Source organism: Melospiza melodia, chromosome 1 (genome assembly GCF_035770615.1).
Source record: "Melospiza melodia melodia isolate bMelMel2 chromosome 1, bMelMel2.pri, whole genome shotgun sequence".
NCBI classification, from domain to species: domain Eukaryota; kingdom Metazoa; phylum Chordata; class Aves; order Passeriformes; family Passerellidae; genus Melospiza; species Melospiza melodia.
In genome coordinates this window covers 87,816,176-87,888,264 of record NC_086194.1, presented here as the reverse complement: position 1 = coordinate 87,888,264, position 72,089 = coordinate 87,816,176, and the positions used below count along the sequence as shown (strand labels likewise).

The 72,089-nt window shown below is 39.3% G+C and overlaps 2 protein-coding genes and 1 long non-coding RNA gene across 5 annotated transcripts; 1 reads left to right on the top strand and 2 right to left on the bottom strand.

Annotated features, from left to right (window-relative positions):
• Window positions 1-21,970: 21,970 nt before the first annotated feature.
• Window positions 21,971-31,612, bottom strand: BLOC1S5 (biogenesis of lysosomal organelles complex 1 subunit 5). The gene is made up of 5 exons (XM_063160961.1): window positions 31,498-31,612; window positions 30,206-30,288; window positions 27,977-28,106; window positions 26,298-26,356; window positions 21,971-24,055 (listed from the first exon to the last, which is right to left on the bottom strand). The coding sequence occupies exons 1-5, from the start codon at window positions 31,610-31,612 to the stop codon at window positions 23,876-23,878; spliced, it is 567 nt and encodes a 188-aa protein (XP_063017031.1). The 3' UTR covers window positions 21,971-23,875.
• Window positions 31,613-31,739: 127 nt separating this feature from the next.
• LOC134420689 (uncharacterized) lies at window positions 31,740-36,453 on the top strand. 2 transcript variants are annotated; one of them, XR_010028409.1, is made up of 2 exons: window positions 31,740-31,825; window positions 34,559-36,453. It is a non-coding gene; the product is annotated as an uncharacterized LOC134420689 (long non-coding RNA). The 2 variants fall into 2 exon arrangements; XR_010028408.1 differs by lacking the exon at window positions 31,740-31,825 and adding an exon at window positions 31,837-31,943.
• Window positions 36,454-40,134: 3,681 nt separating this feature from the next.
• On the bottom strand, window positions 40,135-57,402 carry EEF1E1 (eukaryotic translation elongation factor 1 epsilon 1). Of its 2 annotated transcripts, none has more exons than XM_063160930.1 (4): window positions 57,226-57,402; window positions 55,001-55,201; window positions 47,830-47,925; window positions 40,135-40,774 (listed from the first exon to the last, which is right to left on the bottom strand). In XM_063160930.1, exons 1-4 carry the CDS (start codon window positions 57,400-57,402, stop codon window positions 40,634-40,636), a joined length of 615 nt encoding a protein of 204 aa, XP_063017000.1. In that variant the 3' UTR covers window positions 40,135-40,633. The 2 variants fall into 2 exon arrangements, with proteins under 2 accessions (XP_063017000.1, XP_063017007.1); XM_063160937.1 differs by having other exon boundaries at window positions 57,201-57,334.
• Window positions 57,403-72,089: the final 14,687 nt, after the last annotated feature.

Sequence of the window (72,089 nt, the reverse complement as noted above, 5' to 3'; positions counted from 1 at the left end):
CCATGGTCCTCTGATTTTTATGGTTCAGTCAAATGAAACTGAATTTTGTTTTCAGGCAATTTAGTCTCAATTGTAAGTCAGTATGTGGCAAAATTAATAAAGGGAGAAATTCACGTTTGCAATTAGAAGTTGTTAGGAAGAATAGGATAATGCAGATTGAAAATTTCATGGATCATAAAGAAGGAATTTCCTGCTATTAATTCTGCAGATGCTTTAATGTATTCCTCTTAATGACGGAATACTGGAGGCTATTTTTTTTCCATGGTTGAATTCTCTTCCATTACACTGCACACACCCTCTTAAGTAACCTGCAGCTGCTTTTATCTGCCAGTACAAATGCTGATCCATTGTGATATTTGACACATTACAGAGCCCCTGTGATTTCTCCACATACCCTAAATAAAACCAGTCTGAAGCTCAAGAAGTGGTGGCTGTAGGCATGAGAAGAATTTTAAAATGCTCTGGCATATTGAGAAGGTGAGTGAAGATTAGGGGGAAAAAAAAAACCCAAAAAGCACATCTGTAGACAAGACTTACTCACTCATAGTTTTTGGCCAGCTCCACATGCTGTAAAGCAAGAAAACTGGTTTTAATTATTTTTTAATCAGCAGTTTCTCCCTGATCTGCCCTGCACTCTTCTGGTGGGTCATAACCAGCATACTCCAATATCCACCCAAAGAAAATTTGGACTCTGATGTTACCCCTTGAAAGCCAGCTGCAATTAAGGGGACCAATAAGAGCAACTTTTTTCCCTTCATTTTTCTCATTTGAACATTGACACCACCTCTCTTTAGTAAAGAAGTCCTAAAACTGTAAGGACTGGACTGGGAAGGACTGTAATTCTAACTGACAGGGCTGCCATTACTTAATGTTTGTTTTATACTTGCAGTATGTCACATAATCTAATTTGGAAGTTTTGGAGCACTAATGAACTTCTTTTCCCTGCAATCTCTGATGTCAAATCCAGTCCTCACAGCTTCAGAGAAACAAAGAGGGATGTACAGACATTAGAAAAATAAAACAAACAGCCAACCTTTTAAATGGGAGCTAGCTGATTTGGATGTAAACACAAACGCCTTCAATACATGCACTTCACTCGCTTCAAAGCCGGCTGTTCTTAAGAGCATGAGAGCAGCTGTAACCTGCTCTGGCTGGCACATCCCACCTGAGTCTGGGGAGTGAATCAGGGCCCACAGAGCACACACCACACTCAGCACTGCAAAATGTTACCCATCAGGGAGAAATCAGGCTGCGGGGGAGGGAGATCTCAGAAAGGGCTGTCAATATTTAACACCTTTTCACTGATAGGTTTACTCATGGCAGGTAAGGCAAAGCTCATCAAAAGGGCAAATATTATAGAGGATGCTAATGTCTTGGTAAGCTGGACACCTTAGCAAAGCCAAATAAAAAGTCTTGTGTCAGGGTCTCTAGCTGGTCAGAGTGACCCTGAGAAATGTTAAAAAGTCTCTTTTCCCAGCCTGGCACTTGAAGGAGTCAGGGCTCTTCATTTCTTGGTCTCAAGGTTGTTTATTGTATCTTTTCTATAAAATTCTTTCTCCTGCCCTGCTGAGGTCTGTTCATCAGGTCAGACAGAGGCATTCTGCCTGCCCCTGGGTGGTGTTATGTCTTTATACTAAAAATTACGTGTACAATATTTACAATTACTTTCCAATACCTATCACCTATGTTACACAGTGAGCTTCTGCTCTAAATCAATCTAAAAGTGCCAACATCACAGCGGAAGATGGAGGCCAAGAAGAAGAAGGAGAAAGGCTGGACACGCCCAGATCCTTCCATCTTGCCCCCTGAACCCCCATTCTAGAAAACCCCAAAATCAACTTTTTCACCTTGTGGTAAATTCACTATCATTCTACTTAATTTATCATGGCTTGCAGACCTTCATCTAAGGTTGGTAACTTGCTCCACAGGTCATAATCAAAACCACAGGCATTTTGGGCTTGTGCCAGGGTCTCTGAGACCCCTGGAAGGGATCTTGGCTGCTCAGGACAGACAGAGGGATGTCCTGGGTCCTGACAGTCTTGTGCTTTGAAACAAGGGATCATGCCCTAATTTAGGGAGTAAAGGATGGTGTTCAGGAGGCAAGAGCTTCGCAAGGCACTTGGGAAGTGTTTGGCTACACAGTGAGATGGCTAAAGACAGAACATGGTGGGGCTTTTCCCTAGAAACCAAGGAAGGGAAGGGAGAGCACTTATGGAAAAAGAAGACAGGAAAACAGAGCTGAAATGGGAAATAATAATGTCACAAAACTCAAGAAAAAACAAAACTTCAGACAAAATGAAGTCATCCAGCAGACCAAATGTAGCAGAAAAACCTGCCATCATTGCCCTGAACACAGAGAGATATCCACAAACTCTTTGGAAATGAGTATAACTGTATTTCTGAAGACAGAGAAAACACAAGATGTTGGCAGATAACAGTGATTAGATAGAAATCATTTGGCTAGACAATGATTTAGCCAAATTAGGTCTTTAGCTCACCCTGAGGGATCTGTTCAACTCCTTGGTGAGAAAAATATTAAAACATGATGCAGGTTAAGCACTGTCTTAAACAGATTTTTTACTACTACTCCTTTACAAGATAAGAAGAGGGGCTGTGGTAGGATCTTAGGAAGTTTTTTCAGATGCCTGGTGACCAGTGCAGTTTCATCAGCTTTTCTGTCATTCTTCTGTGTGTCCAAATTGTTCCTAAACAGAGATTTCTGTTTTAAGAACATTGGCTGTGTCCCTGCCATTTCAGCTTGCTCTAAACTGCTTTAGCTATCAGAGAATTTGGAATCATTATTCTTAATGAAAAAATTGCACTTTTTGTCGACAGAATTTAGTCTTATCTCATTTCATGAAATGGGACCATATTTCTAGTACATTTGGTTTGCTAGAAAAGTATTAGGTGTCTGTATTTCTGACCTAATCCTTGGGTAAATACTACTAAATCAGTGACTGTAGCTTTAGGCACTCAGCTGGGGAGAAATTAATTTTCTAAGCTGATGTTCTCAATGAAAATCTGAAGTACCTCAAGCAGTTTAACAAAACTAAACATGCTGCATTTTTGTGAGGGTTCCGTCTATGTGATAAAAAGCAAACCCTTCCTTGACTGCCATCTTGCCAACACACATATACTGTATGTGTGCCTACTGCTAGAAAATATTAAATATTTTCCCTTGGTGCAAGCTCGAACACAGTTAAAGCTCTGCATGTAGAAAAATTAAAATATTATAATTACACAGATACACAGTTTTATAATTACACAGTTTCAGCTCTATTCATTTTGAACAACTTAGATTTTATAGAAACTCTTATGCAACCAACAACACAGGGGCAGCTACTCTGAAATTGCACAGTTAACTATTCTTTCTCTTCCCACTTAGATTCTGAAAATGAAGGAGAGACAATCAGTTATTCACACATAATGCTGAATTCATCACTGAGGCACATGGACTCCAATGTGGTATCCCACGGGAAAACAGCAGTAGCTTGCAAAGAGGCTGGAGCAACAGAAGTTACTGATGACTTAGAGCATCCTACCACCAACATTTGAACAATTTAATCTTTTTTTTTTTCCTCCATCTCAAGCAGAACAACATTCCATTTGATCAGAAACAAGGAGGTACCAAGAGTAGTCTGGGTACATTCAACCAGTGGCATAAACCCACCAAAATTCCTGTTTCTGTGAAGCCACCATAACTGAAAACCCTTCACCAAGGAATAATGCCAGTTGCTCATGCTCTGTTGCAGGTCATAATACTCCTCTCAAAACAGTAGGTCACCAGCAAAAGCCTCTCTAAAGCTTCATTGTCTACAAACCTTCCAGCTAAATAAAGTGCCTTTTACCCCATCTATTCTGCTACTCAACTTTCTGTTTAAAAAGGGGGGAGGGGTGAATCTTGCTCTGTTTTTAAAACATTAAAAATTAATGTATCCCCACATATCACTTACTGAACTTGTATTCTATCTGCTGATCAATGATTTCGAAACCAGAAATTGCTTCAAGGTCTGATTTTCTGTCACACTAAAGGACTCTCAACCTCTTCAAACAGCAGAAAAAAAAGAAGACATAACTGCTTGCTTTTCATGTGTACCAAGCACTACGTGGAGTCCCTGATGGCAAACAGATCATATCACTAAGTCAACAACACAATGTAGGCATTTAACAGCCATTCCTGCTGGCACGGGGCAACAACAAACCAAGTGCCCTTTTCACACTGGAAAGAAAGGAAAGCACCTTTACTCTCACACCAGAAAGACACTCTACACAGTAGATAAATTTTTTATTCCAATTACTAAGTTAAGTTCAATGAATATTCGATTCTTCAGGATTACTGATTCAGCTTTGAATCACTATCTCAGTTTTGCACTGTACTCCACAAACATTAGGACAATAACCTAGGCAAGGGCTAAGCATGTTTTGGATGATAGGGCCAGGAGAGAGAGGAAACCCAGGGTTGACATAAAACATTTGTCCACTTGACAGACTCTTCATTCAGATATAATGAATCCATTCTACATAAGTTTAAATGAATTCTATTGTAAATCTGAAATTACTCAAGCAAAGAACAGGGCTGTGTGTCCTGCCTACAAAGTACCCCTGCTTCAAGGTATTGCAGTGAAAACAACCATGAAGAAATTTTTAACATTCACCATCAAGGCTTATGTGCCAAGGAATGTTTCTACTTAAACATTCATGTGATGGACTTCCTTTGATTGGAAATATCTTCCTGGTACTAGGACCTGACAAAACTTTGATCAAAAAAAGGAATTTCAGACTTTGAATTAACTACCTTAAAATGACAGAGCAGAAAAAAATTCATGAAACCACCTTTTTCTTCCATGTGTAAATGAGATGGATCTGCATGAGCGCTGCCTGGAAAAAACATTTTGACCATAGCATGAGAAGAGAAAGACATTTTGGCTGTGCCTCAAGGCATGCAGGAGCCATCCAGGGGTTTACAGGCTCTGGATCCTGTTTGATAAAGAGCAGATCCTCCTTGAGCAGGCAGCACCCATAACACAGGCGCTCATTTCATCCACTGAGATGTGGTCCTGGCTAAGGTTTCTTTCTCTGTTATCTCAGAGTGGAGGCAATCTAGGGTTCTCTAGATAAGGCTGTGTACATAAGGCTGGTTTGGACATGGATGTTGTTTTTTAATGGCAGATCCTGCTTTTAAAGTTGATCTTTTATTGGCAGTGTATGACTGACAGGCAGTTGGCTGGAGCTTCCAGCACTCCTGGCAGAGAGGCACTGTCTGTGCAAAGCCACCTCAGTGGCCACCAGCCAAAGGATCCAAACCAAAAACTCCAGAGCTACCAGGTCTGGAGCGGCACAATAAGCTCAACATCTTCCTAATGAGCCACTGTATAGTGACAAGTCTTACTTTTGCTTGGTTGAAAAGAAATTTAAACTCAATCCACAAGAGTGTTGTAAGGACTGATTTATAAATACTTGCAAATTACTTTGGAAAAAAGATATAAATAGCAAATAAGTTTTATTGAGCACTCCAGCTAGTAAATGCAGGAACAACTTCTAGCATATGGTTAACTTTTGCTTCATTCTTCCTTTAAGTTTGTTGTTTCCTGTTCTTTATAGTCACTGAAATTAGGGTGAGGTTACACCTCTTAAACAACTCCACTTGGACATTCCTACTGTGTAGTAAAACATGAAAACATGGATTTTTCAATGTGATTATGAGAAATCATGCTAAGAAATAAGCTTTGTAATATCTGCTGTCACTCTTAACATGTCTTGCCACAGAGACACCTGGCTTGGGGCCTCTGTTTGCAGATAAAGTTCAGGCAGCAGAAGAAGGAAGTGCATGCAGTTCCTTGACAGAGCCCCGTAAGTCACCAGCGTTATTGCAGTGAGTCACCCCTCCAAGCCTCTGTGTGCTCAGCACCCGCCAGTGAAAGGACACTTCACCATTTCAGGTACCCTAGCACAGCAACTACTGCTCTTGGACTACAGTTACAACAATTACAGCTTGTTGGAATCCCAGTCATAAATTTGAGATACATACCCAAGCTCTCACAAGGTTGGAGGGCACATTGACACCCAGGGCCTTGCCTCACCTCCGTCTTCAGCGGCTCCTCACTGCCTCCAGCTGCTTAAATTTTCATCAATTGTAGAAGATGAGAAACTGTGGAGAAGGATGTGGGGGTTTACATGCCACATTTCTCATACAGACATGCTTGAAGTCCTGCTGAAACAAATAGACCTGGTTTTAGTGTGTAAACTATTAATTTCACATGGCAATATTGTGCAACATTGCATGTTTATAACCATTCTAACAAGGCACCTCTCTGACATGACTGGTACCTTAAGACGTTGCATTTTCTAACTTTGACAAAGAAATAGAGAGGAAAATGGGACAGGAATCAGTTCATAAAATATACTAAAATTCTGAAAAAGGCTTAGACAGCAGCTTCCAGATACCACCTTCTGAACTGAAACCTCCAAACCAAGCTATCACCCCACACATGCCTTTCTTTTGGTGGGGGCTGTCCCAGTGCTGTGCATGCACCCTGTCTCAAACTCTGGGGTAGCCCTTGGTGTCCTCTTAATGAAGCAAGAATATTGCTTTTCCATGAGAGTATTTAATTATTAGTAGGAAGGAATTGTCCAGCTCAGAAGTATCTGTTGAAAAGTCAAGCAATCTTTTAGATCTCTAGGTTTCTGATATGTTTGGATCCTTTTGGGGGACAGATTCTGCAAAACCTATAGATCCGGATTAAATTAGAATAGTTCTCACCTAGACCTGTAGCTGCAGGAAGGGTTATTTTGCCTTTGCCACTTTCAAATGCTATTTTGGAGCAACATGATGTGCTCCTTCTCAGCCAGCACAGTGAGCATGTTTGGTGCTGTTTGTTCCTCAGTCCCAGAAACCCCCACCAGGTGCATTTGCCAGGTGCTAACAAAATAACGCTCCAGGGAGGGGGAAAACCACAAACAGCTGTGTCTGCCCATGTAGAATGTGAGCTGGCAGCTGTAGGTGTTACCCAGCTTCCAGAGTCCTTTGCTCTGTCAACAAATAGAAGGCTGCTACCTGGTGCAGCTACCAGCTACACATTTTGGGTCTTGTCTTTAAGTTTGTTAACATTTGTGTTAAGAAAGGGTTTGAAGAGGGACAAGATGCCTGCTTAGAATCCTCTGAGCCAATATTACTGCTGTGTGTGAATAAGAAACTCTAAAAGAAAAAGCTGAGGGTCCCAACACAACGCTCCCTTCTAATTCATGAGAAGGTGTTCAGCTTCCTCTCCTCCTACATTCTCTTGAGAGTCAAGTGTAGTTCATGCTCCTCAAGCTATTGATAAGACAAGAAATCTACAACACTTTATAGAATTACATAACATCCATTCAAGATGGAGAACTGCGTTCCAGCTTCCTCAAATTCTTGTGAAAAGCCTTAGAAGTCAAATGAAAAGCAGAAATGAATCTTCGGCAAAGTTAAGTTAAAAGTTAATATTTGGCAATTTTTCTGTCCTGTGTTGAAGGATGATGCCACAAAAAGGAAACTTAAGGAGATATTAGACGGGAAGGAAAGGGGAACACTGAAAACACAACAGGCAAATGGAATCAATAAAATATCATTAAAAAAAAAGTAGGTCAAAGAAAAGGACATCAAATAACAAACAGATTGCGGCATTACTAATGCTTGTATGGCTGACTGCTTAGAAACACATGAGATAGGGTAACGGGGTGAACACCCCAATACCTTCAGGGGAATGAATATCAAAGGGTTTTTAATGCCAGGGTTGACCTGTTGGCTCTGAGGTAACGCTGGGAACAAAGACCCACTCATCCCCCACTCACCTGGCTGATGCAAGTAGAAAGTCACTATGGCATCAGCAGCACCTGGCCCCTCCTCTCCTTCTCCCTGCTCATCCCCTCCCTGTTGTGCTGGCACAGCTGTGCACAGCTTCACCTGAGCGAGCCCATCGGGGCACCAATCCCGCTCCAAGCACCTGGCACGAGGGAAGGGCAGCACAGCCACAGGGTGGGGAGCCCTGCTGAGCCCCTCAGGGGTTCTGGCAGCTCATGGAGCATCTCTGGCTTTGGCTCTGCAGCCACTGCCTGACAGTGGCTTGCAAGGGGGCTCTCAGTGACCAGCCCACAGTGCTGGTCTGCCTGGTCATTTTGGTGTCCCAAATGTCCTCACATGGCATGGAGTCTTTAGTTCTTTAGTCCGGAACAGGGGCGCTACAATGAAGAGGTGAATTTCATTCATAACACTGGCTGTGTTGATTTCTCCCAAGAGCAGTTGCATTTTGAAAGGAAAATATTTATGTTTGTCAATTTCTTATTTTGTCTTGTTATCTAATGTACCTATTTTTTTTTCTTTCCTTCCTCGGCACCACACTAGTTATTAGTTATTTATAGAGCAAGCAAAAATGGGGTAAACTCTTAAAAAAAATAGATATGGGAAAGGTGTGGTCTCTGGTGCTAAAAATCTGACTTTATGGGGTAAAGTGGGAGTGAGAAGGGTGGAGGTTGAGATGGACTCATGAACAAAGATTACAGCCTAAGTACATTTTGGATGCTCAGTTTTATAATAATATTGTTGATTCACAGGAAATCATTATTTTGCCATCCTGAACTCATACCTCAGAAATCAGTAATTTTCTCATCTCTTGGTCTAGTGGTTATGAAAAATTTCATTGCAAACCATCTTCATGCTGTTTTTTTACCTCTGTTGTTTCTGCTGTGAAACAAAAATAATGTAAATTGTTCAGTAAAGCCTGACTTTAGAATTCAAAATACCAGGAAATTTAGAGTTTAAAAATTGATAGCAATTTTTCTGTCCTGTGTTGAAGGAACTAGAGTCCTAAATTAGATACGATGCTTCATGGAAGCCAAATCTGAGATCTGAAGTGAGAAGTAGCATGATCAAACAAATATAAGTGTTGAATTGAATTGAATACCTGTTTTGGGGGGGAAACATGTCTCTGTGACCCTTGCAAAGAGCATGTTGCAAGCTGAAGACTAACACATGGTACAATAAAAGCTCAAATGAGAAAGCTGGATGAAGTTGTGGAAAAACCGCTTCTCAGAAAAAAAAGTGGAAGGATCTCAATACAATCTAGCTGTATTGACAGGGAAGGGGGGAAAATAACAAAAAATAATCCCTACCAAGCCAGATTGGAAAGACGGTTTCTGACATTGAGTCATATCAAGAAGCAAATTTGATTTAAGGCATATAAGAGATGCAGAAAAAATTGCATGCTCCAGTTTCTCCTTAATCTGAAAGGGGTTTAGCAGTATGAAGGCCAGCTGTAGTGGATATTCCACAACATTTCCCACTTCTGCCCACTCTAAACTCCTAGATTTTCTATATTCTTTTGTTAAATTAAACATATTGAGTCGTATTTCATTAATCATGATGAGATCTGTGTAACAGAACTTTTATCTCCATCAGTGTTCCAGTTGCATTCAACGTGCTGTTTGGTAAGGTCAGTCTTTTGTCCAGAAAGCCACGTAAATATCAGCTGCAAAGCAGTAACTTAGAGTTTCATTTTGCTGAAGCCTGAGCTTCTCTGATTAGCTAGCAGACGGATCTCCCATCAGAGAGAGCTGTAATGCAGTCACAAGCTCAAATTCTGATATAATTTTTGTACGAGAATTTGCCTTAGGTGTTGCTATAATTTTACCCTTGAGCAAAAGAATCATCCAGATCAAACACAGAAGCATTGATATGAACAAGTGATCTCTATTTTGTAGAATAACACTGGAAAGAAACAGGTTGAAATGTCAAATGTGAACTGCTGTGAGCTCGTTTCACATCACCCTTACTACAGGACCTGACTGCTGCTCACACGTGAAAAACCCAGCACTTCACCTGACAAGACCTCAGCCATCTCAAGGATGTGTGTGCATTTGTGGACAACACTTTCCTCAGGACCTAATTATCCTCAGGGTTTTGTTAGCGTGGCTTTGGCACCTGAAGGAGGAAAAGCCTGCTGCATTAGGCTGGTACTAACAGTGGGCCACTTAAATTAACTGGCTGGCTCTCCGAGTGTTCCAGCAACTGCTGGGTGCCTCTGCCTCTGCCTCCTCCTCCTCCTCCAGGTAAAGCCTGCAACACGTGTTGGCTTTGGGCTGCAGCCTGCTGTTTATCTGTGGCAGGCAGGCAAGCAGCAGCCCCTCTGCTTCCAGAGCTTCAGCCTCTCCCTGTGCTGGTGATAAGTTACACCTCGAGTCCTTTCTGCCAATTGTTCTTGGCAAAGGGAGCAGGGAAGACTTTTGTTGTTGCTGGCTGTTATCTCTGCCTCTGACTCCACTTGGCAGAGGCGCAAATCCATCTCTCTGGTGTGGAAACAAGCTGCTGGACTTTGGATGAGTCAACTCATTAATAAACAAAGAGTTACAAAGGAAGCAGGGATCAGTCTTAACAAAATAAGTGCTTTGAAAGTTTGGATGCTAAGGTATTTGTCCTCCCCAGCATGACACTGCTTTATCTTGGGCCCCAGCCTTCCTATCAGAAAATGGGGAAGTTAGTAGTTTATCAAATTTTAATCAGCTTAAATGTTGATGTATTACTTACATAGCATGGAAAGTATTTTCTCTGTTATTGGTGAAAGCATTTTTAATTATTAATTTGTATCTGTTTCTATACCTTCCCTGCTTTGTGGAATATGCCAGTGCTAACTGGAAAACCTTCTATCACCTACTGCTTACCCTATCTCTGTGAAGGAACCTAAGCCAGCTGCTCTGTGGGAAGCTCAGAACTGAAGTATTAAGTTCTCATGGAATTCTCCTCTTTGCTGAAGCAGAAGCATGAGATCAGATTCAGGAATATAGGACTTGGAGGATGGGGGATTGCAGCTTTTTGGTGGATGGGGTTGATGGGGTATACTTCGTGTTAGTTTATTTTTTTCCAAGGAGAGGATATTTGGATTTTCTCCTTGTCCATAGCCCACTGTTGACCAGGAAAAATTTCATTTGGATGGGGCCTCAGTTTTTGTCTAGCAGCATCATTTCAGTGTAAAAGGAAAACCTGGCTCAGCTTTCTTGATGCTCCTTATGCCACCCTTAAAGACAGCAACCCTACTTTCCTTGTGCCAGCACTGGGAAAGCCTCACAGTTTCCTCATCTGCAAGATGCCCTTCTCTCACCTTCAGAAGCCAGTCTTGCTCTCCAGCAGACACTGGAGTCAGCCCCCACTGAAGTGCACAACTATTCCAGTGGTATTAAAACAGAGGAAGATAGGTTTGTTACACTTCAGTAAAGCTGGAAGCAAAAGGAGCTGTAGGCAAACCTGCTCCTGGACTATTAATTCCACATAAAGCAAATAGGGACATACAGATAGAAACCTTATTTACAGCAAACTCTTAATAGGCAAGAGCCACAAAGTATTACAACAAAGTATAAAGTTTGGCACAGACTTTCTGTTTGCCTTTGCATGGTTAAATTTATTTGAAAGCCCAGGAAAGTAATTCTAATGACATGTACGTATTTGCTTTATAGGGAAAAAAAATAAATGAGATTCTTTATATTTTCCTAGCAGAAGGAAGTCGTCTCTCTCCCCCAGTCAATGTTCTATTTAATTTCCCCCCAGGGGACCTATCAAAGCCATGCAGAATCCAATGTCACCCCAGCTCCAACAAGGTATTCCCAACCAACTGCACTGCTCATTCTTCCTGCCCAAAATTCACTGACAAGTTTAACACTGAAAATAAACCAGACATGACCAGATATGTACATTCTCCTCTTCAAGAATTTTGTGAAATGCACATGAATGTTTATCTACCCAGGAAAACAGCGAGGTGCAATAGGATGTGGGAATCTTAAAGGAAAAAGGATACATCATACTTCCAGTAAAATGTGACACTTTTTGTTAATTCATCCCTAGAGTTCCCTAAGAGTTAGATAGCAACTGTTACACAATATACATTGTGAAATAAATTGTTTGAAGAACTAAAATACATAGAAAACACATACCTTATGACAGGTGTCTGATGAGATGCCTTCATCTGTGCTAAAAGTGCAAAGGATAGTGTTCAAGAGCTAGGAAAGGTCACACTGAAATTCGGCCAAGAAAGCCAATGGAAAGTTTCCTAAGCAGAGTCCTTCGATGAAGCGTGGACAATTTTCCCAGAAAGTTCACCAACAAAGCAGTTGGCCAATGACAACCTATAGTGTGGACAACAAATCAATTGCTGTTATATAAAATCAATCATGTTATATAAAAAACTCAGTTTCTCTAATCAGTTGTAACAGTCAAATAGATTTAATCCATTTTCTCTCTGCTCTTGGATAATAAAGGAATTTGAATAGATCTATGATTTACTTTGTGCTGTTTACTGTATTAAAAACTTCAGACTCCACACTATGCCTCTAAAACTTTCTCCCTACATACACACCTCTCAAAACTTCATTAGATTTTTGTTGTCCTTTTCCCTTTTCAGTCATATTCCTTCTGAGGAGGAGAAGACTGTATTTAGTAGTCCAAGTACATCCTCTATATCAAGGTTTAATGTTGTTTTATTTTTAGTACTGTTCTTTATTCTTCTCTCAATACCACCTCATTCCCCATATATCTTTGCTTTTCAGCCAATGTGGCATGATGGAAAGATCCTTTATCTCAATTCTTCACAGACACATCTGTGTCCTTTTCCCAGCTGGTTTCAGTGAATTAAAATCCAGTATCTACAAATAGTCAACATTGTTCTCTAAATCACATTACACTGCAATAGCAGCTTCATCATCATGTCAGATTGCCTGATCTTTGTTAGGTGCTTCCATATTTCCTTCTTCTCCTTTCTACATGTGACTGAGTAATTTCTTTGGGGCACGTGTTGATTTTACGATCCCACTGCTTGCGCCTTCCTCCAAATCAAACATTAGAGAGCACCAGCACAAACTTTGGGGGAACTCCACTTAACCTTAATTAAACTCTATGAAAACAACTTGCATCCACCTTTTCCGCTGTAGAGCCTCATACTTTCTACCATAAAGTAAACCAAACTGACCTTTTCATGTTAAAGAAAGAGAAAAAAAATAGGAAAAAAACCCCCAAAACTGTGCAATCCCTGATATAGGCTTGTTGAGGAGAAAAGTGGGTAAAATATAGAAGTTAGAGCTCAGAGGGCATCATTGCTCACTAGGAAGCCAAGCACAAAATAGAAAGGAGAGGAGAGAAATCACAGGAGTGAGCCTTTGGGAGCCTTGAGGGCGAGTCCCACACCACTCAAGGAGGCCATACAAAGGATGGCCACTCTCTTGGTCAGACCAACAACACCTGGCATGGTCAAAGAAGGGACTGGTCATTGCTGAAACATGCACGTCCCCAAGGACCTCATCTCCTCCAAGTCCAAAGGCAGCTGTTGTACCCATTGCCAAGGGTTTATGGAATGCAAAAACCAAGTCATAAAAAAAGGGGAAAAAAAAGGGAGGGAAGAAATGTGCTAAAACTCTCCAGTCCTCCCAGGTATAATTACAGAAAATAACAACAGAAATAAGGTGGCATTTGGCACTTTTGGTGTTCCGAGGTGTTTACTGTTTTGAGTCTCGACTGCGGTAACGTGTAGGATGCATAAACTGTGGAGCTGGCCAAGCAGAACGGGCACGCAACCTACTAATTGGGGAAAGTCTGCCCGGGCATCCGGCCATGGGCTGGCAACACAGCAGCCCCCAGAAAGTCCATTTTCATTTTTTAATAATTATCTGAAACACTGGCTCAACCGCCAATCTAAAAATTAAATGAATATCCATTTCATATGCAAAAACAATGGGTTTTGTTCTGAATACGCATTAGCTTTCATCTCTTCTCCATTTGTAGCACTTAATAGTAAGAAATATATAAAAATAACATAACTTCCAATGCCTTATCTATGTAGTGCTTCCATCTCTACAGTCTGGGTTTTCTCCTTTTCCTTAGTTAAACAGAAGTTACACAGATCCCAGGAGCAAGATAATATACTTAGCACAAAACACAGCTATTCCACCAGCATATTCAGGAAGAACCCCCCACAAAAAAATAACCCAAAAAAGGCCTACAATTCTCCCTGCTACTACACTTGGATGCACAGTAAAGTTACCTGTTAGAAAGAAACACAATTTGAGACCTTTTGTTTCTCTTTCAATTTCATAGAAAATAAATTTGGAACCTTCATGACTCAATTACGTACACACTAAGAAAAGGTGACAATCCTGTTTTCTACATACATTAAAATAATGATAATAAATTCCACTCCTCTCTAATAAATTCCATGTTTTTTTAAAAAAATATATAATAGATTGCCTAAGGTTTCTAGACAACATATTCTAAAATATACTTTATTTCCAAGCAAGCTGACACTTGAGTCCTGAGTCTTATCTAATCTTTAGCTGTTCATTGTTCAGGTCAATTTCTTCTGATCAAAGGGCTTAGCAAAATATCAGAATAGATATTATAAAATACCAAGATATAATGACTCTTCGCTTCCTTAACTCAGCTCTCTGGGACTGTTTTTTCTCCCTTCCTTTTCTTTCTTATGATCCCATAATGGAGTGAGGGTCTGATTCTCAGCCCAGGTGTTAGCTAATTGCACAGGGCCACAAACACTTTGAGTATTAGGTAGGTAAACTACATACTTCTAATTGTGAAAGGTGGCAACCAAAATAATGTTTCACATTGTAAATTATCTGACCTTTCAGTTAAACATCTGCTACTGGCTTAATGGCCACTAATGGTGTTCCAGGAGCAGAAATAATTTACTGCCTTTTGCTCCTTTTGTGTTACACTGCCAACTCAGCAGTGAGCTGAAGTGAAGCCAAAGGGATAGCACTGGTGGAAAGCAGAGCATCAGGTCCTGTGGCAGTCACAGCTACAAGGCCAAGTGAAAAAGGACGAGAGGTGAAGCCTGTAGGGCTCTACCAAAACAATTGTGGAAACATCAGCTTATCACCTCTTTACTATAAGCAAGAGTAGAGAAGGCAAAATGGAAGCTCACCTTCATACATGCTTGTTTATGCATCCAGAGCTATCGGGTAGGAAAGATCTACTTAACAATAAATTAAATTTAACCTCTATTTTTTTGGTTTGTGTAAAAGCCACTGTGACATTTTGGGTGAAAGACAAGTACTCTTATTACCCACCCTTCACAACTATTCATAAAACATGGCATGAGCCATGAAACATGCTGAAGTGTTTTGACCTCATTGCTCATGAGATGCCTTCAGTTTTAAATGCTTGGAAAATGTAGTTTTGAGTTCTGATGAACTAATTAAATCTTGATACAGCAAACGAGATCACATCTTCACTATTTCATAAAACAGAAATAAATAGATAAGTTGAAAACCTCCAACAATAGATTCAATCTGACAAAGATCTAAATAGCACAGGCATGAAAGTTCAGTGGCATGAGAATAGTGATTAATCAGATTTCCTCACCAGAGTTCAGGCCATTATTTGAAAAAGGGACTACTTGCTCCTGTCCTCAAGAAATCATGCCTGACGACAAAACTTCCAGATAAATTCTAGCTGCAGTGACATTCATGTGAATTTTGCTAAAGATTTCAGCAGGAGCAGGATTTTGTCCTGTTTTCCCTGGCACAAACACAACACAATGTGGAGACATGCAAAGCCCTCTGCTGAGTCCAGGTCCTTCTGGCCGAGTGATCCCTTGTAAATACTGAATGTGCTTCAGATGCTGAGTCCAGACAGACTCTGCAGCCTCTGCTGCCGTGCTACAAGTGATCTCACACAGCCCTGGAGCTGGTAGAACTCTGTCAAGTTCTCTCAAAAAATAAGAAAATAAAAACAACTCTAAGGAAGGTTATAGAATATTATACATCTTCATTAAATTAGAAATACCTCCCTTCTTAAGTAAATGGAATTGATACCTTCACCTTTTAAGAATATTTTCTTCATGCTTCATGCAGAGGCAAGAATGAGAGTAAATTCAATTAAGGGCTTCTGGTTTAATACTACTTGATTTTTGATGTGCATTGACTTGCAGTTTCCTTGTTATCACTTCACAAATTTAATAGTGCAAGGCTACCTGTGCTGCCGCCTTGCTGAGATTCTTCATTTTGGATCCAAATATACACTTTTGAGAAGTATTTTCCATTTCCTTGATTATTAAACATGTAAAAGGAGCTCTTCAAAGATCAAGAGCATCAACTCTTTTCTCAGGAGCAGTGTTTCATTTTTTTATATGCCAATATAATTTCTATCATACAGTCCAAATTGCAATCCTCTCTAAGACCTACTCAAGCACAAATTAATGAGTAAACTGAAGATTAACCTGCAAAAGCAATTATTATTATTAAGATCATTAATAAAACAAAACAAAAAGAAGTGGCATAAAGTGAACACAGAAAGCAGAAACAGTGTTTTCTGAGTGACAGAAACTGGACCAAGATAATGCTGGTAAAAATGACACTGAGTTGAAAGAGGTAAAAATGCTTTGTCACCACTCATTTTTTCCCATATGTTTTCCTGGAAGAGCACATTTCTGAGACCATGTCCCTGGCTTTACTTCACAGAGATAAAATGGGAAAAACGATATCTTTATTGTACTTTCCTATCTCTAAATAAATTTGATTTGATAAAGGTACTTGGCCATCAGGTTCCTGTTCCTTCTGTGTGTAATTAATGTGATTGCTAATGAAAGCCCATTAAGAAAGAAGTCTTTGCTTGTCACTGGACCAAGGAGGATGTAAAAACACTTCATTATTCCTGCTCTGAAGGAAAACAATTTGCCACAGCCAGACCCCCTCCCAGCAGTGCCAAGCCCATGGTAATTTATTACCTCTGGATGTCTGATTCCAAGCGAAGGGAACTGAAATGTCATACCTTCATTCACAACACCGTCTCATGGAATTATTTTTTCCGGATTCCTGGGAAGTTGAAATATTTGAGAAGAATATCAGGAACTGTTGTTTTAGCCTGTTTGGTGAGTAGATAATTGCCTTCCAACTCTATTCTTTCAGGAAATGATGTGAGTGTTGCATTGTTCCTAGACAGGGGCAGCAATGTTTTTTAACAAGACACACACATACATATTTTTAAAAGAAACAAAACACAATAAAAACTTGCAGTCTAAGCCACTGTACTGAACCAGACTTTTTAAATCTGGCAGAGATAAGGGGTTGGCCCAGACAGCATGTCCACATTTCACATAACTCAGAGCATTCTTTAGAAGGGATGTAAGCAACACTTTTTGTTGAAGTACAAAAAAAAAGGAGAAATTTCAAACAAAACCTTTTATGATGTGAGAGTAAAAAGCTCATTATGTTAAGTGATATCAAGCATGACCAGAAAAGACCCTAGGGAGAAATTACACTTTCTTTATTGGATTCTGTGGGACAAACCAGCCTGGGAACTTGAAAGCAGAAGGAAGGTGCACGTGGAAATCACATCATATATGAAGAATAATTCCTTACCGTGTGAAAATTATTTGGAAATAGTTTTCAGCTAAGGTTTCTCTTTCTGGCAGCCTTTTCAAAGGGAGCACACTGAGGCAATGACCTACAGTAGCACTGATACAATGGCTGCTGGATAACCTCCTCACAGAGGTATGTGGTCTTAGTCCAGTTACGTGTCAGCAGGGAAAATATAACAAGGACTGAAACTTGTAAGAACAAGGGCTCAGTTTGAGCCTCTTTCTTTATATTGACTAAAGATAATAGTGAAAATTTAACACAGTTAAACTTCAAAAGAAAAAAAGAAAAGGTAACACAGTTAAATTTTCACCATTTTTCAATTCAATTTCATTTTTAATTGAAGTAAAATTGGGCCTAGAAAGGGTGTACTATTTCTTCTAAGGGAGAGGAGTTTAAGGAATAAAGGACATCATGCAGGAACTCTACTATGGCTTTCCATGCTCCAGGTTGACCACCACACATTTCTCCAGGACTTATGTCTTCTAAAAACAAACTGGAGGTAGATTTTTGCATTTAGTAACCGTGTGCTGATGGTGACCACCTCAGCGGTAAATACAATCTTTACAACAACCTGATGAAGGGGGCTGCATTTCCTCCCTATCCTCAACATCTGTCTAAGAAACAAAAGTCAATAATTAGACAGTTTTATTACATAATATTCTATCTGTTTGTGGATGTTTTAAAGGAAATTGTATTTGCTATATCATCTGCAAGTCACAGCTGCAAGAAAGTTTCAAAACACAATGCATCCTGGTCATCCCAAATTTATTATTGTTTAGTACATGTGTATATATTTTGAGATTTGGTGGTTTTGTTTTTTGTGTCTTTTTACAACCAGTGATGGTAGCCAGTGATTAGGCTACTTGTCCTGGATACATGGGTACACAACAATTTTTAAACAAAATGAGAGAAAGGTGCTGTCCTACACTAGATATCTGTGCAGTATTTGTATTCTGTATAAGGTGTCTCAGACTGCAAATTCATCACATTGGCTGATAAAATGAGCCTCTCTAAACTTGTTCAAGACACAAATATCAAAATCCTGTTAGCTTCAAGTACTTTGTGATTCCAGAAAATTTTCCACTCTGGCAATGTATTGCAGGCTGCTTATTCTAAAACAAAAATTGAATCCTTAGGACTTTGAGAGCTTGATAGTTAACTCCTTCTTAGGATTCCAAAAGTTAATTTGTTGTTTGAACCTAAGCTGCTACCTAGGCCTACTGCTGTAATTCTACTTTACAATGTTGAACATTCATTGTTTAGTAAATAAACGATGCTCAATTTTCTTTCAAATCAGTGCATTGGAAGGATGCACAGTATTTCCCATTTATGTAATTCAGCTTAGAAGGTTTCTAGTTGACATAGTAAATATTGGAACATATTTAGAGCCATCTGGAGAGGGGATTTTCAGGAACCGGAATTTATTTAATGAGGGCTAAAAACATCTGGAAAGGACAAACTTGTGTCCACTCATAAAGGACTTCCTATGACCTCAAGCAATCCTGAACTAAATTTCCCAGGGCTAAAGCTACTGAAAAGTGCTGTGCATATTCTACAACACATCGTAGCAAGAGGCATTTTTGCATATCCTGGTTTGGGAAAGCACTGAATAGGGACCATCCCACAAGCTTTCTGAATCAAGTTGGCAAATTTATTTCACAATTAATTTAAAGACAAGTAAAAATGCTTATCCAGTTCCTGCAACATTTCCTGCAGCAAGAACAAAGGTTTGGGTTTTTTTTCCCCAGATTAAAGAATATTGGGACCATGTGTCATGAAATGCTGAATGAATTTGTAGAGTATGTCCATCTCAAAATGTTAGTAATGAGTTCCAAGCAAAAGCCATTAATAGTGCTTTGGTTCCCACTAAATTCCATTACATCACATTTAATGCAATGTCTGATAAAAAACAAAAGTAATAATAATAATAATAATAAAAAAATATATACTCAATTGCAGGTCTCCTTGTATCTACCCAGTGTCTCATTAGTGGGGAAGACTGAGGAAATGCAAGGTTTTAGTTTAAATTAGAGTTTTAAGATACAGTACAGTTGTCTCAAAAGCTCATCTTGAAAGGGTTGTCTTTTTCTTCACCATATAAGAAATGATGTTAAATAAAAATCTGAACATCTATGTTCTGATTTGGCCCAGACTAAGCATAGAAGGTGGCAGACTGAAACTTAGCTGGATAGCTCTACATGACTTCTAGTTAGGAAGTATAAACTTGAGATGAGATTTTCAAAGCTACAGCTTTACACCCTAGCAGGACTTCTGCAAGGTTTTCTTCTTTCTATTGCTCACAATTATCTTGAGTAAATGTGTTCCTACTTTGCTCATTGCTTACATATGAAAGCACCAAGATACTGCATGCAAAATTGTACACTGCAGGACTGGAAGGAACATGGATATGGAGTAATGTACTTCTACAGGATTTCTTTTTACCCCTAGAAAACTCCCTTTGTAAATTGCTTCAAAATAGACTCTGATGCTTTTGACTTCCGCCTTCTCTTCTAAGTGTCTACATTATCTGGATTTTTTAAACAATCTTTGACTATTAAGCTATTTATGAAAGTTGTGGTAATCATTAATATCCTACTACAGCTGCTGCAATTCCATCTTCCTGCAAATTCTGCTGCACCTTGACACACAGACCAGAGCTTGCCTGAGAGAACTGGGCATACTGCATCTTTAATACTTTGAGAAGTCCATTTCATTATAAGCAATTAAAATAACTAATCTGTTTTAAAAATGTGCGGAACAGTAATTTGGTTCAAAAATTTTATTTGTAGAAGATCCCATTTCCTTTTCATGGCACAACCCCCTTCAATAAATTTTTGCATCAAATCTTCAGAAAACCTGATCCATTAAAACCAACAGTAGTGTTGGAATGCAGCTCTTCAAAGTTTTAATTTCCAGCATTTGAGTCTGCGATTATAATACATTTTAATTAGAAGGCAAAAGAACTGCAGACACCATTGTTCATATCAGCAGCAAATATTACATAAATAACTTTAAGTGTCCTGTTCTAATGGGGCAAATGCCACTGGTAAGTAGTCTCACTCTAAAGTATGTGGCTTCATCCACCAAATGTCTTTTACTTACACAGAACACTGTGTAAGTTACTGTGTTACAATTGAACATTGTAAAGCATTTATGTTTCACACCTCGTATAAACCAGGCTTCCTCGTCGTGCTCCTTCTCCAGGCTACACTGACACCTGCTGGGGAACTTCTGTCAGCCTCAGAATCCACATCCTTGAGATTATCATCAGCAATTTTCAACTCGGCAATGAACTGATTCAATTTTCTGCCTGATTATGCCATGTATCTGCTGTATAGTTTGGCTTGTGAAAAAAAACCCCACAATTTTTGAGGAAACATCTAACAAGCCATAAATTATCAGAGAAGATGTGATGTTCCAGTTGTAACAATCTTCCTTTTCTTTAAAATGCATTATCTAGTGTCACCACGGAAAGAAGCAGAGGAAGAACACACGAATCACCCCCTCCCTCATTCCTAGGAATAAAACAATGTGGTAGGCTTTAGATATAAAACACTCCAAGAGCAGTACTTAGCTTTGTTGTTAACATAAGGCGGTTAAAAAAAAAAACAAACCAAACCCTTACATACCTCTTCATTTCCTCAATTTGTTATTGCTCCTAAGCAGGGGCAGATTTCATACAGCAGTTCCAAGGAAGACACCAGCTTCTTGCTACGTGTTTGTTAGAACAGAAAAACTCAGAGAATATTCCAGTGGTTACGTAACATCCAACCCCACTTTCAGTTCCAAAGAACTTTTCAACAAAATAAGCAGCACTAATAGTGAAACAAAAAGTTATACACATAGTCTGGTATGAAAAGGATTGCAAAACTCACCTTTCATACTGGAAGTTAATATTGAGGACCTTTTTCAACTCCTTTGTTGGAATCCAATGCAAACTTCTATCAGGTTTAAGAGGGGCTAAATAAATCCTCAAGATTTTTAAAGCTATGGAATTCAGTGATGTAAAATTGCAAGTATAAGGTGAAACACTTCCTTCATGCACCAATGGCATAAAACCAAATATTAAAGCATTGACTTTTCTATCTCCCAAATAGCCAAGACTGTGAATAACAAAGTCTGGAATTTTGAAAAGAAAGTTGCACTGTGGAGAACTATTGTGTTCAGACAGACCATAGTCCCACTTTGATAAAAAAATTCTGAAGACAGAAATCTTTATCAGTCAGACATACTGAGATAGTATTGGACACATCAGGTATTGGTTGAGATTTTTTTTAAGCATTTGGACAGAAAAAAAGGTTTTCCTATAAATGTTGACAAGCTGCTTCAAAGATGATTAAGCTTTTCCAAGCACCTACAGCATATCATGCAAAAAAGGTGAAAGTTATTAAATGAAATTATTTCAGGAACAGATATTTTTCATTTAGTCCGCACAATAACATTGACAAAGAGGTAGACAGATTTTCAAGAAGTGTGTTTTCAAATGATCTCCAGCATAAAGGATTCTTTAGCATAAAACATCCTGAAAGAGCAACACATTTTCAGTGCTAGTACTTATTAAGCTTTCAAAAAAATCAGGAGCACACATCCCAGGTTTTGGAAATGCCATTTTATTTTCCAGTGAATATCCAAATGTAACACTTGCATCATTGTTTATCAACCATCAAATTGATGAAATACTAAAAGCTCCAGTGCACAGTTAATTAGATATCTAAATCTTAATAAAAAATATCAGTGCAAAAATAAAAATTAATTCAGTATGCAGTTAAATGCATTTTGTTAGAAAGATATTTGGGCTTTGAGCACGTATACATCAAATTATCTGGTAAGAGAAGCCACTTCCAGTCTGTGCTCCAAACAAAACTATTCCACACCCAGTTCTAAAGACAGGCAAGAACTAATTTCTTCTTTTTAAATGAAAAATCTGAGCTTAGTTACAACATTCATCATGGGTACACAAGCTGAGAAATATTACAGAAGTCACCCTCTATTCAGATAGGAGTTGTTCAAAAAAGAGGCTTTCCTATTTTTCATATGTGGGATCCTTTGGAGACATCTATGTTTTTTCCATTCAGAACAGAGAATTAACAACATTCCAGTGTGCCCCGGTGTTAGCAAATCCTCTTTCAGTCCAGATACACAATGATGATTGACGAAGCTGTTGGGACCACGGTAGCAGGCAGAACAGCTTGGCAGGAATTCAGTGTTATTGAAAGAAATCTCATATACTTATTCCATCTCCTCTACTAACTTTAATCACACTATCAACATGCTGCCAGGAATGGAGCCTTGAAACCAAGCCATAAACTTAGACAAGCAACCCTTGTTGGTGTATTACTGCTGCAATACAGGTAAAGTGTAAATTCTGTTTATTTTTACCTGTTTCCATTCTCCATTAGACACCAGCTAAATTATGGAAAGATATTTCCTGCACTAACGGTTAGCTTGCAGCAAATTTCATTAAGGTACTACGTCTCATTTTCCTCGGTTAATGAACTGATTGAGTTAACTTCTTCAGTTGCACTGCTGGTAACTGCAAGTTTGGGATAAAGGAAAGCAGCGCAGGAGAGTATTTCACATATGCTGTAAAAGTTGGTAAGAAAGAAGATCAGTACTACAGGCATTTAACCACTAATCTGCTCATTTGTTATGCTGATAAAGAAACAAAAATCTTCCCTCATTTCTTCATAAAAGTTCTGACAAGCTTATCCTAAGTAAACCAACAGCATGCCAAATATTTAAGGTAAAACTGTACTAGCTATAAAGCTAATACAAAGACTGATATGCTTCTCATGATCACTTTTTTAGCTTGTTTTGGCTTTGCTTAGAACAGTAAAAGAGACTCCTGAGACATTTACAGGGAGAAAAAAAGAAGGAATTGTTGACCAAGCTTACCTTACACATTTTTTGTTAACAAAAACTATTCAAATTGCAACTCTCCTTCATAATACTGAACATTCAACCCAAAAGTTTAAATTACAATTGGATTTAAAACTCTGTTGAGATCTTTCACTGGTTAATCTTCAAAGTAAAACATTCCATGAGACAAGTTTATTTTCTTGAAATCTACAAGCAGAATATAGAGTTTTCCCAGTGACTTCTCAGCTAACTATGGCTGGAATCTATTAACCTACTTTTTGGGAAAGGGCTGTGGCTGCACACCAGGATGGCTGATATTACATTAGTCTCTGTTTTCCCAAATGATATGATACTCTGCTGATGGGAGAGAACTCCAGTTTGCAACTCCCTGAGCTTGATGTAGTCACACAATTTTCAGCTCCAGCTTCCAACAAACAAAGAAATACTGGCATTCCACCTGCCATGAACCAAAAAAGCATAGATAGGCACTTAAGTTGAAAGTATGCAAAACATTTCTTCCCATACCAAGACTGTAGAGGAAATCCTCCTTTTTTCTATCAGCTTCAGCTTTCCAAAAGAGCCTCAATTTAAGTCAGAAGCAACTGAGCATGGCACAAATCCAGCATTATTGAAAAAGGTGTTAAAAAGAAGCGTATTTGGCCAGTTCCTTCTCCATCTCTGCATATTGCTCTTTGAGGCACTCCATCGCCTTTCTGTGCTCTTCGTCCACCTCTGCGCGTTTGTTCTGCTGTTCTCTCATGAACTCCTCCCAGTGAGCAATGCACTTCTCCTCACGAGCCATCATCTTGTCTGCCTGAAGCTGACAGGAGGAAAACAGGAAGCTTTTAACCATCATTTCCATAGTAAAACAGGGGGGTTAATGAGAGCAACACAATGTTAAACTATCTGGAAACTAGCACGAAGACATATGGAAAGGAGAAACTAAAGAGAAAACATTTATTTTTGTATAGCCAATCCAAAACAAGTGGTAAAATGTCTGCAATACTATTAATGTGATTGCATTAGCAATGATGCTATTTCTATAAAATATTATAACAGAGATATTAAATGTTTTGAAACTGGCAGCTAGTGTTTCTGCTTTAGCCAGCTAGCTCTCACTGTGATTAATGTCTTCCTTTATAAATAAGTTAGTTTTCCCCTCATATTTTCCTACTGCTTGGCTTTGCTAAGTTTAATTCCATTCACTATCTTATCTTGAAAAAAAAAAAGTCTAGATATCTAGAAAAAGAGATCCCAGATCATTGGAGAAGGATCCAATGCACATGACAAAACACAATGTAATTCTGTGGATTGCTTGGGAGCTGTATTGACAGTCTGGCCCCCTTATATTACAAGTGCAGAAGCCAAAATAAACCTAGGCAGTTGTTCTTCTATTTGCTCCATGTCCCAGCAAAAAAGAGGATTAATCCTTCTTTTTCTCTCTCCTTTTCAGTGTATCAGCAATAACTGTTTCTGATGTGTGGCATTTTTGTCAACTAAAGGCACTGGGAACCCATTTATGTATTCTTAAACCCATTTATGTATTTTTATGTTTCTGCTGTTCTTCAAGATCACACAGCAGGGGCTAAATAAACGACTTTTTTCAGTGCAGCTTTTGATACACTTTAACGACATTGTGTCAAGATCCATTTTGTTTGCACCCAATACAGTAACATCTCCCGACAAGATACACAAGTGTACACTAACAGTTTGACAGGTGCGCTACTTTGTATTCAACAGGTTTTGAAACATGGAACTTTTGAAACATTTGAAACTTTTTGACACAATTACACATCACCTACCCAAAACTAACAATGCTTTCTGCCAAAATCTCATTATTTTTTCAGAACACATAATTTCAGAAAAGTAAGAAAAAGGTATTTCTCCTCGAGTGGCTGCACTACAATGACAACTTTTACAAGCTACCTACACGTTACTACTCTCATTTGGAAAGTTTCAAGCCAGAAAGTTGTACTATGCAAACTTTAAGAAATGCTATGAATCCTGGATACCTATAACTACTCTTCCACTACACATTAAAAGAAAAAAAAAAGAGTGGAAACATCCAGCTAATATTTAAAAAAAAAAGAACAGTCACCATTCTTACTAAGTGACTGTTCATTTTCTAAGTTATAAATTTCTTATTAAAGTTTTACCTCAAACAAACAGTAGCAGAACTGTAAGAATTTCCTACTCTCCATGAGTATCTGCTCTACTGTCAGACACAAGCAAACTCTGTCAGTGCTCAGACATGTGCTGTTTGCCCAGTACCAGGGCTCAATTGCAACTGGACTGCCCATCTTCATCAGTTGCAAAAAAGGAAAGAAAAACATGACTATCAGCTTACATCCATGAATGCACAGCCTGTTTTCCTTGATAGCCATGGAAATGTCTTTGGTTTTTCCTGAACTAAATTATAATCAACAGCATTTTGCAAGTAAAGAGATAACACAGGAATACAATAAAGAAGTAGGATTGGGAATACATGAAACTAATTTAATGTATAATTTTCCAGGTTTTAGATTTAGAGCACATGTATTTCAAATAAGCGAAGTGTGTAGCCAACTGAAAAGGTTCCAATGATTCGCATGTTCCTATAATATACCTCTTCATTAAATAACCCATCCACAAGTGAAAAAAACACTTCCTTTTCAACAAGCAATATATATAATACGGTCAATGTTCTCAGCTAACTAGGAAAGATTTACATTTCCATTCTGGTAGGTTAGTAGATGTTTTTTGTTCCACAGAAAATAAGCTTTTTTATATTTAACCTTCCCTGTATGTGACAAATTGTTATAGTCTGAGCTAGGAGGAAAAATAAAGCAAAGGAAATAAAAAATAGTTTCCATATATCAGGAGATTGTAGAAAGAGTTAGCTAGATCATTAACTTTGCAGTGAGCATTTTATAAGTGCAGAAATCACCCCAAGAGAAGTTTTACTGCCAGTATATAAGGTACAGAAAAATATGTTTTAAAGTTTATACCGAAGGCAGACAAACTTGCTGTGAAGCACAAAACTCTTAGATCACAAAATAAAAATCCATCCATCTATCCTTTACCTTTCTCGCTTCACACTCCCTCTCTTGGAGTCTATGGATCATAGCATTGGCAGCTTGCACTGAAACAAGAAAATGCAGGAGATCAGTCTGCTGTTGGAAATCAAAGAAACTTGCCTGAAAGGGATTTAGAAGATGCAAGGCTGTTGCAAGGTGAAGATTATATTCCACTGTGTCACTTAACTCTGCCAAGAATCACCTCTACTTGCAGAAAATGCTTCACACTTACAACTTTAACACTTATAAAAGTAAGCAGGCTTATTGCAGAGTTCAACCTTTGTGTGTTCTAGAAGCCAAAAGCAGGAAGGCAGTGAGGTCCTCTTGTGCCCACACTTTTAATGTTGCTGGAGAGCTGGAGTGCACTACTGAGCACCTCAGAAGACATCAAAAACCACTCTCTAGTTAGCAAGTAGAAACAGGTGATCAAACTCTAACTCTTGAGTTAGTTGAGGGTTTTTTTTTTAATTTTTTTTCCCCATCAGCTGTGTATAGACTCCACATGTACATCTTTATGCTCTTTAACATCTTTATGAGTCCATCTCTTTTCTCCCTAAGACTAAGCCTGGGAAAACTTGTCAGTGGAAATAGGAACTGCATTCCTATGCACTTCTCCCCCCTCAACACAGAATTAAATACACTAATTTCCCAAGCAGCAACTGATGCAGTCCTGGACAACTGGCTCACGCTGCTGCTGCTCCAGAGGTCCCTTCCCACTTCAGCCATTTTGAGATTCCATTACTGAAGATGCACTGCACAGCTGGCCATGAGAAAATCAGGGAGGAGCATCGAAGGTTCACCCCAGTTAGGTATTAGGATGCCTTGTTTGCATGACTAAATTGTAAGTTTCAATGTTTTCCTGCAATCCTTTTGGTGTGGAAAGTACCATCTACCATTTGCTACTCTGCATATGCCAGATGTCATATAAATAAGTTATAGGAAATTAAATGCTTATACAACATGCCACACAAATTGTAACAAAATCCACAGTGGCATGTTTCAGCTGCATAAATTCAGCAGCTAAAGCTGTGTACCCACACTCTCTTAGAATCTCTTTTGAAGAAACCATCCTGCTAAATGTAGTAAGGGAAAAAAAGCACATTTAAAAACTAGTGCAAATTTCAAACATTCTTCTAAAATCTGAGCAGTAAAGAAATATATTAATAAGGATGAAACTAAAATTAACATGCAATTACTATTACTTCCCAATTTGTGACTGAATAATGATAATAATAAGAAATTTCATAGCTATACAACAGTAAGTTTTATTTTAAAGGATTTAAGGGAGACAGTATTATGCACTCCTGTGGGAAAATTAAGAAACTTGAAGTTCACATCACAGCATGGTTGCAACAAACCAGGAAACTGAAACTTTTGTCCATGGCTTGAGTCAATGTAGAACACCGTTTCTAAGTGAATATGAAAAGAATGAGCTAAAATAGCTTCTACTTAAACCAACAAAAAACTCTAATGTAATCTTAACAAGAGCTGATTGGCTGGACTACCAAGTATCACAAAACTTCCCTGTTCTTTCCTTTTCAAAGTTGCACAGAAGTGAGAACAAAGCACATAAAGAATAGAAAATTACACAAGAGTGGCAATTTTTTAACAGATTATACTTTGAATCCAAACTACTTAAATTACTCCTCAAAATGATCAAGAGCAATAAGAAGCAACCTGCTTACATCTCTTGAAGGTTTCACTCAGATTGTCCTGCATTGCCTGCTCACACTTTGGAAGAACACGTTCATTTGCATCAAAGATTGTATTTTTGAGATTTTCAAGTACTCGCAGCTCTCGCAGGCCACGTTTTTCCTGCCACAAAAATGAAAGAAAGTGAGTGGCTAACAAGGAATTCCACTTCACAAATTAGAGATGGTTTCCCAGATGATAAACTAATAGCTTTATCTCAAAGACTAGACCATTGTCTATGGAAGTGTCACTCTACTTATTTAACAACAAAGATAAAATTGCCAAAAATAGACAGCAATGTTCCATTCATCACATTAAAACACAAAATATCCTCTGAATGACTCCTCTGGCCCTTGTGAGAAAAGACAGTATCAACTATTTACACACTGTGGGGAAAAATGTCCTGTTGTGTATAGATAATTTACAGCATCTCTAAAACAACAAAGAGCAACAGAGCTTGAAAGCATTTCATTTTTATAACTCAGTTGGTTACTGGGAAATAACACAGTAGTGATTCTGCTTGCTTGATGTCTGACCTTCCATATTTAGTATGGCAGGAGGTGAAAACAACACAAGTAAAATTGTTTTAACTGAAGTAAAGCAATGAAATTGACTAAACAATAATATAACACAAGTCTTCTAGGTCACTACTCACCATGACTAATTACAAGTACAGCAAGATCTTGTTTTATTGTCTAAATTTATGAAATAATCTATTTTTCTGAAGCCACAGCACTATTCCCACTCTGAATTTCACTAGCATTTTACTTTAGATAAAAACTCAACATAAACAAAAAATACTCTTTTACATGAAGTGGGACAGGGATCACCACACCCGTTTTAAAACTTCAGAAACAGAGCACAGGCAAGCAAAACTCCTTAATTAAACAGGTTCCAGATTTCCTGAATGCAAATCTTCATTCCTTGCACACTAGGTGCTAATCATTGAAAAAATAAGCATGTATCTCAAAGTTAGAAACAAATGGAATTTTTGAGTGCTGGTGGTCCTAACCCCACTTTAAAGAAATTCTGAATTGCAAAAATTTAAATAATCCTCTACTTTGCTATTTTCCCCCCATAAAAGTATAAACCAGTAACTAAATTTCAAAAAAAGATCTAATTTGTCTAACAAACAGAACACGACTTCAGGTGAAACGAGACAAATACATGAGTTATCAGCCTAAAGATACAAGTTCTAATTTTGTCCATGAGTTTAACATTTTCCTTCCTATGGAATGACATTTAAAACTATTTACTGTATCCTACAGCTTAGTTAGGGAAAGCAGAGAAAAGAAATGACTTCTGACTCTCAAGCCCATATGATACAGATCTGATGAGAGTTTATTTCATATCCACATTTTGCTAAACCAGCAGAGACAAAATAGACCTGCTTGAAATATAAGCTACAATCTAGGTTGTGGGGGGGTGAGGGAGAAAGAGTTTAATGTCATTCAAACCAGGTCTGCATACTAGAATTTTGAGGTGTAGCTGCATTTTCAGCTACATTTTTAAATTCCACATTCTGTAAGAAAGAAAATCTATACAGAAACTGGTATCCTTTGCTGGCGAGGATTCAAATTTTCTAAACTTTTGCTGCCATCTTGTGGAAACCAAATTACACTTTCCAGGCAAAGGTGTACATAAACACTTCTACACATTCAGTACTTTAGCCTTAATTGCAGCCAATTAAATAACAGTTATTCAATTTTTAACTATTTTATTACTTTGCAAAAAGTGCTCCTCTTCCCTTCCAGTAGTATAAGTTTCTCCTGTGTAATGAAAATAAAAACAAACAAACAAAAAACTGTGCTAGCTGAATCCAGCTGAGGCATTAAGTAGCTTTTCAAAAAGATGTAAACCCATGCTAGCCAACAATACTTTCCTTGAACCAACTGGATTTCTCTAAGATGTTAGGACTACATTATTCTCCAACATCAATATTCTTGCCAGTCTTGTGCAGGAAAAAAAAACAAAAAACGAAAAACCACATCTTCTTTTCAAAAGTTTTAAAAGAAAAAGACCTAAATTACTGCCTTGTTTGCTAAACATGCAGACATATACTACAGGTGTGTTATTTTTGGAAAAAAAATCCACGTCAAACCCTTTTGAAGAAAGTTGTGTACCTGCTATGATATCTAAAAAGATGCTAAAGCTGTTCAAAGTTTCAGACACTGCCAGCCTCGAATACTTCAAATTCTTACTTCATACTTACAAATACTTACTTCAAATTCTTTAACAAAGTAACGTATTTCTCCCTGAATTACTGGTCGGTGATCCAGCAGTCTTGAATAGACTTCCCCAACATCTAGAAGATTAATGAAAGACAGAATTTTAGTTTTTCTCTCACTCTTACACCAGGCAACACAACACAGGCAGCACACTGTACCTCAGTGTGAGGAAAGACTATTGCTCACCAAGAACATACAAAACCAAAGGAGCACCAGAACAGAATTTTCAGAGTAACCTATGTATCCAGCAAACTGCCAGCTTAGATAAACACAACAAACCAGATTCCAAAGACACCTTTCACTATTCCAGATGCCAAAGACACCTTTCTGGAAGGTGAACACTCTCCTCTGCAGCTCAGCACCCTTTGTTTCAATTCTCTTTCTCCTTAGTACAGCTTCCATATCTGATTTTTAGTGCTGGTAAAAGACCAGAGTTAAACACGGCAGCTTAACAGAGATCTACAGAGTAAGTGTGGGAGTCTTCTGCAGCAAGAGACAGAAGGAATCCTCACTACAGAGAAAAACTGTCAGTAGTTTCTTGTTTTCTAGGGCCAGACTTGAAACTGAGTCTTGAAAAAGAGTATTTACTATTTAAATATATGGGGAGAAACAGGCTTGCCTGTCACAAAGAAAAAGCTTGCTAAATTGAAAAGCACTCTGAGAACATAGCAAGTACTGTTTCAAGACATATACAATGTAGTCCCAAAAAAAGACTTTAAGGTGGCACCGCCATCTCAAGGATGCGTTCCCCTGCCCCAGCTGATGGACCTGTCCTGTGGCTCTACTGTATCCACCTGTGTTTGTTCAACACCCTGAATCCCAGCACGTTCAAAACAGTGCAGAACGATTATTTAGAGATTCGGGAAAATCATGACTGCAGTAAATAATGCATGGGCTGAGTACGAACGGTTCAGAGCGCGGATTGACCAAGACAAAACCTGGGTGAACAAGACCAAAAATAAGAACTTCCCAGGAAACTCCATGCCTGTGGCAAGGGCCGCGGTGGCCGACTCGGCTCCCCGAAAAAAAGCCACAGAGACACCCAGGTTCCCAGTTCGGAGAGACGAGAGCCAGCAAGGCCTGCCGGGTGTCCAGCGTTAAACCCCAGCACACGCCCCGCACCTCGGAGGCCGGGAGGCCGCTGGAATCCCGGAGAGAGCGGGACGGTGCTGGGGGTGCCGGCACACTGCGGCCGCTCCCAGGCCCCCGGGCCGTCTCTCCGCCGCTGCCGCGGGGTTACACGGCGGGCTCGGCGCCTCCGCGGGCCCGCACCGCTCCCTCCTTACCCTTGATGATGGGCTGGATCGGGGAGCCGGCGGCCGGGGAGTCCCGTCTCCTGTCGGCGGGCGGCGGGGCCGCCGCGCTGCCGCGGCCGGGGGACGCGGGGCCGGCCCCGCTCATGGCGCTCGGCGGCCCCGGGCAGCGCAGCCCGGGCCGCCCCGGCCCTGGCCCGGCCTCCGTCCCTTCCCGCAGCGCTTCCGCCGGGCCCGCTGCCGCGCCGTGAGCTCATCGCGGCGCGCCGGCCGCGGCGGCGGAACCGCCCCCAAGGAGCCCCGAGCGCTCCCGACCTGCGGGCCTGGGGCGGCTCCTGTGGGGAGGGAGAGACACGCACGGGTCCGGAGGGCATGGCCTGAGGAGGGCTTGAGGGAGTGCGGGTGTTAGCGTGAGGCAGAGGAGGCTCAGGAGAGACCTTTCTGCTCTCCACAAACGCCGGAAAGGAGGGGGTTACCAGGTAGGGTCGGTCGCTTCTCCCGGGTAATCAGTGACAGGACAGGTGGACATGGCTTCACAGTGTGTCTGGAGATGTTCAGGTTGGACATCAGGAGGAATTTCCCCACAGAAAGGGTTTAGATTAGACGCTGCAATTAGACACTACCCGGGGGAGGTGGTGGAGTCGCCATTCCTGGAGGTGTTTTAAGGAAAGATTGGAGGTGGCGCTTGGTCTACTCGGCATGGTGGAGTTTAGTCATAGGTAGAATTCGATGATCTCAGAGGTTTTTTACAATCGAATTGATTCTCTGATTCAGGAATTATAGTACGAGACATACATTAACCCAGTTTGCTTCTAGGTGCAGCAAACGTGAATAACAACTGCCAGACACATGGGCTACAAATAAACAAAAACAAAATGAACAAATAAAAAAGAGCAGCAGACTCTTTTTACAACTATTTAAAAAGCAAAAAATGATGTAAACCCCCTGTACATTTCTTTTAAAATATTTTCAGAGTACAAGAGATGCTCTCAGTATGAGAAAGACTTGGAGCTCTTCCATGGAGAGCTACAAAACTGATCAGGGGACTGGAGCATTTTTTACAATGAAAGGCTGAGGAAACTGGGCTTGTTCAGCCCTGAGAAGGAACACCTGAGAGGGAACCTTATCGATGTCTGTCAGCATCTGAAAGGAGGGTAACAAGAGGATGGAGCCAAGCTCTTCTTGGTGCCTATTGCCAAGCAGTAGGACAAGAGGCAATGGGCAGAAACTTATGCACAGGAAATTTCACCTGAATATGACGAAGAAGTTTTTTACTGTGCAGGTGACTGAGCACTAGAACAGTGTCCAGAGAGGTTGTGGAGTCTCCCTCCCTGGAAATACTTAAGTACCTTCTGGATGCAATCCTGTACCAAGTGCTCTGGGATGACCCTGCTTGAGCAGGGAGGTTGGACCAGATGAGCCACCATGGTCCCTTCCAACCTGACCCATCCTGTGATTCTGTGAGAGCATTAGAATATTCTCAATACACTTCCCCTCCCTCTTGGCCACTTATACATTACAGTATATTAACTTCTGTTTGTGACATCTTTCTTCCTGCTACTCAATAAACTCAATAATTTCTAGATCAGGTTGATTCTATTTAGGCCATTGCATCTAAGTTTGTTTCTTCTTTTACACTTTTTTTTTTTTTTAATCTGCAATAAATACCACACTTCTCAATGTCATTTTATGGTCAATAAAGAATAAATTGGACCACATTCTGCTACAGCTACTGCAGCCTTCAGTGTCCTGAAGGCTTCCTTCCTACCTGGAATACCGGAAAGGTGCCAGTTTAGCTGGAACAATTACTAGTTTATTAGCAGAAAACAGGACTAGTATGTATTCTTTGTTAGAAATTAGTTCTGCACATGTTCTACTCTGCATAGCTTTTATAAATGGGAGCAATTGTGTGGCTCAGGAAAAGGGGGACTTTTTAAAAGCTATTTGAACTGTCACAGAAAATGATTCTACTACTAAATCCTGTGCCACATCATAAAAGCTTGGAAACTGCTAATGGAAATTACTATATGGGGTTTTTTTGACAATGTCTATAATCTTCAACACTCAGGCTTAAAAATGAGTTAATTGGTTCTTACACTGGGAAGTGTTCAATACTTCAACTAACATTAATATTAAATTTAGCATAATTATATATTGTAAAATAGTTTTTCACTCCTTCACTGTTACATAGTCTGTATTACATTAATTAGGCAATTAGTAGATATAATAATTACTTTAAAAATAGTTCCCTTCTGCATTATCTATTTCCTGAAAGTGACCTGCTATTGCAACTTGTAAATTAGTATTTATGTCTTTCCACTTGATCCCAAACATGTAAGTATTTGATAATCACCAGTAAATTACAGTCATGCTCATATATGAATAATATCTGTAGGATATTCCAGCTGGCTTAATCATCACTACTAATTTGGGCTAGAACTGTTCAAATCTTAATTTTACCCTTTCCAGCCTTCCTTTCATAGCCTCTCAGACAAGTTATTTGCCCCTCTAGGCCCTATGCTCCAGCGTTTTATTTGTCAAAAAGGAAATCATGTAGTTAAGCAGCTTTGTAACTACTGCATTTCTAGGAAAGAGTTTTTACATCATGACTAATGTCAGGTTCAGAATTATGGGACTGCAACAAGGGCAAATCATGTGACAGATAGTTCCATTGGTTACTAGGACTACTGTTCTGAAACCATTCCTCCTTTGTTTGAATAATGTTGGGTTTTGCTTATTTTTTCCTTTTCTTTCTTTTTTTTTTTTTTTAAGAATATGCTATTTTTTGTATTTATGCCTGGTTTTGCTTTTTGTTCCCCTGCTTACTCTCATTGCCCAGTCAAGCTTATTTTCAAAACATATTTTAAAGAAATTAAGGAGGACTTAAGGAGGTGATGGCTATAAAAAGACAATACTTGTGGAGCCCCTAACCTGTCAGTTTGTAGAAAGTAGTCATCAAGTCACAAAAATATGGAAATAGCTATGGCTTGCAGCATGAAAATCAACATATGTAGTCATCATGTATTTTTTTGGAAGATAGGCTAAACAACCTCTGTCATTTTTGCCGTGCAATGGAACCCGCTTTCTCTTTTAGGGATCACCCTGCCGCTTCCCATTAGCATTAGCAGCACTCTGAATTGCAGAATCTTCAGCTGAACGTGCCGAGTCCTGTCATTTCCCCCACAGGCTGTCTGGCGATGATAATCCACGAAAGGATTATTTCATCCAAGTGGCGGTGTCCGAGTCAAATGCCGGCAACAGGCAGGAAAACCCAAACCTGTTGAGGCAGACATCTGCCCAGATGGGAGGAATCGGAGCGACGGCCCTTAAGAGGGCGAGGCGGGGGACATACTTTGTGCCAGCAGAATAAGTCCATGGGCTGCACCCGTGATGGGAGAGCAAGACCACGATGGTGATGGCTGGAAGTTTGCGGGCTGTGATGCCGATGCTGGCCAAAGCAGGCCCCGGGCTGCGCTCTTTGGAGCAGTGCCTTGTCACATTAGCCGGGCGGCCGCTGCGTTTGATGCTCAACCTGGACAGACAGGCCTGCCAGGCAGAAACTGCTCAGGCAGATGATGCTGGGGAGGACAAAAATTATCCAGCGCAAGACTGAGAAGACAGATGACACCCAGCAGGAACAGCAAGCCAAATCTGCAGAATCCACAATGCAGCTGGCTAGCCCGGGGCTACCTGCCTCTTTGAAGAGGAATAGACATCACCTACGAGCTGTCAAATTAGATCACCAGCCTGAAAATGCTGAAAGAGATTTAGTTCTTCCAACAGAGAAGGGAAAGTTTAATGGATGAAAATCTTCCTAAAGGGGCCAAGGTAGTGTGGGAGGGGAAAGGGGAATCCTTCAGATGCAGCAACAATGAAAAATTAATCACCTCCTGCCTGCCTGCAGAGTGAGAGATGGGATGCGTGGTGTTCTGTGGCAGCCACGCTGGCTGTAGTCACTACCAGCGTGGAAAATAAAGGCCACGCCTGCAGGAACGTGCACAGAGCAGCAACAAGTAATGCTAGCTACAAAATCGATCCCCCTTTCCAAATCTGTGATATGTTTATGTTGCCCTGGAGCTGGGCTCTGAGGTACCATACATCTCACATTCAAGACATGAAGCGGTGGGATACAAAGGCCCAGTCTGAATCTGAAAACTCTGCAAAGCAAGAGGTGCACGGTGGCATTTCCCCTTAATTTCCTTTGCAATATAATTCCAGCACAAAGAAAATGTGTGTAATCAAAGTCAATTTTGATAAATAGAAAAAAAAATATTAAGATTACCAACTGAGTAAGCATGTGCTCAGGTGTATGGTGAATATGAAACCTGGCATCTCCATCAGGGACAGCAGTAGCATGAGCCAATTATAGATGCAAAGAAGAAATACTGCTCTTAGGGGGAAAATATTAAATGTAGCAATCCATTAAGCAGCTGCATCACTGCAATTGCACTTTGAAGTTAAAGACTGTGAAACACACCAAAGATTAAAAGAGGTGATAAGATTAAAAACCAAAAGGGGAAAAAAATCAAATAGGCCTACTGATCCCTCTTTCTAGCAAAAAAACAAAAAACAAAAAACAAAAAACAAAAAACAAAAAACAAAAAAAAAACAAACCAAAAAGATAGAAAAAAATTACATACTAGGTTCTGTATATACATACAATCGTAAAATCAATTTGTGGCCATACCAAGCAAATCTGCTTAAAAAATCTATTCCCAACTTCAACATTCATGTAGCAGACAGACCATAAATCACCTGCAGGGATGCAAACAAGATGCTAGCAGATCAGAAAGATTATGAACACAGACTTCTGAATAGAACAGCTTACACTGGATTTCTTAATAATGATTGTATAGTTCTATCTATTCTTTTATTTTCATCTCTCTCAGCTAATCGCTTTCTAAGTACTTTGTCCTCTTCCAAATCAACATCTTTTGATCATCTATTGTTTTTTTAACCAAGCAGAAAATAAAAGACAGCTAAGTTCTACTACTCTTTCATCTGTAATGTTATTTGGGTGTATTTCACAGACCAAACCACTTCTAAGACACATTTTCATTTAAAATAATGAATATAAATTAATGTCTTATTTGAATTGCAAAGTACATCTACATTAAACCTTACTTAAAGTGTCTCAGCTCCCTGCAAGTAACTCAGGATCCACACTCACACTGAAGGGTCCATATTAATCTTCCATCAGCTATAATTGAAATTAATGTGTGTGTATGCATGTGAGAGTGAAACAAAGTGAAGTAATAGAATTATTTTATCCAGATATTCTAAAGCTGTAACACCTATTGGGACGTCTAAGGTGCACCTCCCCTTAAAAATCAGTTCCCCGTTTCGAGGCCTTTGTGCTTCCAAAGATTCAGCCAGTATCATGAAATTCCTGAGAGAAGGGCTACTTTAGTTTACAAATGTTTTGAAGAGGGCTGGATAGACCACAGAGAAGGAATACAAGATGGAAAAGATTAAAAATATGTGAAAATATCACCTCTTGCAGGCAAACAGCTAAGGTGTTTGCTAGGAGATTGGTAAAAGTTACACTTTCTACACAAAGAATCTTGGGAAATTCAATAGGTGCAAACCTATTCACAGCAAGTACTTATTGTGAGTGGGGGGAAAGGTAACAAAAGTGGCTGGATTGGACTCTTTCAAGTGTGAACCAGAAATTATATCTTCCAACTCATTTTCTGTGTGAAACACTGGGATACCAGCCTGGAAGGTAAAGCACTCATGACCGGGAACAGGACAGAAAGCATGTTACACATTTAAGCTATCATAAATAATTTCTTTAGTTTTGCTGCTCAAAAGCCTTCACTTTGGTTCAATCTGAATGGTCAGATCTTCTTAGTCCCCAGGTCTAAACTGGAACTATTTTTTGTTTGTTCAGTGTAATCTTCCCAAAATTCTCATTCCTGCTCAGTCTTTCCTAATCCTGTATTAAACCTGGATTTTTCTATAAATTACTCTTGCCCAGTTACAAGTCTTAGAGCAAGAAACACCCCTAGAGACTTCAGAAGTCAAACTGAACCCTAACTTAAAGGGGAAGTTACACACACAAAGACAACTAAAAATTATGAGCACATTTCTAACATACCTCATGCTATACTCGAACAGCTGTTTCAACCTGGTTGGTCTACAAGCAGTCATCTCGGCATCAAGGGAAAATGACAAAGGGCTAAGTGCAGGATTTCTCTGAACATTTACAATTATCATATTTATTTCAATGTTGAATTCTTCTGTTGCTGAAAGGTTGTCATGCAGCACTATCTCACCATATGGCAACACACTCAAGTCCCAGGGGCACATACTTATAAGACCATAACATGTCAGGCCCCTTGAATAAATTAGAACAATTATGCAAAATAATAATACTGCAATGATGAGATACATTAACAAACGAAAGTGGTGCTGTTCATGAAATGCTGTGAAAATAAATTCCACACATCACTGTGGTCATCATCATCATCAAAATGCAAAGCAACCAAAGTAAAACATCACAGTGCCCTTCAGCAACTGGAGTTACAAGAATGGAAAAAGGGGTTGCAAGGGAGCAAAGTCTCTTTTACTAATGTTCAGTGAAAGTATAATAAAATATTACAGAAAGAGGAAGTAGCTTTAAAAGCAGCTGAACATTTACCCATGCAAACCCTTTACACAGACCATCAATGTTAATTTCAGAGCTCCCACTACACAACTCTTTTAAAATTATGAAGCCTAGTTGTAATATATATAGCTCATACAGTCTCAGACCGCCTCAAATAGAATTGTGTGATTTTTCAGAAATTTTCTTACAGATTTATTTGTCCTTGATCAAAAGGCATTAGATAGAAAGGGGGAGAGGCGACAAAAATCAATACCATCTGGTTTTCCCAGTCATCTCTCTAAAGGCAAAGTCTCAATTCATCCTTCTTTCCTTTTAACCCTCTATCCCCTAAAGTTTCTCTAAGCAGGGGAAAGAAAATTGAATTGTGCTCAAGTTACGATATAATTAACAAATGCCTTTTAGATAGTAGGGAGTTAAATACTACTAATCCGCTTCTAAACATTTGATCTTTCTACTAGGTGAACTTTTTTTTAACATTTCAGCAGCAAGTAACACTTTTGTTCTACACCAGAGAAAATAAAACTGGCACAAGAGGCTAGGGGATACTGCAGCAGTAGCATGTAGCCAGCCTGAGAAATCCCAATACTTGCAAACAGCAGTTGTTTGGGATTTAAAAAAATATGACATTTTGTAGCATCATCTCTACAACAACCTAACTGAAAAGATGACACTATTGTTCCCAGCAACATTTAGCTCTGGCTCAATTTCAGCATTCTCAGCTGTAATGTAAGCTATTTTCATGGTTGAAGGTTTGCATATTCACTTTAAAGAACTTAAATCATTCTCACTTGCAAAAGCATTGATAAAAACAATAAATCCGTAAGATGAACGTGAAACTTCCCTAACTAAATGCACTGATGATTCACACCTATGCACACACTCTGAAAAAGAAAATGGTTCACTACAGCAGAATTTAGTAGAAATGCAGGTATTTTTATAAGTATTACCATCACTTGCTGCCATTCATGACGGAAAAAGCAAACTCACTTTAAAAAATGCTACCAGGTACAAGTAAGAACAGTAAACACCTGAAGAGCTCAGGCAGTTGAAAATGAAAAGCTTTGAGAAAGAAGTTTCTCACATATATTTGTACTAAAGCCCACTCCACAACTCTTGAACAGATGAGAAGATTTCAGAGAGATTTTTGTAAGGACATAAGGTGAGCTTCTAAATAGCAAGGAACAAGGGTAGCTAGAAGCGGAGAATTAAGTCCCCCAGAAATGGTGAGAAATTGCTGAAAGTTTTGCCCTTAAAGTAATTTGGTGTGCCTGTAAACCTTCAATAAAAGAATAAAATTATGTATATCTACAGAAAACACCTATTAGAGCATGGAATTGTCCAGACTATGCTTATCTTTCCAAGTTTCTTCTGTCCATTTATGTGTCAGGATGTATTTTAATTACCTCATCTCATTATATTTCTTTAAGGTGTTTTAACATTTAAAATGCTCAAACATCTATCCAAGATAGCTGTTTTTTATATTTACTGGGTGAGAGGCTTCTAAGTAGCACATAAAACAAAAGAAGGTACGAGTGAAGCTGTCTGCTAAGCACTGCTAAAGAAACCAATGCAGATGTTCATTTGTCAATTAAAATATCAAAGTATTTTTGTATTTCTTTTGTGTCTTAAAAAAAGTGTTATCTGAATCATGCAGAAGGTAATTAACCAATTTAAGTTAGCACTTTTATACTTTTTACAAATAAAAATCAGAGGACCACATTCTACAGTAAAATGACCTATCCAAATGTGTGACTCAACAACAGTGCAGTTGGTTTAAAAGCCCATTTTAAACATTGGTAATGAACTTGATAGAGCAGCAAATTATCTTGAGGGTTTTGGTTGGTTTTGTTTCAGGGTAGGAAAAGTGCATCTGCACTTGCGAAAAAAATGAAATGAGGCACATGCAAAATCTTTAAGGACACTAACTTTGCTACCCAGTTTGAAAGGAAATGCTTCCACAGTCAAAACAGTACACCACAAAATGAAGCAGGAAGTGAACTAACCTTTTGAAATCTTCTTCACTGAAGAAAAACTAAAAAGTTCCACAGCCAAATTCAGACTACAGTTTTAAAATAATTTATTCGGTCACATAAATACTTTGTAACATTTGCATGTTCCCTTTTTCACATCCTTGGCACACAATATAGCTCTTAACTTGTACAAAACTAGTGTAAACATCCATGGAAAATGAAAGGAAAGCTGGTTGACATACATAAACATTCAATAAATAGCAAAAGGAGTGAATAATTGATGGTAAAGATCATGTAATTTCACTTGAATGTTTAATTAAAAGAACCTTAATTTTTTTAAAAAATAGTGAATTAAAACTCCATTTCCCCACCTTTTTACCATTTTTGCATTTAATCAGATACACAATAACAATTCTTTAGTTCAAATTCTTGAATGAACAACAGCAATTCAATGCAGTTGTATGACTTGAGGCATTGACAGTTTCGGTTCACATACAGAAGGTTACAAAACTGTTTGCAGGTTAGTGGCTTTGGACAGCACAACTTCCGAACTCCCTCACCTCATTCCAACACAACATTAAGATTTGCCTTAATGAGCATTAGTGTATAATCTGTTCTTGATAAAGACGACATTGGACAGATGCTGTCGGACACCTGGGTAATGCTGGATGTGGTTGAACCAACGGGACACGTTAAGGTATTTCTCCTTTTCTTGCACTGTGAGGTCCACCTGCATGGGGAATAAATACAAGGCACCAGTAACACCAGGCACTGCATCATTAGAGTTGTAACATGTGGTAAGGCAGAATAAAAGTGGATCATTTTACAAATGATTTAAACTCAAGTAAATTGTTACAGTCCAGCAGTGTTGTATCTTAATTTCACACAGTAAAACTCAAACCCATAATATGTATGGGAATATAATCTACTCAAAGAAACAGACCTGGAGGTGGAATGCAGTTGCATTACAGAGAGGGGGGGAAAGCTTGCATGAATTTAAAGCATCTCTCTATTCATGGGGTCAGGATACAGTACAGGACAGTGCAGGGAAGAGTTCCACAACATGCACAACCCTTTCATGTTAATTTAGCAGACAGTCTTGTCTCACAGGCAAAGTGACTACTTCATGTTTCAAAGTGTATTTTAAGTACAGGAGTAAGCTTTTTCCAGGCAATTTCAGACTGGATAGGATAATTGGAAGTTGTTTTGTATGACTACTGCTCAAAATAGAATAGTTACTAAGAATCAGCATAATTTAACTGCTCAGATCTGCTAGCTTTCATTATTAAGATAGCAATGGCATTATTCAAATAACAACAGTAAAACAAACTGGAAACCTGCCCATACTTCATAAAAATATTTAAAGTACTATCACACAAAACAGCTTCAAGATCAATCAGGGAGAAGTCTCTATCACACTATTGCAACAGCTCCTTGACACAGGATATGTGGTTAAGATTAATGCAGAGCTTCAAGCCTATCCTTAATCAGAAGACTGGCTTAGGTAAAGTTATCTACAGTTTCAGATCCAAATTCTACCTTTAAAAGTCTTTCAAATTTAGGTCAGCAGCACCCTCAAAGCTTTACTACAAAGTCTGTTATTACTTCGGAGTCTTTCAAGCCAGCTGTAAAACTATTCCCACCCTGTATCACCTGCATTACTATTCTTGATTAGCAATTTTATGTCTTCTCATTTCTCTGTAATCAAGGTGGCTTATCAGTTTAGACCATAATCTCTTTTCTCACATTAACATACTACAACTGAATTACAAATGGGGCAGTCCTCAAAACAGACTATAAAACCTGCCTCAGGAACAAAATGTGATGCCCACATCAGCTCCCCTATCCCATCTCACCAAAACTGAAACCAATCAGTGCAGGATTCACCTCACTTCATTTTCAGCTAGCCAATTAACCATCAAGCTTAATTTAAATCTTGACAATGCCGGCAGTCAACAAAAAAGGGCACATCTGCACAGGACAGTTTTACCAGAAAAATAATGATCTAGACATGCCTAATATTTTTCATGTTTAGATTTCTAAAGCTAATCAAGGTTAATCTCCTCAAAAGCTAAACAGATTGTGTATTCCTTACGCTTTGTTCTACAAACACTAGATTTTATGGATGCTGCAGGTTCACTGAAAATTTGGTTTTGGGCACAAGACAGCTGGAAACAAATCTGTTTCAATGAACTTTGGATCACAGAAAGAGCTAAACATACTCATTTACAGATATTGAGGTGTATGAGTAAAAAGCTGCTCTTTAAACCCTTGTCTTACATTTCACCTTGTGACATACTGAACTTTTGATTTCAGGAGTTTCCTATCAGATTTGCTGCTTCTCCTTGCTGTTCTCTCACACAGCCCAGCACTTGGCTTAGAACTGGGAAGCTTTGAACATGTATCAGCAAAAAGACTGTAAGGACATATACCAGAACCAGTGGAAAAATACTGAGGGAGAAGAATTTCAAGGAGTTGCAGAAGGGAATTCTAAACCAATGGAACACAGCATAAAAGCCCAATTAATGGAGAGTTAGGAGCATAGTAACTGTGGCAGTAACCAAAAGGCAGGGATCTTGCAGCTGCTCCTAAACCCAAGTAGCTGCTCTTCCTAAGGAATGTACCTGCCAGAATACAAGCACAGCACTACAGATGGATTTCTTTCTGCAATTTTGTACTGTTATGAACCTCAGTTCAGGCATATGAGAAAATCTGCTCTTCTTGCTGCTGGCATGGAAATGCAAACATTGTTCCTACAGTTGTATAGTCTGATAGAAATGCACAGAAAAACCATAAAAATCAGCCACATATTTTTGCAGATCTAGAAATACAAGAGAGTTATTGGTAATTAACCAAGTAAATAGCACTAACCAGAACAGCCCTAACAAAGGGGGAAAAAAAGTCTAGAATTTTTAAAGACATTACAAATTACAATTGGAAGCTATGGTAATATAATACTTTCACAAACTGCCTGAGTTTCTCCAAGTGCAGTATATTCAGGACAAAAAAAAAAAAGCAGTACCATTTAGGGAAAGATGCTTTTGATCACCTGCAGTGCATTATTATTAATGGTAGCTGGATGCTGATGCTTGATATGAAGCTGGGGGACCATTTACAAAGTAACATAGTGCATGAAAAGAACAATGTGTGTGCTTTAAGGCAACCTAAAACTACTGGTAGTGACGAAAGGTATTTAATAATGAGCAAATACTAAAATACTGAAACTTTAAATTCCTTGAGTTTACAGTAACCTTTTTTGAAGCCTTTACTGGATGAGCACCTGGTTATGGAAAGGCTGAGCTAAATTTTATATTTTGCAGCAGATACAGTATTTCCTTCCCATCATCTTTCATTGGTAATTCTCGATCTTCACATTTCTCCAATGTAAATCAAAAATATAAGTCTGGAAAACTAGTCCTCTTCCATTCTGTTAGCATAGTGAAAAAACATCTGAAGGGCAAAACAGCTATGCTAATAGTAAGACCCCTTTTTGTACTCTAGGCACAACAAGCGAGATATTTTTACTTATTTACATAATGTACTCTACCAGTGAAATATATTAAAAAGCACTTTGTGGCATGCTCTACTTTTTACTCTGAACATAACTCTTAGGTTAATTGTTTAGAGATCACTTCCATGGCATTTTTTACAACATTTTGTTAGATGGGTATTTTCTGTTCTTCCTCATTAAATTAGATAATTCCCCCAAGTTAAGAAAGGCTGCTGTTCTGCTGTTAAAATAATTATTTGCTATTAAAGCAATTATTTTAATAGCAAAGAAGCAGACACTTAATTTGACAGACTTTTTTTTCTTTCATGTGATGAAAAAAAAAAAAAGTCTTTTTCTTCCACCACAAAGCTCACTGAGGGGCACCAAGGTGGTTATCATACAATGCAACTTTAAGAGTTTCTGAAAGGGCTAAAAATACACAAGCTTTAATTATATTTTCTTTCTATAGCATTGGGGATGCAGGCATAAAGCACCATTCCACAACCTGCAGGTCATGGAAAATCTAAAAATACCTCCCTACATATGAACCTCCTCAGCACCAAGACAAGGATAGATACTATCTGACTTTTTAAATTTAACCTTTAGACAGGGGAGAAAGACAAAATAACCCAACATCTGGATGGTATATTTTATGACATACATGTACTTTCTCATAGTTTGGCCTAATTTTCTGCTGTTAAAGGAATAAGCTCAAAATCACATTTTTTTTTTAAGTTAAAACTGCTTTTTTTGCAATTCAGTTAAGAACCATTTTTAGCATCATTGCTTAGAAGAAAAGCCTGTTACCTCAGTACTAAAATAAGCAGCATATCAGTGAATCTCAACAAAAAGTCATGGCAGTCTGTTTATTATAGGAAATGTTCCTTATGGGAAAAATAGCTCCAAAATAAACTACTATTGTAGTTTCTTATAGTTATTTATAACTCCTTGAAATTCTTCTCCCTCAGTCTCATTACAGTTCAATATTAGTGGTTCTGACTCAAGGACAACTGCTTAGTTTGTTCTGTGCTTGATCATATTTGGTTTGACACCAAAATTTTGACTGAGGCATCTTCCATTTGCAGATATAAACTTCACCCATAAGAATTGTCCAGACCTTTTTAAAAAAATTTCAAGTCAGACATATAGATTTGAGAGCATTTCCTTAGTTCTGACAAAATTTTTGAAGTATAAAAGCAGATCAATCATCATATTGACTATTTCTCTTTAAATAAACTGGACTTGTGCTGGTCAAAAACATTTAAGAATAAAGACTTTTAAGACATTTAAGAATAAAATCTGGAAACTTCCAAAGAAATAATTTTAAAAATCCACCAGATTAGTAAACAAGTTCATTACCACAGGAGGAATTTAATGCTAACTGATTGCCTAAGCTAACCTCAAGCAATGCTTCTAAATTCAAGTTTTTGCTGCAATCTATGCTTTAAACTAGTAGAATTTTATTGTCCACATTTATCCACATATGTATTTCTGGAATTGAAGTGTCTATAAGACAACAATATTAATGCTACATACACATAGACATCAATTACATATGACAACGTAGATCACATTGATTGAAAAGGAAGTATCAAGCATTATATTTTTTTCATGTTTTAACCTATATTATGATGCACAACAGCGTGTACTATTTAGTTCCTGCCTTATTACTATGAGTGTGTATTTCTAATTAAAAGACCCAAACAGATTCTGTGTGCAAGAACCCTGAAACACTGCCTGTGAATCTGATTCTCACTGATTGAAATAATAATTTTTTCCCCACAATATGGATTTTTAAACACATTGCACTATTATGTTTATTAGGATAACTAGAAGGGACAGGGAGAATGAAAGGCAGGCACACAGCAGCACAATTAAGGGTTGCTGCTGTTCAGTAAACAAACTGTCAGGTCAAATGGATGAGCCTGGACAGTGAAGAACCAGACTCCAGAACCCCTCCTGGATAATGGGAAGGGCAAAATGAAGATGGGAGGGGGGAATGAATACAACAATGCATAATCCATACTCAGAGAAACCAAGACACCACAGGTGAACTGAGCTACAGGAGTGGTTGGTCTTAAAAACTTTTCCAACAAAATGTGCATCAAAAGGGTTTTAAAGTTTTTCTACTTGGCTTATTCAGGATGACCATGGTATGCCAGAAGTATTTACCATTAGTGATAGTATTCTATCACTAATGTCTGTGTTAGCATGTAGTTTTTAGCCTATCAAAAGCAGAGATTAACCTCTAAGGTACTACCAGCGATGTTTTTAGATCAAATTTCTAGGTAACTTGATGGACAGCAAGATCTGTGGGTTTGCCCTATGCCCCATGTCTCCCATTTCTACCTCCTTTCTTAAAGCATCATAGGAAACACGTATTGATATTTTGCACAAGGCTTAGCTGAAGCAGTGGGGGATATGACAGTCTCCTTCTCTGAACCATTTCAAATGAGGAGATACAGCAGCTTTCCCTGATTCTCCCATTAAGCTTAGGGCAGAGCAACAGCTCTGGACATACTCTCTTCTGATTACAAGAAAAATAAAAATAATTAAAAGACATCAAAAAAAAACAACACAAGACTCTAGAGTTCAAGATTCTGCCTCTATATGTTTATCAATTCTGAAACCTTCAAATTACATGTAATTCCTAGTTAGTGGCTTCTAGATTTGCATATTTATTTAAAACAGTCACCCTGTTACTAGCCCTTTATACCTTTCTGATTCAGAAAATTACCTTTGATGAAATCAAACATTTCAGAAACAGATGCTGTACTATAAACTTGTCCCAAGTAGTGTCTGGATGGTTGCAGGCACACAGGAGCACCAAGTCATTTGTTTTTACCATCTGTTCTATTTCCCAAAGCAATAACTTGTATCTTTTCATCTTGATTAGGTGGTCTACTCTAGAGCAAACTCTAAATTTAAAATACGCTTAGATTTTCCCTTGCCAAGTTTTTTTTTTTAAAGACTCATTTGAACTTGTACTCTCTTACAGAATATACAATCATATTTTTAGAAAATACTTGTAGTCTTTTTTATGTCTGCACATCATATGTGAAAGGTAACCCATTCTGACTCTGTAATCAACACATCTATCTTACTGCTTAAGATATTTTACAAGGTAAATATGATTTAAAAGAATTAATTCTATGTGACTTATTCTAGCAGGTTTTCAAAAACCTTTTGAAATGAAGCTTTCCTCTCCTCTGCTTGACACTTATTTGAACTTTTACTCCTGGACAGTCAAGATACAGATACATAAGTTTCCTTTCATTTCTGGTAGAATTTCACTACTTGATTGCCCCTCCCCTCTGCTTCCATTTTGAAATGTATTCTTCGACACTTCTCCCAGAGCTCTGCTATTAATTGTATAAAAGTAACCATTCACCCAGTTGATTGAATTCAATTCTCAGACATACATGCATTTGTCAGAGGCATCTTGTTCTAATTATCCTCACTCCCCCCCTCAATTTTCTAATGTAAAACTGACTGATTTCATCTTTTCCCAAGAATTAAGAAGACCTTTTTATGCGAGTCCTTTGGTTTCTTCCCACTCCAGAGAATGACAATGGCTCATTTACAAACACATTCCAGCTACCAAAATGCAAATAGCTTCTACTGCTTTATCTTTAAATTTGCACTTGGGGTTCAGAACCAAAGGTGCATGAATTTTTAAGCACTTCATAGTAGCCTGAGTGGATTACAAATAATCTCAGCATCTTTCCCACTTAGAAAAAATTTATTGTTGGCATGGGTTTTTTTTTTTTTCATTTTCCTCTTAAGCACCAGCTCCCTGTGTTATTTTCATATTATGTACCTTATCAAGTCTTATCACTTAAGTCTGGAAATACAAATGACCATTTGTTATGTCTCAAACTTTTTTATATGCATTAAAGAGCTTAATTTACATGCATTTGTATTTCTCTAATACTAATGAAGTTAATACTTTCAGTTCTGGCCCATCCTTTCAGCTTCATTTATCTATTTGCCCATGTACTTCTGTGACTGCAGTTCAGTGATGTTTCAAACTTGAAAAGGGAAGAGTCCTTAATCATAGAAACACAGGGACAGGTATCATCCTTGCTATATTTTGCAGAGGAAACTAAAGCATTCTGACACTACATGTCTTTTGACAGATACACAGCTAAATATTAAAGAATAAAATGAAAAACCTAGGAACAAGTTTTATCTTCCTCTGTTCTGTTAGTTAACTTCTACAACAATAAAATGCCCTTCAGATAAATAACAATTATGATAGTTGCACACATAAAAATGATGCAAATAATGCTTACCATGATATGATGCAATCCATAGTACATCAAAATGTCTGCTAAGGTAAAAATGTTTCCTGCAAGGTAGACTTTATCTTCAAGGTGCATGTTAAGATCCTAAAAAGGAAAAAGTCATTACACTGCTGTAGTATTGACTTTGCGAAATGATGTATGAAGGCAGCTGTTAAAAATAATAGAAATTTCCTCTGGAGACCATGCATATAAAATAAACATCAGTTTTAAATTATCCTTACTCAGCAAATAAAACAAACAATAAAAGAAAAAAAATCTAGAAAGTAAGTGATAAGATAATAAAATAAAATATCAATCTTTGACAGTGAGAATTAGGTAAAATTTAAATGCTGGTCTCTAAACAAAGTAGTTTATACATAGTGAAATTTTTGTAAATGCAATTGATTTTAAGCTGACTCCATTGAAATACTTTTAAGTCTGTCTTTTCTTGGCTTCAAATTACTGCAATTCAAAAATTAGGAGAGCTGCGTATTTATCATGAGTGCAAATTCAAATGTTTAACATTTGATTAATAGAAAATGCAGTCCTATGACAAAAGGACAGCACACTGTTCTCCCAGCAGCAGCAATGCCTGCCCTCCAGGATTCCATGCAGTTGGTCAGCAAGGCTCGGAGCACCAAACGTCTAAGAACCAGGGAAGCACACAGGAACAGTGGGGTGGGAAACAAGGTGTTTCAAGCTTGATGCAGGTAACTTGATACCAATCAGCTGCTATCACTTGACACCTGCTTTTATTAATGTTGAAATTACTGCTAACAATTCTTTGTGACTGATATTGTCAATTCAGCTGCTGTCCAAGTCTCTCAGAAGAGAAAATTTCAGCATTTTAAGACCATCTCTCAACTGTTCCAGATCAGAAGCCATCAGGGTGGATAGTAGGTGGTTTCTGTTCAGGTTCAGTAAATAATTATTTCAAATGCCTATTAACAGAAAGACTCACTTTCATGGCTTTTTGTATGCAGCCATTCTCTACCAAAAACCAAGAGACTGACAGGCTCACTGTTGCTCAAGTTTATCATTCTGAGGACACAGGCACCACACAGCAGCTCTACCTCTCTTACCTGTCCTTCCTCTTCTCCAAATCTTACCTACTTGTCATCCAATTTATACATCTTTTGCCCCGCCCCCCCCTCCCCCCTTTTCTCTAAAGAACTTTAACAACAAAATTATCTACTTTAACCTGCATAAGCCAGCTTTGGTTTTCCAATATTATTTTCAGACATCTACAGAAACAGTTTCCCAACTTTCACTTGGATTTGGAAACTCACCTCATCAGAGGGAAAAAAAAGAAGGACACAACATGTGCTTAAGCCACTCCCTTCCCCTGCTCTAGAAACAGAGGTAAGCAGCCTAAACATAACTAACATTTTCAAAAATGTTAATTTTTCAGTCTCAATTACAGCAAATTGCATTTTCAGACATTTTATTGAAAAAACATGTCTTGGGCAAGGAGAAAGGGGTTAATACTTAGTGAACAATTAAAAAATTATATTTGGCCTTCAGCATGTTGCACTTTTTTTGGTTACATAATTTTACTGATAGAGGGATTTCCTATAATGCATATATAGATAATAAACCAAGATCAAAACACAAAACTAAAATGTTGAGACTTTAAGACATCTAACCTTGCATTTGCTTTTGACAAGTTTGACTCCATTAAGCTACCTTACTACTCTTTGATAACCTCTTCATGACAGGACTCCTGTACTTCTGTAATATTTGAACATCCCCATGTCTGCTTTGATTTCTTTTATTAGAGCAAATCAGGAAAGCATATTAACCCCTGCATAGTTAAAATTCTGTAAGGTCAACTGCCCCTGGCTATGTAGCTTCTTTTCTTTAGACTGGTTTACTGCTTTGTTCATGTTAGTGGGAGCTCAAATTACCTCAAACATGTAACTACAGTTCTGTGGCATTTCCTACAATGCACCACAAAGGAAAATCCATCTTAAGAAGAAAAAACTTGCAGGGAGAAAAATACCCCCAAAACTAAAGATCTGCTTTACTAGAAAAAAAAAAAAAAAAAAAAAAAAAAAAAAACAAAAACCACAAACTTGTCTGTTTTGAAACAAATTCTCTGACCAGCATTTTTCATTTCAATTAACCAGAAATTCCACATGCATTATAATGAAATCTAACACAGCTGAAATTATATTTTCTCCCCTCCTCCTCTCTTCTTCTTAGCTTAGGCTACGGAATCAGGATTTTGTAAAGGAAAAAGCTCATTATCTTTGAAGGTATCATCACCATAGTTATATACCTGCTGAAAATTTTGGATTTCTGCATCAAAGAAATTACAGCATGCTAATTCTGAGTTTTATATTGCATATGTACACTCAAAACAGTCATCAATAAAAAAATCCTAAAACTTTAAAGGCAAGGTAAGCCATTATAGCGTGAACAATTATTTATTCTGGTTCATCAAATTTTATGAAGTCGGTTAACTGAGCAAATTAGATTTGACAAAAATGGTTTAGTCTTGTATAAATTAGCATTAGTTTACAATTCTGTTTTTGAACATGTATTTCTCTCCCCTAAAATACAGACAGATATTTTGATATCATTCTGCAACACCATATTTTTTTCTGAAACACCATATTTTTTTCATGTGCATTAGGCACATCTAGTTAATCTTGCTGCATGGGTTGTGCTTCCCATGGATGATTATATTACTGGCTAATAGCCAAATGTGCTAAAATTCCTGAAAGTCAAGTTTGCTCAAGTGACCACTGTAATTAAGTGAAATAGTGTTCCAGTCCTGGAGAGATTAATGAAAATATGAACACAAAACTCTATAGAGCTTCTATCACATGCAGAAAATTCAGGTCTGCTGGCTGTCATCTGAATAATTTGTCTTTCATGTACCGAACGCCACTACTTAAATGAATTCCATATATACAAACCCAGGATTAAAAGACTAAGATAGTCCTGGAAGTTGCTTGTAACTATATAAACTTACTGTTGCATTCCCTCAGGAAACTCTCAAATTTCAGACATACTTAAGGCACAGCTGCATTACAATGCATTAACATACACTGAACAACTGCAGCAATTCAAACACCATTTTGAGGGGGAGAAAAGCAACAGAAAGAGTTGTTGCATTATTTATGGACTAACTGATGTATTTCCATTTGCTTGTTCTATGGGAAAAAAAAATCCAATTTACAGCCTGTATCTAGCAACAGCTCAACGCATCCCATCCGGAGCACACTCCTGGGCACCCCCAGCCTTGCTTACTGCCTGTTAAATACACAATCCAATGGCCCCTAATCCATTTAATCTGCTCAGGCCCCTGAATCCCTGCCAGTCACTGCCAGTTGTGACAGTGGCTCAGATAAGGAACTGTGGCCTCTTAGGACAACTCAGGAGCTTCCAAAGGACCTAATCACACTCTGATTTTGTTCTGGATATTCTGCCCACAACACCCTGCTGGTGTACGTGCTCCCCGTACACACAGACGTCCTGTCCTTTCAGTCAGCAAGATTCCCGAGGTCATTTATGCCCTAAATGCTTTTATGTCTCTCACACCATGCAAAGACAAAAAGCTGAGCACTCCCAAATGTTTCAGGAAAGCCCCTGACAATGCAGAACACAAGAAAGGGTTTCTGCAGCCACATCCAAGAAAAGCAGAACTACACTTTTGATACATAGACATATTTTTAATTCTCATGCATGACTCTTCTCTCTAACTGGCAAACCGAGCTAAACCTGGTCTGGAAGAATATTATATTACTGAGTTTCCTGTAAAAGAAAAAAAATAATCAACAAATGTTGCTGCAATAATAAAAATTCAATCTTTAAACCTGTAAGTGTGCAAAAAAACCAGTGTACAGAGCTGTGGATTAATGCTATGAACAGAGCATGGATTAACCTGCTTTTGCACCTGTGGAAACAGTAATTTTTCAAGCAAGCACATTAAACAGAAATTACAGCTCTCTTATTCAGATTTAGATTTGGATTTCATTATTACAGCCAGGCAGTACAGGAGACTGGTATAAAGCTAATTGAAATCATGGAATATTGTTCTGTATGAGACACTGGAAGTAGTACACAGAGACCCTTAGTTATTATCCTTCACAGAACAGAAGTTTCTACATTTATGTGGATGCTTTTATATGAATTTAACAAGCTACCAGTTATTTGTCAGAGGTTTCTGAAGATGGAGTACGAGGGGAGAAGAATCCTCAGGTATAAAATACATAAAATTGATAAAGCAGAGACATTAAAATCTCCTGAATAGAATTCACTAACACCTAAGTAGACATTTGATGGCACAGAGAAACAGAAAAAACACTGCTTATCCTGCATGACAACTCAGAAATTTTCAGATTTTTTTTCCTTATGCAGCTTAATTTACCACTAACTAAACATCAAAGAAAAAAAAGATTATACTCCTTCACCCTGTGGAAAAGGAAGTTAATAAAATGCACTGTGTATTATGCTATCACTGCTATTGACATTCATCATTCCTATGGATCTGCTGAGGAACAGATTTGGAGCAAAAGTACTGCTCCCAGATATTTTGTCAAGTACAGAAGCACAAATCAAAATTAGACAAAACTCAACAAGCCCTTTATTGGTCCATTCTGAACATTGTGGCATTTGCTCTGGATGAATTTAAAAACCCTGGTTGAGATGGTCTGTTTCACCATAATTTTCCAGCCAAGTAACAGCTTTAGGCAACACATCAGTAAGAACAATTTAACAACCTATTTTCGCAAAGCAAACAGAAAATCCTTCCCGTTCAAATTAACAAACACGAAACCAGTTATTTACTGACATTTTGTAGAAGCACATCAGTTAAGGGTTAAATAGAGGCAGCCTAAAGTTTATAGCAGAAGTTACTGAACTGTTTTTGGTGCAGCTTATTATAAATTGTGGCTCTAGGCTGCAACCGTCCCAAGGCTGCCATTGTGTATTCCAGACACGCTGTAAAACTACAGCCTCAGACTTCCCTCCCTATTTTAGTTCTTCTTTTTTTTCCACCCTTACTCCCTTTTGGCACAGTATACTTTAATGGTAGGCTGCCCCTTTTCTGATTAATCATGGTGGCAAGAGAACAAATTACAAAAAAAAAAAAAGCTCTTAATTGCTATACTATGAAATTATTAGCGCTGAACAATTCCACAGCAGCCTTGTGTTAAAATAAATTCTGGTTATTCAACGCTTGCTTAAAAAAATCCACAGCAAAACTTTTAAATGCACTTCAAGGCAGAGATTCTCTCTAAAGTAACACTGACTGTTTCTCAGTAAGGAAATTTTGCTTTGCTTGGAAACACTTGATATATCTACATATTTGTATTCAGCATATTGTCTTTTCTACACAACCAGTGTCACTAAGGCCAAAGATGGAAAGAGATCCCAGCTCCAGCAGGAAACTGCCATATCACTGCATCTGGTTTTAATGCTCCAGTGCAGTTCTGCAAATACTCTTGCATGTGCTGACACTGCAAATATCATCCCTAAAACCATCCTGAGCAGATAAATTTTGTTATAACAAGACAGAAAATTTGCTTTTGGTTTTTATAAAAGGCAAGAGAGGTAAATGGAAGTTAGTTATTTATTCTCATATGGTTTTCTCACACTTTGGGAGAACAGAAAGCATCACAAGTTTCAAGTTTATTCAAAGAATGGCTGAAACTCTCTGACACTTGTCATAAAAGTTTAGACAACAGGGACCTCCACAAGCCACCTCGTCATACCACAGCTAAATCTGAAGTTAAACCCTGATTAGTCAGTGCCCCTCCTTCAATGAAGTTCTAAAAATCCTAAAGGGTAGACAGTTTTCATGCTGTATCTGTAGAGTAACCACGACTGTGAAGGTTTTGATAACATTTGCACATAGAAAGTAAGAGCAGATATGTTACAAAAAGAGAAGCAATGTAAACAAACTCATGATTCATCAATGGAAGATATTCCCCAGATACAATGAAACCAAGATAACTCAGATTATATGGGATTCAAGTGAGAGAAATGGTTTATCGTGATTTTCACCAAGTTGGTAGGTAATGCAGGCACCATCAGCCTCAAGATCAAGAGGGCTATCAGCTCGAAGAGTAACAAAGAGCTGTTTTGTATCACTTTAAGTTGCATTTTCCTTTATTTTAAGTAACAGTGTTAATACTGCTTCAGTTTATCTTTGGTTTCTGCACACCTTGCCAGAGCCAGAAGTTAGTAGGACTCTGACAGCTTCAAGTAGAGTCAACCTTGCAGCTCACAAACTTCTAAACTCAGAACTCACTGGCACCACTGATCAATGTAACTCTCTATCTAAAACATACTTTTAAAACTAGAAAAAAAAACCCTTTAAAAATCGATCAAATTTCACTGCCCTTTTATACAAACTTTGAAAACAGTGCTTAACACTGTAAGGCAAATTTTCTCTTCAAGTTGTTCCCACAAAATTGCAAAAATACTTATTACCAGTTGCAAGGAGTAAGGAAAATAGAGTAAGTTTTGCTATCTGCTCCTTGTCATCTGGCTGCTCTAACAACAAGGGGGACTCCCAAGATTTTCTTTTCTGCTTCTACCTGTTTAAGAGGAAGTAAGCCTCAGCCTACAATAAAAGTTTATTAACAGCAGACCAAGGACTCCACACAAAGTCACTCACTGTTAAGGACAGTTATGTAGTTGTTCCTTTATGATTTCAGTTTTTACACACAATTTTGTCCAGTATTTCCTTTTAGCATCAATATCAATGACCACAGCATCAAGTATGGCTTGTATCCCATAACTGCCACATCATTAAGAACAGCTCTTAAAGCAAACAGAGAAGTGTTATCCTGGAGTACAACACCAACTTACTTATAACCAAGGGTTTATGAAGATAGTAAGAAACTGGTGCCTCACACAGGCAGCTGAACAGTCTCTAAACTGTGTGGAACACCCTTCACAATTTACAGCCATTGAGCACTGCAAGAGCTCTGCTTCATATATGTCACAGTTTTTGCTGTTTTCCTATTTCAGGTTGCTGGGGTATTTTTGTCAATAAAAGTGAAAAGCAGCAAGAGGAATAAAAGCCAGTACTTAGTGATACTGTCAAGCCTTAGCATTTGTTAAATTTTATTAATTAGATGCTCATACACACATTAACACTGTAATTTCCTTCAAGGTCTAGTCATTCCAAAATTCAGTGGCAAGGTAATGAAGAACTCCTCACCTTCAGAATTGTTCTGGTCTCCTCCTTGCTGGAGCCTCCATTGACCCGGGTCACCCTGTACTCCAGCCACTGCTGCACCACAGCCTTCTCCTCAGCAGTGCTCCCCAGCAGCTGCTCCCTCCTGGCCTGCCGCACCAGGTGGGCAGCGATGGTCATCAGCCCCCTCAGCCCGGGGCCGTTGTTGCTCTGCAGAACAGGAACCTGAAGTGGAAACACAAGTGGAGGGCTAAACAAATAATTGAAGAAAGCAGTCTCTATATGAATGGCTATTGATTTACTTTTTTAATGCTCCCTCAGAACTTAAAAGCATTCCTGGTAAAGGCAATGCCATCAAAACCAAGTCTGTGCTGTCCACTTTTTGCTCCTTGGGGTGTTTTATTTTCAATTCTTACAGAAGAACATGAACAAACCAGGACACCCTTAGCTCCAATTAAGCCAATTCTGCCAACATTAGGCAAAAATAGCATTGTGTGTTCTAACACTGTCAGAAATCTCATGAACTGACTTCTAACTCACTTCCCAGTTCAGGACTCTGACTTCAGACTGTGAAGTCAGTAGCATCCAACTTCTCTCTGAGCAGGCAGGCTGCAGGCAGGCACACCTCCTGAAAAGCTTATTCCTACACACTGCACCATTGCAAAAGGCCCTGAACAGCAGCCAGGAGCTCACTGGTACCAGCAGGACAGCACAGCACACCTCCAGCTCCAGCCATGATGTCTTTGTGAGTGACAGCAGCATGTGTTCAAGCATGGGAAGGGAAACTGGACTGCCACCTCGAGAAATGAGGTGAGGGAACTGGAACTCACTGCAATGGCCTGAAGCCCATTCAGGCATTTATGACATAAAATGAAAGAAACTGATTAAACTGCAACACTCTTTCTTTTAAAGTATTTGACCACACAGAGGAGTCTGTTTATGTCCAGGTGTATTTAATCTAAGCTGAAAGTTGAAAGCATAATAATATTTTTGTATTTGTATCAAGAGTCTTCCACTATTATTAAGTTTTTTTTGTCCACTGAGCATCCAGCCAGGAAAACTACACACAGACCTAGTTACTTGAATTTTACAGCGTTATGCTTTATCGTAACAGCACTAAAATACCAGCTGGGCTGGAAAATAATTAAGGCAGTTTTTGCAAGTGAAAAACACACATAGATAGTCAGGACTCCAACCATGAGCAGTCAATTAAAAAAACCCCACACACAAGACAACTGCAGAGCTTCATTTCTCAACCAACCTTCTCCAGGAGGGAGGAGCAAACAAAGGGCTCATAAATTTGTGACACTCCCAGCTCTACATTGCATTTTTCATGCCTCAGATGCCTCTTAAACAATGGAACCTAATGTTTCCATACAAACTTTGAAGCATCAAGACATCTGTAACCATAGAATCATCGAAGTTGGAAAGGACCTTTAAGATCATACAGAAGAGCATCCACCCAGCACAGTCACTGCAACCCTAAATCACTGAATCACCACTCAGTGCCACATCCAGACAGCTCTTAAACATCTCCAGAAATGGATACTCCACCACCTCCCTTGGCAACGTATTTCAATGCCTGATCACCACAAAAGGGAAAAACATTTTCTAATATCTAATCTGAATCTCCCCTGACACAGTTTAGGCCATTTCCTCTGGCCCTCACTGCAGGCACAGTAGACAGACCAACTCCCACCTCACTAAAACCTCGTGTCAGGCAGGAGTACTCTAAAGATTAAATATTTAAGAGCAACACGTCTTCAGTACAGACATCTTCCTATTATTAAAATACCTCCTTTTTCTTCCCACGTCATTCGATCAAGATAGCACAGGTACAGGGAAAGGAAAGTGCAGAAAGAACAAGCATAAATCAAGCCGAAATCCCTTCCATGGCAGATGATGATCCTTCCCACAAGCAGAGGGAAGGAGTTTCCAGAACCGACAGGCTCGCAGGCAGCGAGGCCCTACAGCATCCACAACATATGGTGAGGGACGGGCTGGAGGGAGCACAGGTGAGACTCCGCTCAAGGAGACGTCGGCTGGACTGGTACCTGGGGGGGCCGCAGCCACGTTCACATGGGTGTCTGAGGGGAATTGCTAGGGGGGAGGGAAGGGAAGCTCGGAGCGAAGCAGTCACTGGGGAAAGGAGACCAGAGAACGCCCGCCCTCCCACGCGCGTCGCCACCGCCACCCACTCCAGGCCCCTCCTCGCTCCCTTCACCTTCCGCTCCCCCTGGACGCCGTACTTGTTCCCGCCCGGCAGCCCCAGCAGCCGCTCCAGCAGCTCCAGCTCCTCCGCGCCCCGCACCGCTACCGCCATCTTGCGCGGCGGGACACGCGGGACTGGGAAGGAGGGCGGCAACAACCAGTCGTCCCATTGGCGGAGAGCGCCGCGGCGCCGCCGGAGGAAGCGCAGCTGCCATTGGCCCGAAAGGGCCGGCCAGCCAATGAGAAGCCAAGAGAGGCTTCGCGTTCAGCCTTTCGGAGGGGTAGGGAGGAGCAGCAGGGTCACGGGTGGCGCATGCGCAGCCGCGCCTGCACGTCCCCGGCCGCACGGTGGGCCGGGCACGCGCGCACCAAGCCCCGCCCCCGAAGCGGGGCCTTGCGGGGGCGGGGCAGCCGTGAGGGGCGGAGCGGGTGGAGCCGCCTCTGTGCCCAGCCCCGGCGGGGCGGGGGTGTGCGGGAGGTGTTCCGCGTGGGGTCCCAGCCTCGGGTTTCGCTGGACCGGTTTGGTCGGTTTGACCTCAGCGATCACGGAGTCTCATCTATGACCCAGCACCACTGTGTCAGTTGGACCATGGCGCTGACTGCCACGTCCAGTCTGTCCTTCAACACCTCCAGAGATGGTGACTCCACCACCCCCCCGGGCAGCCCACTCCAGTGCCAAATGCCAATGGAATTCCAAATTCCACCTTTTCTGTGGAAAAATCCCTCCTGATGTCCAGCCTGAACAGGGGATCCTGGTGCAGCTTTAGGCCATTTCCTCTTGCTCTATTGCTGGTGCCTGGGAGAAGAGTACAGCTGCAGCCTCCTTGCAGGCAGCTGTGGAGAGTCATCAGTGAGCCTCCTCTTGTCCAGGCTAAACACCCAGCTCGCTCAGCCGCTCCTCACAGGTCTTGTGCTCCAGACCCTTCCCCAGCTTCGCTGCCCTTCTCTGGACAGTTCCAGCTCTGTCCCCGTGTCCCCACACCCCCGGCCTGCCAGCCCCTCGCTGCTCGGTTCCATGTGTGGCTCAGTGCTACACAAGGGGCTGCCCTGATGTGTCCCCTGGGGGATGCCCTCCGGTTCTCCACACAGACCGTCCCTCCCTTCTCCTCGGCTTCTCAAGAACCATTCTCAGGCACTGCTTCTATCCATCTGTTCGCCTGTCCTGCCTTCCTCCATCTGGCAAATCTTGGAGTCATTGTCCAAGTGCAGCCAAATTTATTAGGGGAGTGAAGTTTGGTGGATAGCTACATCAATAGGGGTCTTGTGAAAAGATCAGCCAGAACCAAGGTGCTACCCAAGGGTATCAAAGGAGGAGAGATAAAAATAGGGTTAAGAAAACCATCCTAATCACCACTGTTAATAGAAGTAGTGGAGTTAAGAGATAAACCTCACAAAATCTCAGCTGGCCATGCAATAGCCTTATTTAACTGCATTTTAGTGTATTTGAGATTTGATGAAGACATGATTTAATCACCTTTCTAATGCAAGACACTCTGCTGCAGATGTCATACTTTTACATCTGATCATAAATGTTACGAGTTAAAAGAGTTTTAGACTTCCAGGTTTATTTGTGCAGAGTATCAAAGTGCAATTCTTGATAGAAGACTATTAAACACCAAATTAACATTTTCTTTTTACTAGAAAGAATGAGCTAGTCTTGTCCTACTACTGACATTTTCACACTAGACTCAGGGCTCTCACTGCGTTAGTCATCTCAGATAAGATGATCCTGACAAATGTCCTGTTTCTCCAGTGAAACACTTTGTCTTGATACAAGGTGACATTTAGATTTGTACCTTCTGTTATAGAAAAAGTCTGAAAGTGGACACTGAGCCTTCCTCTTGCTGGGGAGAAATTCTGAAATTATGAGTGGATTTTTAAGCTCTATAAGATCTTTTATATTAACATCTGCACAGCACTTAATTAAAAAAAAACCTTGAAAATGGCCTTGCTCTTTGCAGAGCTTTTTAAAATTAGTCAGCTCCTTTCTTAAAGCAATATTTTGAAATTATATTGTTCCAGTAGTGTTCCAGCTCTGTGATATCAATGAATGATCTAAAATTGTACAGAAGGCTTCCTTTTCAGTGAAAAAATTGAAAGAAATGCTTTCCCACCTTTTTGAAAGCTTGTTGATAGTTTCATTATTAAGCAATTTTACTTTTATTAATGAACCATCTATCAGTAAATATATGCCTACACTTACAGGTTATTTTATATATTTTTAATTTTTAGATGTTTTGGAGCCTAGAAGATGTGATCCACTAGTGTAAAATTTAGTATTGATGTGTTGAAGTATCTATAATTTAAAATAAAAGGGTCACAATTTCAGTCAGATGAAACCTGGGGGTCGTTGTGTGGTCGCTTGCTTTGTTGTTGTTGGTTTTTGTTGTTTTTGTTGTTTTTTGTTTGGGTTTTTTTTTTTTTTTTTTTTTTTTTTTTTTAAATGACTTTCTACCCTCAAACCTCAAAGTTGTAAAGACCTTGGAAAAGGAGACTTTATAAATTAGATGGAGGAGATTAACTGCTCACGGTTGTGTAGTAGTTTTCCCTTGATAGCAGTGTTTAGCTAAGTCTCTCTTTTCCTGGGCTCAGTTCTCCCTTCATTCCATTAGGTGGAGCTTTGTGATTAGGGCTGCAGAAGAAACTTGCATCTGAGCGCAAAATAATTCACCGCGAAATGGCTGGGGGAGGAGGTGAACGAAGCCTTCTTTGCTTAGAGGTATCGTTGTCCTGTACGCGAGCCCGAGACACAAAAATCTGAATCAAGACCCTCACATACAAGGAAAATAAATTGAAAAATCGATTCTGTCAAACAGGGCCCTGCTCTAATCTGCTGTTGTCATAGTCAAGTTCCGAGTCTAAAATACCTTAGGTTATAAATTAAATGTCAAATATAATTAATTTGCCACTTGAAACATGAAGTGGATGACTGTCCTTTGGAGAAAGCCTGACAGCTTTATGTATGTCACATTGGTATCTGTTAAAACAAGCTTCACATGCCAGACGATCCTTGTGTGAATTATATTGCTGTTAGCTGTACCAGAATTTTGTCGATGGAATAAGTCTCAGAACAGTTTTCTCCTTAATTGTCTGAAGCTTTTGCAAGACAATATAAATCAAGTGTCATCTGCATCATCTGTGCAGAATAGTGGTTTTATCATACATCAAATAAGCAATTTATTTCTTATTCATTACTACAGAAGCTATTGTTGAATATTTACATACAAATCTATATTTTATACAAATGGAGAATGTTTTCTGCCCTGTGCCTTGAACCCACAATTTGAATCCAGTTTTCCTTCCATCTTCTTAACTTCAGCAACAGCAGTTGTAGCCCTGCCATCCTCTTCCACAGGGAGACCAAGGTTATAATTGAGTACCACTCCTTCCTCAGCCACTTCCCTGGGGCGTGGAGATCCCATTTGCATGGCCTCCTACCCTTGTCCCAAACCAGAAGCAAAGAGATCTTTTTCACATTTTGTGTTTTGTGTCCTTGCTTTGCACAATGAACTACGCTCACCTTAAGCCTTGTTTATTCACAGGTACCCCCAGGGAAGTGGAGGAGGCAGGTTTGCCCAATGGACACTTTTACACAGTTGTTGAGATAAAAATGTCAGTATATCATGTTATTTCCCACTAACAGGACCAGTAGGACCTTCCTAATCCAAACCTCATAAAAATTTCCTGAGCAGGGTGCTGCAGCAAGGTTTCACCATTAATTTTTAAATGTGGGTAACAAACTGGCTAAATGTTTGTGGGAGATACCCTTTACACTACTTGTGTGATCAGGATATTCACTTAGCTTAAGAGAAAAAAAAAAAAAAAAGAGACTGAGACCATGCTGCTCATTGAAATGAGGGGAACTTGTGCAGACAAACTGAAAGATCCAGACTTGTTCTCAGTTCCTGCAGTGGCTGAATAAAGCAAAGATGAAGTTGACTTTTTTTCCCCAAGTGCTCTTGGAAAATCGAACATATGAAAAGAATGGTGCTTGTAACAGTCAACTCTCCTCTGCTTCAGCTTCTCTTATTTTTTGCTCAACCCTGTGCTCTATAAGAGAAACATGAGCCCTAGGTCTGTGTTGAAATTTAGGCATTCTTGTATGTGTCAGGCAGAAAACAACTCCAAAGCAATATTTTAAACCAAAGAGGCACAACAATTTTTTTCTTTTTGTCTCATTTCTACTAGGTTACACTGACAAAAGGACTGCTACTTAGAAGCCTTTCTGCAGGCAGGCACTCAGAGAGGTTACTGTCCCAGCAGCTGATTTTAGCCTAAGTGCATATTGAAGGAAGCAGGGAAGGGAACATTACTGTGTGATTACTGCTGTGGTAGTGCACCACAAAAGCAGGGAAAGGGACACTCGTCATACTTCTGAGAATACTGACCTCATGCACATGTATACCTAATTCAGCAAGATTAATATGTTTATATTCATTTCAGTCAGAACAACAGCAGGATTAGTCAGTGACCAGTATAAAATTGACTGATTTCTTTTTCACTTCTGTTCCATGGAAGACACTTGCAAGTCATGCTTGCTGCCCAGGCACTGCAGTGAGTTAAGATCATCATCTTAGCTGCAAGACGGCCAGATCCACAGGCAGGATAGCTGCATTACTGCATGCTGCATGAAAGCTAATCAACCCAGGTAAGAGGGAATCAGCTCCACACTGCCATGTCTAAAATGTTCTCAAACCTGACTCACTTGTATGTAGCTCAGAGATCCCTGAACTTTGTCTCTTATAGGCATATCTGCATTTGGGTCCCAAAAACCTTGTGACTCAATTTTGAAATTAAACAACTGTTGAACATAGGTGACAGTTTGGGTTTGATAATTCCAAAATAACTTTGACTGTTTTCCATGGATTTGGAGACCAATCAACAGAGTGTGTATGTATTCATAAACACATATATTCATCTATAAAAAATTGTCTCATTGATGTTCCTTTTGAGTATTTTTTGACAAAAAGTCCAGAAAACTTTATTCTTCAATAAGGAAAGAGTCAACTCTTAAGCACTGATTGTTATGAGGTTCATTTCCCTGAGACAGGGAAATATGGACCTACACAGAGGGGTTTTTTTAATTGAGAGTTCTGTAGAGACATATTCTGCTCTCAGCTTCGTCCTCTTAAGTCAAATTTACTATCCTTTATTTCTCAGTTGCCTTCCAAATTTGAAGACATCATTAAAGAAAAGCAACCATTATTTCTGGGTGTATTTTTCAGGCTTACAAAAAATGGCACAGAGGAGAACAAACTGGTGTCTGACATACCAACCTGAGTGCTAAGGTTTGGTTCATCAGGGGACCACTGTTTCTTTCAGCAGTTGTGTGCATCTGGCAGAAGCAGTTCTGTCCCTGACAGCTAAATAGATGAAGCAGATGACAGATTTTAAAAGTGCTTTACCTTGAAAGCTACACCTGTTTTATCATGTCTAAATGTGGTACATTTGGTTGATGAAATATAATCAGCGCCTTCTTTTACAGGTAAGTGCGTGCTGGGTTTAGTCTGTTGTGTTTTTGAGAACATGATCATTGTAAGAAGAAGCTGTTTTTAGGGGGGTTTGCCCTAATTACATAATGCAGAGTCCTGAGATGAAAAGGTTAAGCTATTTCAGTGTACTCTATCAGTGACGTGCCACGTTTGTCCAGACTAATTCTGTTCTTTGTTCTTCCAGCTATGGCTGTGCTGAGCTGGAAATATGTCCTGAATATACACTAGATGGCAGGCGGGTCGGGGGCTGGAAGCGAGCCTTGCCCATTCATCACACAGCCTCTCTCCTGCCTCCAAAAGATCACTTGGTCTTTCCCAGGCCTCTGCAAAGCACATTTGGCTGGCTGTACTAGATATGAGTATGCAGTCAGCAGACTAGAAGCTGATGTAGCCCTCTGCCCACAGGACGCTAGGCCATGTTGTTTCTGACAGATTTGCTTTTGCCTTTTAGCCGACAAGGAGAAGATGCCCGATCAGTAGCAGCTCGATCAGTAACAGCTGTTGTTGAGAATAAGGCTTGTGTTAGAGAAGTGGATGTGTTAAAGAAGTGCTGTCAGCACCTGAGGCAGGCTCTGATGGTTTGTCTTCAACAGTAGACTCCTGTATTTGCCCTGCAGGAGACGATGGCAGCTTGTCGCAAATTTTTTGTAGCAGAACATCTTTCCAATGCTCTGTGATGCCCCAGGATGAAAGATGCCCTCAACGTTGCCCTTAAAGTGGTGATCTCATTGCAATGCCAGTATGTACAGGCTTGAATACATTATTGCTTACTGGAGGATCCTTTGGGAGCTGTCATGACACAAGGTCAAATTCAGCCCTCATGTAAACTTGTGATGCTCGCTTGACCCACAGCTCTGTCACTGTATCAGAAAGCTGTCAGCTTTCACCTCTCCTGATGTCCTTGAGGAAAGGGTGGATTTGAAAGGAGATGTCACATCACTATGAGATTATGCTAATGTCATAGGTAAATCTCACAGGGCTCTAAGAATGAACCACATTTTAAAATAGTCTTTCCTGTAGTTCTGTGTTTTTCCATTAGTGGTAGTTGCTGGAGAGCCATGAGTGGCCCTCAATTGCTTTTCCGGTCCCAGACAAAAAGTTTCCTCAATGTTGAGTTGCAGTCAGATGCATTTAGGATTCCTGCTCTGGTGTGAGAATTTCTGAACTGGTGCACCTCTTCTGATTTTAATGATAAAGTATTCTTCTGATTTTAAGGACACAGCTACTCTACGGACAGACTAATGGTAATATAGTTATTGGTACAGATAAAACAAGTCTCTGCTGAGAATCTTAGGTAGTTTCTTATATCTGTTTCAGGGTTCAAGTACTTCCATAGAAGCAAGGCAGTTTTTATGGTCAGTTCATCTAAACCTAATCATGACATCTCTGGATAACAAATGGTGCAAAACATGTGTTTTCTACACTCCTCTAAACTACTGCTACTTGTGGCTCTTATCAGTTGAGAATTCTGAAAAAAGCAAATGCTTATGTAGTTTCACTGAGTAGTGAAATAGTTGGGGCTCTTGAGAGTAGCAACGGGAAAATCTCACTGAAAAGAGCAATAGAGTCTTGGCAGAGTGCATAGGCAGGTGTGTTTATCCAGACATGAGCACCAAAAGGCTCCTTCCCTCAGCAGCAGCCAGCCCCAAAGGAAAGCTAAGAAACCCTTCCTCCTGCAAGTGTGGTTTGAGACAAGTTGCACGAAGACAGCTGGAGAAAACATTGGGTCACAACCAGACAAATGAAAATATAGAGCTGATGACTGACCATAGTTTGAGATCTCTTTCATACACATGCAGTCGCAGCGTTTATTTGCAGCAAAGCCCCTGAAGCTGATATTGCTAGTGAAAGTAAATGTGAAGTAAAAATGAAGGTTCCTGCATTTGTTCTTTGCTTCTCTTTGCTTGGTCTCTTTTAATTGCTGGAGACACAGTAAGTAAGATAACAAATTAAAAATATAGAATTTGAATTAGGCAGTACATTATATAACTTTTTAATGCTTATTTTTCCAGGAAAACAACTTTTTAAAGGTAAAATGTGTTTGGAATATAATTTAGAGACCCAGGTCAGCACCAGCTCTGTCTGTGGGTGGCTGCCTTTGTGAGAGGAAATTTACATTTAGCTTTTAGCAAGTTTGTTTGACATTAGCACATACATCTCCTAAAGGGAAATCTGTATGGGTATGGAGATGTCAGATGAAGCTCTGCTACTGTGATTCATGGCACTTTACCCAGGATTGCAGGAAGGAATTACACACCAACCTTATGAGTTTAAGAATTTCAGGTGATGTTGACCATAACCCATGAGTTTGATAATGGGCCTACCAGAAGAAAACAGGGTCACAAATAGAAGATTATCTTTTTTCAGTGCCTCTGCAAAATCACACAATTCTTTCTTTTACTAGGTGTTAGGGTGGTTTTGGTTTTGGTGTGGTCTTCTTTTCTAAATTTCAATTTTTGTACTGATCTCCCCTCCTTTTCCCTGTTCCTCCCTGCAGTGATCTTCAGTCTTGTTTCTACTCTCCATCCAAAACTTGTCAAAACCATATATGGTGAGACAGACATTCTTTTAAATCAAGTGTTTATTTACTGCTGTTTTGGAAAGCATTTTGTGAAGGTGAGGAGCAAGGATTTTGTGATGATGAGTATTTGAACTGATTACAGCAAAGAACTTTAATGCAAAGAAAGCAGGTTATGGTTATAAGCTGCTGGGTTTTGTTCAACACATCAGTGACATTTTAAAATAACTGGTTTAGAATTATTTGAGCCTATAGTCTGGGTGCCTGTAATTTTACTTCTTGGGAGCTCACAGCGGTTCAGACAGTGGCTTACAAAATATACACAGAGATTAAATGGTTTGAAATTCAGACTGATTTTCTATCTTCTCTTGGGTTTTTTTTTTGGTGTGGCAAAAAGGAATAAACCCTCAAAATACTTTCATCCAAGGCCAGTTCCTGCCAGCAAGGGAAATTTAATCCACTCAAGCCAGCAAATCATTGAGTACATTTATTCATTAAAGTAATCAATCAGTGGAAATAGGTTTTTCTTTTTATATATTAAATGGCAAAAATGATGAGTTCATAAAAATGTCAAGAAATTTTCATCTCTGCTATCTCTTTTCTAAGGTCAGCTGTCTTCAAACATATTATCCTATTTGTGGGAATCTTACTTATTCTGTCTTTCTTGTAGAAAGCTGAGCATTGAGTATTACACAGAGATTAAAATTGAGTAGAAACCATAGAAAATGTCAAACATAGCAGAAATCATGACACTTGCTCTTTTGACTAGACACAAAATCATCAACAGCTGTTAATTTTTGAAGCTAGTATTCTGGCAGTGTTACATTAATACATCAGTCACAGCAACTTCTTGTTTCCATTTTTGCTAGCATGTACAAGTTTGTCAAGATCTATCGTCTCTTTCCCTTATGCAGTTGGCTTCTCTTATTTTGACAAATGGATTCTTGCCAAGAAGTTATGTATGTGCCTTGCACATCATCATTTAGGAGCAGGAGACAGCGTTGGGATTATCATTTTTCTCTACCATTTATAATGCAGTCTGCTTCTTTGAGATCTTTCCATGGAAAAGATCGGGTGAATAAAATAATCTACTGTCCATTCGCCATGGGAAATAAAATTAGATGCATTGTTTGCCTGACTCACTCTAAATCTAGAAATTAAGCTCCTTTTATTTTGGAAAAGATGAAGTACCTCCCAGGTTAGTCTTTGAGCTCTGGTTCATTTAGGAAAGGAGGAATATAAAATGACCTACTGCATCATGAAATCAGTGTCTGACATCTGTAGACAGTCCTTTAAAACAGAGTAACCCAAATTTATGAAACACTCTTTAACACCTCTGAGTGAGAGACCTTGCAATTGTTATAATGATTCTAAACCTAAAAAATGTTGCTACAGGTAAGGAAGAGATGAAATAAAAGGCATTGCCAATATTTTGGGTGAAGTAGCAATTTCTTAGGTGGCATTTCCAGGTCTTCCCAGGAAGATACGGGACCATGTGCCATGCCTTAATCTCCAGAGGAGGAAGAATATTCCCAGGTAATTTCCTGAATAAAATTCTGTCCTGAAATGTGTTGTTACCAAACCATTAGCTTGTTACTGTTGAATCTGGTGATGGGTTTAACGGTGTGAGTGTGTGAAAAAGACATGCTGATCTTCCTCAGTAGTGTCAGGAATATCCACTACCTCCCCCAGCAACGCAGCTCCATCTGTGGCCAATTGACAGAGGAGATTGATTGACAGCAGCCCTGAAGTGTGGACTAATTAAATATATCATAAGTAGGTTGCAGTGAACACAAATCAGCTTGACCCAAAAAATTTTGGTTCCCAGATGTCAGCAAGATTTTCTGTTTAGCTTTGTAATATGGTCAGGGTCCAGAAGCAGCCTTTAAATGACAGGGGCATCTTTGATGCCAATTCTTACTCCTCACAGTTTTAAAGTTGACTAACAAATATCCGTGGAGCAAGCAGACTCTAAAGGGCAGCCAAAGGCCTGTTTGTGTGGAGAAAACAGCATGGGGTAAGGTAAGATGAAAACTGATGGTACAGAAGCTGTCTGCACTCATTCTTCACAGGGAGAGTGGTGAGCCCTCAGGGTGTGCTCAGATGGCGCCTGCCAGTGCTTGCTGAGGTAGTTTAAGGGGTCACTGTCCCTGGGTGTCTGCTTTGTCCTTTTGCTGGGGGTTATGGCCCTTATTCCAGTGGAGATGGAAAGAAGCTCATGGCCACCCTTCCACTGTCCTCTTTCAAAGCCTGCTGTGTTCATTGAAATTAGCCATGGAGACTGATTGGTGTTTGTGAGCCGAGCTGCTGTTGATGGAGGCTGAAGAACTGAACCATGATTGGGATTGCTGCCCCAGAACTGCTCTTAGAAGCATGGGGCATGTGCCATAGTAACATAAAAGTTTTAAGAGCCACCCTTTGTGAATGTAGATATAATGTATTTAATGATTAAAAGGCAGAATAGCTGGTGGCTTTTAAGTTTTCAGATAATGGTCTTGCACTAACTTCTTGGGCATATCAAAACATAACTCTGCAAATTTCAGTTATTCAAAGACACAGTAAACCTATTTGTTTTGGGGCAGAGCAATACCATATTATTTGTAATTTCACCAGAATTTGTCAGTCCTTCTGTGCTAGATGACATTAAACAGAGCAGAACTTTGCCTGAGTAAGGAAGTGCAGCTACAATGCAGCAGCTATCATTATCCCTAACTGGAATGACAAAACCTGTTCAGATCCTGCTGAGCATTTCCTTATATGTCTACTGCATGCACTGCAAATCAAATTTTCTTGAGATTTTGATGTGTTGTATGACTCTTAATTCATATCCTAGGCCTTGGGACTGGGCTGTATCCGCTTTCTACAGAGATGCAGTGTTTAAGTAATGAGAGCAAAGAGGCTGAGATGCAATCTTAGAGTCTATGCAACTTGGAGATCAGTTGTCAGTGTGTAATAGTTCCTTGAACACTCAGCAGAGAGCTAACAGAATATCTTTTATTGCTTTGCATTTCTGAAGGAATTCAGGTATGCAGCAGACACAGTTAAGTGTCAAGCTACTGCAGTTTGGGCTCACAGCCTTAGCATCTTAGCCTATGAGCTAGAAATGACCAATCTTTACTACCCATCAGAAATATCTACAGATGAATGATCATTAAAAATATTGTGAATACCACTTCATGCTTGCAAACTGCGTTTATCTATCTTCTCCTCATTGGCAAAATTACTAATTTTGGGATAAATTGGCTATACACTGAAAAGATTGATATATATGCCACATGATTTAGCTCAGTTGGTTGGAACATGGTGCTGATAATGCCAAGGTTGTGGGTTCTATCTTTGTATAGCCCAAGCAGTTAAGAGCTGGACTTGATGATTCTTCTGTGTTTTTTCCAGCTCAGAATATTCTGTGGTATACTGGCTGTAACATATCTTTCTCTTCTGTATCCAGTCTTTGACTATGTGTAAATAAACGTACCCAGTAGCAGGAGCAATTCACAAAGTACAATCTAACAGTATATCATGCAACAAATACTAAGGTAGTCTGCTGTAGCAGGCCCACCAGCACTGAAACTTTCCTGACAAAATTTCATCTGCACTTGGCTGGGTCTAGTCAAGGGAGAGGAGTTCAGGAACTTCAGGTAGATATTTAGCAACAGACTTCCTTATGACAAAGAATACCATGTCCTCGTACAAATGGTTTTATGGACACCATGAAAGGCAGCTGGGTCAATATGGATGACAAGGAGGAGCATTTTGGAGGTCTGCAGCTCTTCCATGCACCATTGCCCCCACCAAAGAGCAGGTGTTTGCTATTTGTCACGTACAGTTACTTTGCTGTAATGGAGGCACCCAGCTCTGCTCAGCAGAGCTACTTTTCATCCTTCTCTGATACTGATGCCAAAAGCTCAGTTCCAATATATCAGGTTGCTCTTTTTTTGAGAAGCAAGTATGTGAAGGAGTCCTTGGATTTGCAGAATGTTTTGTCTATTTCTATTTCACAGCTTGTCTTGCTTCTGCTGCACTTTATATCATCTGGATTCTGTATGAGCAGGGAGCATGTGTTGGTTCTGTCCTATGCTCTCTGTCCTGGAACAACAAGTGCTGCTGGTCAAAAAGCTCTTATTTTGTGATTGTACCAAAGTGGGAATGCAAGTGGAAAACAGGTGGAAGGAAATTATCAGTGCTACTCAAAAATGTTCCTGTCCTATTCCAATATTTGGACTTGAGTTTCCTTCTTGAAACTACCATATCAACTGAAAAGTGATTCAGTCCTTAGTGATTCATTCATAATCCTAAGGAGAGGAAAATCCAATGAAAACGTGCCATTCCAGGCCCAAATGGACTTCCACTCTTTACAAGGGGAGTTCTGCCACCAGTTCAAATGAGAGTGCTTGGGGTAAGCCTTCTGCAGCCACTACAGCCACACTTCCTTTGTTGATTCGTATGATAGGAAAACCACCCTAAAGCAGAAAGGAAGAAGTACTTAGAGCTCTGAGGAAGCACAGGGCAGATGCTCTGGTAATTAAATTAGCCCAGTTCCATTGTAGCCAGTGATGTATGCTGTATTCACTGAAGTTACCCCAATTATTCCTGTCCAAGACTTGGGCTGACAGTGTTTGAACATATCATTGTTCTGTAGGCTGGTGTTCTCTCTGTATACCTGGGTGGGGTAGAAATCAGAGGGCAAATGCAGTTGTCAGGCAACACTTCAGAAGTGTTACATTTTGTATTAAAAAATGTAAGTTATTTTCAGACTGACTTTAGTTCATTTCTCAAAGGCTATTTTTACAGACATGTAACTGCAGCTGGACACTGCTTGTAGTAGTTAAATTTTATGGTTGTTGTGAGGGTCCAGTCACTTGGAGGGGTTGCAAGTGCAGCTGCTTGGTCTTTGCAGCCACACCTGAGTCATGCTGGCTTTCACTCACCTGCTTAACCTCACAGAGGACAGGCAGAAACTTTTCACATGGCCTGATCTCTCACATAGGTACAAATACGCTTATGTGCTTATGGCTGCAAATAATTAGAATATATTTTAAAAACAAATACAATAGAAGAAAACATGAAATGGAGACATAGGATGTGAAGCACATAAGCACGGTGGGAGTAAGGCCCAGTTTCCAGAGGCTGCTGACAATTGCCTTGTGCCACAGGGAGACCTGCTGCTTTCCATAATGCATGGAGCCAATTATACCAGTGTCTTGACAGAGGGGAAGGGGGAAAAATATTTCCACTGACCCTGATGGACAACAAACTTCTACCCTGAAGCCTGATGTCTGGTTAGTTTTTCAGTTTTTTTACTGAAAGGCTGTAAGGAATAAAATAGTTTTTTCCCTAAGACCAACACTATTCCATTTACCAGTATACCATTTGATGTATTCCTCTTAGTTTTTTTTTTCTGACATCAACTTAAATACCTGTTCCTCCTCTCCTGAAGATGTGGAATTGATAACTGATGAGTCCAGTTAGTGGGATCTGAGTCAGTAATACCTCCAGAGATTAAGGAGGCAGAATATTTAGGAGCAATTTAATATTTTAGAGTACTTTTCATATAGAAAAAGCCTAACAATTAGGCACTAATATAAAATGAACCAAATAGTACACTACTAAAAGGTCAGGTTTGTGTATGCTTTGTACTCTAACCACACAAAGAAGAAAAGTCAAGTATTTGATTTCATTCTGAACTTTGATAAATTTAAGATTATTATTGTATTTAAGCCATTTTATGTCCTCAGTGGGAGTTAAGGCACTCAGCACTTGCAGAATTGAAGTAAGGATGTGAGCAGTAATTTGACCACTCTTGAATAGTATTGTCTAACATGTGAGAAGGATCAGGAAGACAATCCTTAGCCCTGAGCATTATATACAAATGAAATAGGGGTTATCTGGGGGCAGCATAATTCATTAAATGTTCCCTCTAAATGTAAAACACCAAATTCCCTCGACACAGTCAGCCTTTCTATCTGCAGTCTAGTTGTGACATAAAAAAAGATATTACAAGTAAGAGTAAACTGAAATTCAGAAAGGCCCAGAAGTTCACTTTTAAAGCTTGTTCTATTTTCTCATTACATCTTTTAACAAACAGACAGAAAAAACATTACAGGAATCGCAGTCCTCTGCAAAAAAGTCTGATTTTAGAAGATGGGACTGGATTCTTAAGTGGTATAGTGGTATCAATCAAGAGATTTACATTAATTGTAATCCAATTACCCTGTAGCTCTATCAGCTGAGAATCTGATCCAGGAGCTGTAACAGAAAAGCATCCATTTGTAGCTTCATCTTCCTCTCAAAGATCTCTCTCTTTTACTTGAGGCCAGTCTGGGAAAAATTTCAAACAAATACTCTGATCAGATTTTTATGAAGACTGCATAGACTTACACTGGGGCAAAAAACCCAGTTTATTTCAAGGGAAGAGGTAAGGTGACCAGATCAAAGTTCAAAAAAAAAAATCTCGTAACTGTAATTGCACTATAAGACATGTACATCACCCCATTACCCAGACTGTGTGCTCTTACCTTTGATATAGTTATTCTTATACCAAACCCTCTCATGGAATGAGGAAGGGTTAGTTTTCCAGTTTGGCCAAACAGGACACAACAGGGTAAGTAAGTGGTTTACTCAAGGCTACCCAGGAAGACCTATCAGAAGAGCTTGAGTCTCTCATGCTGGGCTGATGCCACGGTCCCCAGACCACTTCTGCCTGCCGAGGTCTCCATGTGTTGTTTAATTAATACAGAGGCTATTGATAATCTTTGGAAAGTCAGTTATTTATGCTCCAACTTAAGCAACACAGAAAAGTGGAAACGTCTGTCTTGTGAGCTGACAAATGGAGAATGTTATATAAAGGCAATTGATTTTAAATTTGCTGTTGCCACACTGCTAACAGGAGAGC

Excerpts from the sequence above, each read along its gene's own strand:
- EEF1E1 (XM_063160930.1), bottom strand. The coding sequence starts at position 57,402 with ATGGCAGCTGCGCTTCCTCCGGCGGCGCCGCGGCGCTCTCCGCCAATG. Across the intron at positions 55,202-57,225 it reads GGGCTGCCGGGCGGGAACAA|GTTCCTGTTCTGCAGAGCAA; the intron begins GTACGGCGTCCA and ends TTTCCACTTCAG. Across the intron at positions 40,775-47,829 it reads ATGGATTGCATCATATCATG|GTGGACCTCACAGTGCAAGA; the intron begins GTAAGCATTATT and ends TTCCCCATGCAG.
- BLOC1S5 (XM_063160961.1), bottom strand. The coding sequence starts at position 31,612 with ATGAGCGGGGCCGGCCCCGCGTCCCCCGGCCGCGGCAGCGCGGCGGCC. Across the intron at positions 28,107-30,205 it reads ACTTTGTTAAAGAATTTGAA|GAAAAACGTGGCCTGCGAGA; the intron begins GTAAGTATTTGT and ends TTTTTGTGGCAG. Across the intron at positions 24,056-26,297 it reads GGGAGTGTGAAGCGAGAAAG|CTTCAGGCAGACAAGATGAT; the intron begins GTAAAGGATAGA and ends TCCTCCTGTCAG.